Below are 72089 nucleotides of genomic sequence, written 5' to 3' on the forward strand. Positions count from 1 at the left end.
AATTACAGGCAAAATGGTCTGATGAAACAAAGTAAGCATCTGAACTAGACTCACAATGGGCAGAGATTTTGGAATTTATCAAACTTTGAGTTTGGTTAATATACTAATGGCTTTAATCAGTGAAGTTGAACATATGTCAATAGAAACTTCCAAAAGTTAAATGCAAAGATATAAATGAATAAAAACAATGGAATAGAATATACAAGAACTGTGGAATAATTACAAAAGGAATAACATACACATAATGGGGATATTAGAAGAAGGAAGAGAGAACAAATATTTGAAGAAATAATGACTCAGAATTCTCTAAATAACAGACACTTCAGATCTGAAAGCTCAGAAACATCAACTTTGAAACATGCCAGAGAATGTACACCAAGGTGTATTATATTCAAACTTCAGAAAATCAGAAGCAAAGAAAATATCTTCAAAGAAGTCAGTGGTAGTGATGTTGGATATGAAACCTTAGATATAGAGAAACAGGGCAATAATTACTTTGGACTTCTCTTCAGAAACCATTTAAGCAAGAATAAAGTAAAATGAAATATTTAATATTGAAAGAAAAACCTCACCAAAATAGATTTTGCATAAAATATACAACTTTATGCCTACAAATTTGATAACCTAGATTAAATGAACCAATTTCTTGAAAGATGCATTCATTAAACACACAGAAAGATAAATATATAATCTAAATAGCCCAATATCTATTAAATTAATTAATCAATGATTAATAATCTTTCCAAAAACTGCTCCAGGCCAATATGGTTTCACTGGTGAATTCTACCAAAAAAATTAAGGTGGAAATGACACCAATTCTATACAATCTCTTTCATAAAATACAGCAGAGAAAATAATTCCTATCTTGTTCTCTGAGTTCAGCATTAGCCAACTAAAATCAGGCAAAGACATTACAATTCAGAAAAGGTACAGAATATGTGAGTGAGAATATGTAAGTGCATTATCCCCTTAACAAAATACTAGCAAATTGAATCCAAATATGTATAAAAGAAATTATGTGTCATAACCAAGTGGGATTTATGCCTAGAATGCAAGGCGACTTCAATATTGAAAATCAACTGATGAAATCAATGACATTAACAGGCTAAAGAAGAAAACCATACAATCATATCAATAGATAGATAGGGTGCCTGGGTGGCTCAGTGAGTTAAAGCCTCTGCCTTCAGCTCAGGTCATGATCTCAGGCTCCTAGGATCGAGCCCCGCATCAGGCTCTCTGCTCAGCAGGAAGACTGCTTCCTCCTCTCTCTCTGCCTGCCTCTCTGCCTACTTGCGATCTCTATCAAATAAATACATAAAATCTTTTAAAAAATAGATAAAATGCATTTGACAAAATCTAACATGGATTCACACACAAAAAACTCTCAGGAAATAAGTTATAGAGTGGACTTCCTCAACTTAATAAAGAACACCTATAGACAACTGACAGCTAACTTCCCACTTAATGCTGAAACTAAATGATTTTTCTCAAGAACTGGAAGTCCTAGCTAAATGCATCAGAACAATCAGTCAATCAATCAATGGCACATAGATTTGGAAGGAAGAAATAAAGTATCTTTTTTCATAGATGATATTATTTTCTGCATCCAATAACTGACCAAAAAGAACCATCTGGAACTAAAAGTGAATATAGCAAGATGCAAGATACAATGTTATTATATAAACTTAATTACCCAGGGTGCTTGGGTGCTCAGTCATTAAGTGTCTGCCTTCAGCTCACGTCATGATCCCAGGGTTCTGGGATCAAGCCCCACATCAGGCTCCCTATTCAGCGGGAAGCCTGCTTCTCCTTCTCCCACTCTCCCTGCTTGTATTCCCTCTCTCGCTGTCTTTCTCTTCGTGTCAAATAGACACAAATGTGTCTATATTGTGTTGTGTTAAATAAATAAAATCTTAAACACACACACGCGCGCGCACACACACACACACACACACACACAACTTAATTATCCTCCTAAACCAGCAATGGACAACTGGAATTTGAAATGAAAAAACACAAGGGTGCCTGGGTGACTCAGTCAGTTAAGTGTCTGACTCTTGGTTTCAGCTTTGGGTTGTGAGATTGAGTCCCGTTTCAGGATCCACTTGAAACTCTCTCTCTCCTTCTCCCTCTGCCCCTCCACAACCCTCCCTTTAAAAACCAAACACCAAAAACCGAAAACACACAGTAGTACTTACAATGAAATACTTAGGAATGCATTTAACCAACTATGTACAACTATGTACAAAATCTATGTGAGGAAAACTACAATATTCAGATAAAATAAATCAAAGAACTAAACAGATGGAGATATTCCATGTTAATAAATATAATTCTCAATATTGTTAAGATGTCATTTCCAACTGATTTGATCAATAGATCCATTCAGTCTCAATCAAAATCACAGAGAGTTATTTTGTAGATACCACCAAATTGATTCTAAAATTTATATGGAAATGTAAAATGTCCAAAATAGTCAACCCAATATAGAAGAACTAATTCAGAAGACTAGCACTTATCTAATGCCAAAAATTGCTACAATGCTACAGCGATCAAGCCAGTGTGGTGCTGGAGAAAGTATCAACCAAAAAATTAATGGAATAGCATACAGAGCCCAGAAATAGACTCATACAAACATTGTCAACTGATTATTGGCCGTGGGGGCAAAGACATTCAATGAAAAAAAGACAGTCTTTTCAACATTGTCAATAGAATATTTAGACAACCACATGCAAAATACATTATATATGTGTATAAACACACACACACCTTACACATCTCACAAACAACTCAAAATGGATCATAATTCTAAAAACAAAATGTAAGCTTTATATAAAACATCTACATTATAACATGAAAGACAATCTAGGTGATTTTGAGTTTGGTGATGAATTTTTAGAAACATCAAAGCACAATCATGAATGAACAAATGGTCAGTTTGACATCATTAAAATAAAAACTTCTACTATGTGAAGAATGTCAAGAGAATGAAAAGACAAGTCGCAGGACTGAGAGAAAATATTTGCAAAGGTCATATCTAGTAAAGGAATTTTATCTAAAATAAACAAGAACTCTTAAAAGTCAACAATAAGAAAATAAACAATCCAGTAAAAAATGGATGAAAGAGTTGAACAGATACTTCACAAAATAAGATATACTTATGGCAAATAGGTATATGAAAAAAAGCCCAGCATTACATGTTATTACAGAATGCCAATTATGAGATGCCACCATATATCTATGTGGCCAAAATCCAATGCACTGACCACACCTAATGCTGGTGAGTATATGGAGCAAGGGAAACTCAGTCATTTTAGGTAAGAATGCAAAATGATACGTTCACTTTTAGAGGACAGTTTGACAGTTTCTTATCAGCTTAAACACAGTTTACACTATATAATCCAGCAATTGCTCTCCTTGCTACTTACTCAATTGATTTCAAATCTTATGTTCATACAAAAGCCTACACACACACACATATACACACACACATGAGTTTTATTTTGTGATTGTAAACACTTGAAAGCAACCAAGATGCTTTTCAATAGAAGAGTGTATAAACAATCCGTGTACATCCATATAAAGGAATTGTATTCAGCTATAAAAAAATAAATGAGGTATTAAGCCACAAAAAGTGAGAAAGCTTAAATGCATGTTCTAACGGAAAGAAGTCAGTCTAAAAATACTATTCACTATATGATTTTAACTCTATGATATTCTGGAAAAGGCAAAACTATTGAGACAATGGAAAGATAAATGGATGCCAGGAGTTCAGGAGGGGAAATTCAGAAGGGAGAGGCACACATTGTTAGGGCAGTATAACTGTTCTTTATGGTTTAGGGCTATGAGACTGCTATGATAATGTAATAGTGGATGACATTATTCATTTGCCAAAATCCATAGAACTGTACAACACAAAAAGTGACTGCTGATATCAATGTGGACTTTATGTAGTAATACTATATTATTCATTAATTGTAGAAAATGTACAACGCATATGTAAGATGTTAATAATAGGGGATACAGTGTGTGGAGTGATGAGAAGGGATATATGGGAACTCTGCTTTCTGCTCAAGTATTTTATAAACCTAAAACTACTCTAAAAAAGTCTACCGGAAATTTCTTTTCGTGTCCTGAGGTCTCAAATTTTTAAAAATGTGAGGTATGCATGCATTGGTTTTGAAAGGAAATTTACTGGTGGAACTCCAAAGTTGACAATAGTGATTTTCTTATTTTGGGTTGTATGTATTTTCATGTATTACTTGTGTAATTTTGAGCAGCTAGCTTACCCCACCTCTACTCCCCAGATAAACTCTGCCAAGATATGACTCCTGCCTTAATTCTTGCTCCATTTCTAGTATTTGTTATATTGCACAAGCAGTATTCACAAGAGATACTTGTGTGTACCCGGGAAACTTGATTTTAAGAGGTATACTTCTGGAGGGGCAGTTAACTCTCCCTAACCATCTTTCCACCACCACCACCACCACCTTGCTGCTCCAATTTTTATACTATGTATTAAAAATAAACTCAAACTTTCAGAATACTAGTAAAATGAGCATCATATACTATTACAACAGTTTAACAATTCTTAACTTAGCCATATTTTTCTAATCGTTTTGCTGAATTTTAGAAAGTAAATTATAAATATGATTTAATAATCAAATATTTCTTTCTTAAAATGTTTTAAGTTTTTATTTAAATCCAGTTAGTCAACATATAGTGCAATACTGGTTGGAGGAGAAGAATCCAGTGACTCATCACCCACCACACCCACCACCCCTTCCTCAACACACAACACCCAGTGTTCATCACAACAAGAGCCCTCCCCAACACCCATCACCTATCCAGGCCATCTCCCGCCCACCTCTCCCTCGCCCCCGCCCCCACCCCAGCAACTCCTAATCTGCTCTCCATACTCAAGAGTCTCTTATGGTCTGCCTTCTCTCCCTTCTTCTTCTTTTTTTTTTTTTCCCCTTCGCCAGTGCCCTTCAAACTCCACATATTTCAGTATGTATCTTCAAAAATAAGAACGATTTCCTCCGTCCTCCAAAAATGAAATACACTAACCAAAGTAATGGTAATTCTCTTCTGTATTTCTATTATCTAGTCTATATTCGCTTCTCCAATTGTAGTCTCTTGCAACTGTTGTTTTTTCCCCACTAGCATCCAATCGAGAATCATGCTTTGCAATATGTTGTCTGGTCATAAGGTTAAAGTCTAAAGCACAGTATCTGAGGATTCAGAAAGTTTCCAACGTTCAGATCTCATTGTTAAGTCCCAACTCACTAACTGAGGAGGAAACGCTTCTAAAATTACTTCCTTTGGTCTCAAAGTTTTATGGGAAATGTAGTCTTAAATGTTATGGGCCTACCGCACAGCACTCTGGGAACGGGACTTGGGGCTTTTTCTGCGCAAGCGCATAGCCAACCTTGTTTCTTTCCGCCCGTCTTCTCTGGTTGAAAAAGGACACGAACTCGGGTTCTTTGGCTGTTTACGGGAGTGGAGGCTTTGCACTGGGGGTGGGAGCACTGGAAACACGGCTCCGGGAGGCCTGGGGCCCTACCAAATCCGGTAAGTTTGTGTGCAGCTTGCGCGAGAGGGAAGTCCCGGGAATTTCCTAGCGGATCCTCCCCTCCCCCAGTCCCTGTGTGCTTGAGACGTCGGTTCCCGCCTGCTTCCGTGGCGCAGGTGGGGCTGCGGCCCTCGTCTGGGGAAGGTACTCCTCGCGGACGCCGAGTGCGCAGACTGCAGGCAGTGAGAAGGGAATCCACCTTCATAAAAATGTTTTCGACGAACATGAGGCTACTAACAGCTTTTGGAATTACTCTGAGAAGATGTCAGCTGCAAAGCTTTTCGTCAAGTGCTTGTAAAAATCGGTGTGTAACTGCTATCACAAGACACTTTGTTTCCTTTGGTATTTTACTTAAGCCTCACAATTTCCCTTATAATTATGCCGTTTTTAAGAAGTGCAAGTTTACTGGAGGCCGAATAATATACACCAGGGCACAAGCTAGTAGGTGGCGAGGTTGCATGTAATTACAAGGAGGTTGTACTCCCTACATAGTCTTGCTCTCAGCATCCTTTCTGCCCCAAACCCAGATTTGCAACCTTCGGATCTCTTAGAAGCATAGCCTGCCCCCAGATTTCCAGAGATGTGATTGTGAAGTGAATATGGACAGAATCTCACAAGGTGGTAAAATATATCCTGGGATTTGTGGATTCTTTTCAGAGCCCCTGGTCAAGAGATTCTTGAACTTTATTGCACCTTGTAAGCTGTCTCCATCCTCAAAGGCACAGTCTGATAATCTAATAATGCAGTGCTGGCCAATAGAAAGATAGTGGAAACTATAATTTTTTAAAAATTTTTCAGTAGCAATAATAAAAGAAAGATGAAATTAGTTCTATTGATGTGTTTAACTCTGTATATCCGATACATTATTATTAACACACTTCAGGTGTAGTAGTTGCATTCAGCTAATGGCTACGTTACTGGGTAGTACACTTATATGGGATTCCAAAGTCAGGTTTAGAGTGCTAAATGGAAGTTTCAGATATGGTGAATTTGTTTCTCAGGCCCAGATCCCAGCCCCTCTCTAGTAAAGTAATTTAAGAAAAAAAGGGCCTTAGAACAACCATCATTTAGAAGAATAGCTCTTCTGACAGATTGCCTCACTGGAGGTTCAGAGCAGAGGTAGAAATTTCAAGAAAGGCACAGGTCCTGACTTGCTCCACCACAAGCAGTTTTTTGATCCTTGTTAAGCATGAGATGAGTCAGACTTGATGATCCACACAGAAACCATCACAAACTGTGTGACAGTGGGCACTGGACAGCTTGCAGAAGGTGGTAAACCTGAGGTTGAAAGGGATGGGTGGCTCTCAGGTTGTGCAGGAAAAGGCACTTCACTGGATGGCAGGTAAGGACATGATGCCCAGGGAAGGTATAAGCAGCCAGAGCTGATGAAATCCGAAATAGCACCCTGTTTCCTTCACTCTCCCCTCATTCTTTCCAGATTCTGATCTGCCGTCATACCATGTCCATTACCACATGTGGCATCTAGAGTTACGCTAATGCTCCCTCTTTCCTAAGTTTAGGGAATGACAAAAGGATAGTAGAACAAAAGTTTTCTTTTCTTTGGAAGCTCAAAATGTTGGGCCTGAAATGAATGATTTTTGTAAAGAAACCCAGGGTAGAAGTAAGCACTTAAGCACAGTCCTGTTTATTTACACAGTTAAGTACTAGAGGCATCTTACTAAAAAGTCTGTTTTAGAATTTGCAACCAAGTTAGAACAAAAAGTTAGGAAAAATATTTCTTTCATAAGCATCCCATCTTTATTTTGAAGTTTTCTGGGGAAGCTCTAACTCAAGGTGTAAAGGCAACACAAATTTGATTAACAATCCCATCTTAAGTAGGTGTTTTTTTTTTTAAAACAAACAAACAAACATTAGTTTAAATGAAGGTAGAAGGTTTTACCTTTGTATACCTGAATTTGCTTAACCAATATCCTTTTGTTTTATTTGTGTTTTTTTGTTTTGTTCTTATTTAGTCAGAAGGGGACATAATTGTTAATTCATGAATATGAGTTTCCATGCAGTGAAATGCAAGGTCAAGCCTCTGTAATCATATCGCAGATGCAGTGTTCAGTATTACCTCTGTGTGGTCCTTCTTGTTCCCTCTCAAGAATGTCAAAAGGATATTCTTCTATAGGGAAACCTTTTTTCCAGCTGATGTTACGAGATTTTTAGGTAAATGAAAATAGTTGTAAGGCAGACCAGGTTTCTTATCACCCTATTTCTCCTTCCTCTTTCCCAGCTGAGCCTTTTCATTTCTTTACATTCTTCAAGGAGCAGCAGAAAATGAACATGGTGTGGGTAAGTTCTATTTTTAATAGTCTGTTTTATAGTAGATTTTATAAGGGTTTTAGAGTCTATTAACATGAAAAAGTAGAAATAGAAATGAATCAGATGCATTTAGATGCAAAGGTGGCATGTGGATATGAAATTGGAGTTCCAGATTTATTTCTGAATTTTGGTAGCCATGTCAAACAAACTGTACTGCTTTAAAGGTTGGCATGGATGAGAAGATTAAGCAAACCACATTACCCTCATAGAATGTTAAAACATTTCAAGTTAAAAATGATCTTTATTTTTTGAGTAGGTGATTTAGTTAACAACTTTTCAGTAATAATTCTAAAATAATCTAGAACATTGTCTCTACTTGTTCTTCAATAAAAGTAGAAGATGTAATGTTAAATGTGAACTTGGTCAGTTCTGTTTTCCAGAAACTCAAACATTTTTTTCTGTTAAATCAGCTGAATATCCCTTAAAATTACTCTCCATAAATATTTTGAGTACCCATGATATTCAGGTTGCTCAGGAGTTTAAAATCATAATGCTTTGGTTTCTCTCAGAGAAACCTGCCTGTTATATCTGGTGACCAGAGACTTGATTATAATCAACTCCATTGGGTCTTTTCTAATTATTTCTGTACCTGACATCTCTGTAGCATTTGCCTCTACATCTCACTCTGTCCTTCTGGCAAGTTTCTTTGTTAGTGACCATGACACACTCCAGTGGCCCCATCCTTACAGTGCTGATATCTTTTTCGAGTCATCTCTTTCCCTTGTCATTTTACGTGGTTCATTCCCAGTTTCTGACTTTGGCCCTTTAATTTGCTCTATTAGTCTTAGATTGGTTTCATTGTCTTTATTTTTTTTAAGCTTTATTGAGATTCAGTTCACATGCCATGCTGTTCACCATTTAAGTGTAGAATTCAAGTGTTTTAATATACTCACAGACTTGTGCAAATACCACCACAGTCAATTTTAGAACAGTTTCATCATCTTAAAAAGCAGCTCTGCATTTTATCCCCTCTCATCTGCTCATTTCCTCCAAACCCAAGCACCACTAATCTATTTTCTATCTGTATAGATTTGCTGAACCACTCCCTGTATTATTCTTATAGGGCAGTTCTGCTGTGACAAATTTTGTTTATCTGGGAAGGTTTAATTTTTCTGTTTTTGCTGGATATACAATTCTTGGTTGACAACTTTTTTTTCCCAGCACTTACTTTATCATATATCATTTCACTGTCTTCTGTCCACCATGGTTTCTGATTAGTAATCTGCTTTTAATACTATTGTACATGATGAGTCACTTCTTTCATGCTGCTTTCAGTATTGTTTCTTTGTCTTTACTGCTTGATACTATCCCATATTTTATTTTTGTGTCATTATTTTTCTTTCTGTTTTCTCACACTATGTAATTTCAATGGGCATATTGTCCAGTCTGTTCATTCTTTCTTTCACCTGTTCAAATCTGCTGTAGAATCCCTTTGGTGAAATTTTGATTTAGTTATTATTATCAACTCTTGAGTTTCTATATAATTTCTATTTGTTGTTAAAATTTCTATCTCTTTATTGATATCCTTCATTTAGTGAAACATATTTTATTTTCCTTTAGTCCTTGGACTTTTTTTCCTAGATATTTGACCATATTTAATATGGCTGATTTAAGGTTATTGTCTAGTAAATCCAATGTCTGCTTCCTTAAGAGCATTTTCTATTGATTATACCTTTTCTGCATATGGGCCTTTCCTGTTTCTTCCCTTGTTTACTAAACTTTTTTTGTTGAAAATAGGACATTTTAAATAGAAGAATGTGCCAGTTCTAGAAATCAGAATTTCTCCCCTCCACTGGGGTCATTGTTGAAATTTATTTGTTCAGTGACTTCTTAAAAAATTCTGTAGAGGGGCGCCTGGGTGGCTCAGTGGGTTAAGTCGCTGCCTTCGGCTCAGGTCATGGTCTCAGGGTCCTGGGATCGAGTCCCGCATCGGGCTCTCTGCTCAGCAGGGAGCCTGCTTCCCTCTCTCTCTCTCTCTCTGCCTGCCTCTCTGTCTACTTGTGATCTCTCTCTGTCAAATAAATAAAATCTTTAAAAAAAAAAAATTCTGTAGAGCCTGTGTTTCTTTCATCTGATAGTTGAAGTATCTACAGAAATTTCTCTAAATGCCTAGAACCAGTGAGTCTCCCAGTCATTGCTTAGGGGCTCTGTGCATGTCCAGGAATTCTTCAACAGACAGATGGTTTATAACTGCATTAGCTTAGACTTCCTTCTAATGACAAACCTCAAGGTCACCTAGGGGTGACAGCTCAGAGCCTTCTCATAGCTTTCTTGAGTATGCTCATAACCTTAGGCATATGCACAGCCCTTTGTAAGTTTGCAGCCTCCTTGATTCTCAGGAATATATCAGAGCTTTTCAGAAACATTTATGGACATCTCGTTGTCCAACTTTTCTTTTCAGTTTTCTTGGTTAAGTCATTATTTGCTTCAGCTGTTATCTACCACCTCAGGTAGCCATTAAGTTTTTGACAAATGATGAGTGAGGATAAGGCTTTTCACACTGAGCTCTGAGTTAGCTCAAATAAAGGTATCCTTATAAGTGGGATCTTTCAGGAAATCACCAAACTGGCCAAATAATGACAGTTTTCTGTGAATGAGGCTTTGATGGGTCTCCAGTCCAGTTCTGCTGTTGTGGTTGCCAGGCTGCTGGCTGCAGACCATTGGTTGTCAAACTATTGCAGAGTTGTAAAGAGAGGGATGGGAGCAGGGTATCACCATTCTTACTATGGTTCAGCTGTTTTGTTTTTGTTTGTTTTTTATAAACATTTTGAAGATAGCCTTTGTTAATTTTTGTAATTTTTGCTAGTTTTTTTTTTTTAAAGATTTTATTTATTTATTGAGAAAGCGAAAGAGTATGTGAGTGTTGGGGGGCAGGGAGGGGAAAGAGAGAGAGAATCTCATTGCCGACTCTGCTCTGAGCATGGAGCCTGACGTGGGGCTTGATCCGACAGCCCCGAGATTATGACCTGAGCCAAAATAAAGAGTTGGACACTTAACCAACTGAGCCACCCAGGCACCCGTTTTTGCCAGTTTCTTCATAGTTTTTTCTGAAGGAGAGAATTTTTTGGATCCTTACTTAGCCAGTTTGATTTATGTCACTTGTTAGCTTTTTTTAAATCTGATTGATCTTATTAAGTCATATATTAAAGAGATAAACAAAAATGAAAGCAGTGCAACTTTTCTAATTTTTTTAGTTTTGGAGGATATAATTACCTTTTCTTTTTATCTTTTTTAGGTTAAATTTTATGAGAGATGTTCCTGTTCTTTTATTTATTTGTTTTAGTTACCAGCTATTACTACTGAGTTTCACATGCAGGAGGTACTCACTTAGTAAAACTAAAGACATGAATGAACAAATAATTGGATACATAACACTGAGGGGGAAAAAGAAACTTGTTTCTGTCCTTTTATCTCTTAGTTTTCTTCCATTTCTTTTCTACTTTTAATTGTGATAAGAATACTTAACATCTACCCTCAGCACATTTTTATGTGTATAATACTATACTGTTAACTGTAGGGATGATGTTGCATAGCAGATCTCTGAAACTTAATGACTTTGCATAACTGAAACTTTATACCTGTTGAATAGCAACTCTCCAATTCCTCCTCTTCCTAGCCCCTTTGAATTGTTCTGTTGTGGAAGTTTTCCCTTTTTGCATTTTCCAAGATTCTACCCTTTCCTGACTCTTACTACTTTTCAGAAAGCTTTTTCTTTGGCTTTGTGGCCTATCTATACTTTTCCTGCCAGCCTCTTTAATATTCGTGCTTCCCTAAATGCTTTTTGGTATTTTCTTTCTTCAGTTCCATATAGGATGTATAGCATGTAGCTCGAGTTGCTGTCTGATTGCCTTTTAAAATTTTACCACCTAAATTGCTAGTAATTCCTAAATGCTTGTCTTCATCCTTAGACCTCCCTTCTGTACTTTAAAACTATATGTATATTAGTTTAAGGGATGGTTCCAGCTTTATGTTTACAGACCATTCAGGAGCAACATGAACAGATCTGTCTCACTAGAACTTCTAACACATTTTTTTTTCCTTTTGTTTCCTAAATGTCAGTGTTTGGCATCAACATTCCAGAAGCTGCTCATTTAGTTAGACTGGGTGGTTGTACAAGAAAGTAATTATAAAATTGTACAAATTGTACAAGTGTACAGTTGTACAAGTTGTACAAGGAAGTAGTTATCAAATTGGTTGCTGCTGCTACTCTGTAAATCCCTGTCCTTATATTCATTGCTGTTACTTCAGTGTAAATAATATCACTTATATTGGTCTCTGTAATTCCAAATCCTTGGTAAGTTGTTCTTTGCTCTTCATGAGCTCTAGATTTATATATCTTTATATACGTATTTATATACATATAATGTATATAATGTAAAATATCTCCAAAGCTTACGTGTATCTTCTTTGTCTCCCATTATTTACAATGATGATGTCTGAGGAGGGAGTGAACATCTTAGAATTCTCTAGAATACCCACAGTACCTTGGGATGAAGAGGAAGAGTTGTAGGAACTCTTTACATTGAATTTTTTGTCTTAAAAAATCTATAGTTCATAAATGTATAAAGGAATTATAGTACGTTAAAAACCTTTTTAACTGAGCACCTCCCCAGTTAAAGACAAAATTAGGTCAGAAATAGGTGTATTTGATAACCATATCTTTTAGAGCTTAAGAGTAAACAGTAGTTGTTCTCAAAGATATTTTCCTTGTCATATGATTCTGAATCTTTGAAGAAACTGTGTTGTTACAGGGATCCATGTCATTTGAAGATGTGATTGTCGAATTTACCCAGGATGAATGGCAGTACATGAGCCCTGCTCAAAGGATCCTGTACAGAGATGTGATGCTAGAGAACTATAGCCACCTCATCTCAGTGGGTAAGCAGACCTTATTATGGGACTTCATCTAATTAAATTTCCTTTTTTTAAGTTATTAAGGTACATGGACTCCTTGTAGAGATTAATGTTGTACTGGCTTTTGAGCAGGAGGTCTAAGGTACCTGAAGCCTTTAGGAAATAGACACAATGTTTATGTTATGACTTTCCCATGGAGTACTTCAAATATGCACATTTATTTTGCTGCTCTTGTTGCTATATCTTTTAACTCTTTTAGAAACCAAAAAGCCCATGGATCTGGCATATATATATATATATATATCCTCAATTGTCATGTTTACAGGGTGTTGCACCACCAAACCTGAGATGATCTTCAAGTTGGAGCAAGGAGAAGAGCCCTGGTCCTTAGAGGAAGAATTCCTAAACCAGAGGTACCCAGGTGAGTGAGCACTGACAGAAGGAAACACTTGGGGTAGTTAAACTTTTAGGGGAATACCTTTGAAAGTTTTGTTTGTTTGGTTGGTTGGTTGTTTTACCCTTTTAAACAGCTCTATTGAGATACTATTTACATATCGTACAATCCAGCCATTAAAAGGTGCATTTCAGTGGCTTTTCATATATTCACAGATATGTGTAAATATCACCACACTCCCATTTTCATCACCTCAAAAAGAGACCTCATACCTTTTAGTTATTACCTCCATATCCTCCCTTCCTCTGCAGCCCCATCAATCACTAATCTACTTTCTGTCTTTATAGATGAGCCTGTTGCAGACATTTCATGTAAATGCAGTTACACATTATATGGTCTTTTATGATAGGTTTCTTTCACATAGGATTACAAGGTTCTTATATATCAGTACTTGATTCATCCTTTGTATGGCAAAATAATGTCTCATCGCATGTATTTGCCACATTTGTTTGTCCATTCTTCATTCAGTTGACGTTTAGGATTCTACCTTTTGGCTGTTGAGTAATGCTGATAGAAACATTCACTTACAAGGTTTTGCACAGATTTTTTTTTTTTTTTTTTTTTACATAACGTTTTAATTTCTCTTATTGAGTTGAACTTGATTCAAATGGCTGGGTTGTGTGATAACTGTTTCAAGAATTTCAAGACTATTTTCCACAGTGTCTGCCTATTTATTTTCATTCCTAGTGACAGCATATGAGGGTTCTAATTTTTCCCACGTTAGGGGCATAGATATTTAAAATTGTTAGATCTTCTTGTTGGACAGTTCCTTTGAGTATGATATAGTATCCTTCCTCATCTCTTATTATAGTCTTTGGCTTAAAATCTAATTGATCTGATAAAAGGATTGCCACTCCTGCTTTCTTCTGATGTCCATTAGCATGATAAATTCTTTTCCACCCCCTCACTTTAAACCTGGAGGTGTCTTCGGATTTAAGATGAGTTTCTTGTAGGCAACATATAGATGGGTTTTGTTTTTTTATCCATTCCGATACCCTCTGTCTTTTGATTGGGGCATTTAGCCCATTAACATTCAGGGTAAGTATTGAGAGATAGGAATTTAATGCCATTGTATTGCCCGTAAGGTGACTGTTATTGTATATTGTCTCTGTTTCTTTCTGATCTACTACTTTTAGGGTCTCTCTTTGCTTAGAGGACCCCTTTCAATATTTCCTGTAGAGCTGGTTTGGTATTTGCAAATTCTTTCAGTTTTTGTTTGTCCTGGAAGCTTTTAATCTCTCCTTCTATTTTCAATGATAGCCTAGCTGGATATAGTATTCTTGGCTGCATGTTTTTCTCGTTTAGTGCTCTGAATATATCATGCCAGCTCTTTCTGGCCTGCCAGGTCTCTGTGGATAAGTCTGCTGCCAATCTAATATTTTTACCATTGTACGTTACAGACTTCTTTTCCCGGGCTGCTTTCAGGATCTTTTCTTTGTCACTAAGACTTGTCAATTTTACTATTAGGTGACGGGGTGTGGACCTATTCTTATTGATTTTGAGGGGGGTTCTCTGAACCTCCTGGATTTTGATGCTTGTTCCCTTTGCCATATTGGGGAAATTCTCTCCAATAATTCTCTCCAGTATACCTTCTGCTCCCCTCTCTGTTTCCTCTTCTTCTGGAATCCCAATTATTCTAATGTTGTTTCGTCTTATGGTGTCACTTATCTCTCGAATTCTCCCCTCGTGGTCCAGTATCTGTTTGTCCCTCTTTTGCTCAGCTTTATTCTCTGTCATTTGGTCTTCTATATCGCTAATTCTTCCTTCTGCCTCATTTATCCTAGCAGTGAGAGCCTCCATTTTGATTGCACCTCATTAATAGCTTTTTTGATTTCAACTTGGTTAGATTTTAGTTCTTTTATTTCTCCAGAAAGGGCTTTTATATCTCCCGAGAGGGTTGCTTTAATATCTTCCATGCCTTTTTCAAGCCCGGCTAGAACCTTGAGAATCGTCATTCTGAACTCTATATCTGACATATTACCAATGTCTGTATTGATTAGGTCCCTAGCCTTTGGTACTGCTTCTTGTTCTTTTTTTTGTTGTGAATTTTTCTGCCTTGTCATTTTGTCCAGATAAGAGTATATGAAGGAGCAAGTAAAATACTAAAAGGGTGGCAACAACCCCAGGAAAATATGCTTTAGCCAAATCAGAAGAGATCCCAAATCGTGAGGGGGGAGAAAGGGGATTAAAAAGGGGTTCAGAAACAAAAAAAAAAAAAAAAGAAACTATTAAAAAAAGAAAGCCGATTAAAAAATATAAAAAGGAAAAAAAATATATATATATTAGATAAACTATTTAAAAAACGTTAAAAAAGAAAACGGTAAAAGTTAAAAATAATTTAGCAGAAGAAGAGAAAGAAAAAAGAAAAAGAAAAAAAAATTAAATTAACTGCAAGGCTAAAGAATCATGGGGAGAAAGCCATGAGTTCTGTGCTTTGCTTTCTTCTCCTCTGGAATTCCGCCGCTCTCCTTGGTATTGAAACTGCACTCCTTGGTAGGTGAACTTGGTCCTGGCTGGGTTTCTCTTTGATCTTCTGGGGGAGGGGCCTGTTGTAGTGATTCTCAAGCGTCTTTGCCCCAGGCGGAGTTGCATCGCCCTTACCCGGGGCGGGCTGAGTAATCAGCTCGGGTTTGCTGGGTTTGCTTTTGGGAGCTTTTGTTCCCTGAGGCTTTCCGTAGAGTTCCGAAAGACGGGAATGAAGATGGCGGCCTCCCGGTCTCCGGCCTGGAGGAGCCGAGAGCCTGGGGCCCCACAGTGCGCCCCCAGAGAACAGCGCCCAATTATCCCGTCACCCTGGCCTCCAGCTGCGCTCTGAGCTGACCGAGCCTGCGACTGGTTCAAGGTAACCTCGAGTTTAGAGCTTACTCCTCGGCTCTGTCTCTGTAGCTGGCTTCCCTGTTCTAATACCGGTAAGCTCTGCGACACTCAGACACCCCTGATCCTTCTGTGACCCTGTGGGGCCTGAGGCCGCGCTGACCCCGCCTGGGCTTCACCCCAGTTAAGCCTCTGGAGCGATGTCCCTCAGCGGAACAGACTTTTAAAAGTCCTGATTTTGTGCTCCGTTGCTCCGCCGCTTGCTAGGAGCCGGCCCCTCCCCCCGTGGTCTTTCTTCCAGTCGCTTTGGATTCACTTCTCTGCCAGTCCTACCTTTCAGATAGTGGTTGATTTTCTGTTTCTAGAATTGCTGTTCTTCTTCTCTTCAATCTCCCGTTGGATTTGTAGGTGTTTGCAATCTTTAGATAAGCTATCTAGCTGATCTCCCGCTACCTGAAGTAGTCTCAGCCTGCTACTTCTCCACCATCTTGACTCCTCCCCGAGGGTTCTAATTTTTCTACACCTTCACTAACACTTAGTATTATCTGACTTCTTTATTCTAGCCATCTTAGTAGATGTGAAGTGGTATATCATTGAAGTTTTGATGTGCATTTTTGTACTAGTCATTTGGCCTGGCATAATAAATATCATAGTCTGGGTGGCCTAAATAGTAGAAATTTATTTCTCATAGTTCTGGAAGTTGAAAGTCCAACATCAGGCTGCCAATATGTTTAATTTCTGGTGATGCTTCTTCCTGTCTTCTACTGACTGTGACCCCTATGGCCTTTCCTCTGTGCTTACGTGGAGAGAGAGCTGTGGTGTCTCTTCCTATTCTTTCAAGGACACCAAGCCTATAAGTTCATCGAGCCCCACCCTGATGAACTCATTTAACCTTAATTTCCCCAAAGGCCTTACCATCAAATACAGTAACATTGAGGGCCAGGGCTTCAACATAGGAATTTGGGGGGGAGGTATAATTCATTCCATAACAACATGCCTGGTCCCTAGTGATGTCAAGCATTTTTTTCATATACTTATTGGTATTTGGTGTAACCTGATAAATCCAGGAACTTCAAAAATTAGAGTTTCAAAGAATTCTTAGAGCAAAAGAGTGAAATCATCCTATATGTGTTTACTGAAAGTTTTTGTTGTGAAGCTGTTGAGCCAGACAGCATAATTTTTAGATTAAGCATATTTCCTAGTCAGTGTATATAAGTGATTTGATCGTATTGGTTGCCTAAAAGAAATAAGTATGTTTGAAAGATTGCAGTAAAAGAATAGTAAAGTTATTCAGTCAAAAATGAAATAATTTAGAGTTTCATGTTATTCAGGCTTGAATGTAGACAGTACATGCAGTAACTTAGGGGCGCCTGGGTGGCTCACCAATTAAACATCTGCCTTCAGCTGAGGTCATCCTCTCAGGGTCCTGGGATTGAACCCCATGCCAGGCTCCCTGTTCAGTGGGGAGCCTGTTTCTCCCTCTCTCTCTGCCCCACACCTTCCTCATGCTTTCTGACTCTCTCAAATAAATAAATAAAATCTTCATAAATAATAAACAAGTAAATGCATTAACTTAAAAGACAGCCCTTTTTTCAATAGCACAGGTTAAAGTAAACCCTTAAGCATTTGAATGACTGCACCAAACAGTATCATGCCAGCTATCATAAAACACAAAATAATGAGGTCTAAGAATTTAAAATTCACCAGGGGTAGGAGATAATAATGTACCTCATCTGATTAAAGATACTATGAACACTAAGTAAGTATGCCTGTATGGGATGTAAATGATACTTATATTAGAGTGAACTCGGGGTGCCTGGGTGACTCAGTCAGTTAAGCATCTGCCTCCGGCTCAGGTCATGATCTCAGGGTCCTGGGATGGAGCTCTGTGTTGGGCTCCCTGCTCAGCAGGGAGTGTGCTTCTCCCTTTCTCTCTGCTCCTTCCCCATGCTCCTTCTCTCCCACTCTCTCAAATAAATAAAATCTTTAAAAAAAAAGTGAACCATGTATTTGTACGTGTATCCTGATCAAAGAACAAGTCTTTCACCTTCCATAGGTTAATCATAAGATAGTGAAAATATAGTGTTAATCTATAAAGAAAACCAGTTAAGTTTAGAATATAAGTTTAGTTTAGAATCCCATAAGTAATATTATCAACATATTTTGATAAAACTAGAAATTAATGAGTAAACCAAAAACTCTTAACATGGATATTTTAAAATTATCTCTTTTAAACAATGTATAAAAAAGGCCATCAAGTCCAAAATTGTGTGACAATTATAAAATAAATGTGTGCATTATAAACCTTAGGCTATAGCTAAGTTAGTGAACAGAGTTAAAATGGTAGTCTTGTAATTAAGCGAGAACAGTAAAAATATACCAACACAAGGGGAATTTAAAAGTGAAATTAAAAATTAATAAACTGGAAGACCGAGAAATTATAGAATGTTTCTTAGAATTAAAAAAACAGTGAAAGGGATGAAATTTTAGCTAACCCTAACAGACAAAAGAAGCACTTATATAATAAATTCAAAATTATAAATAGTTAATAGAATATCAAAGAAAATTTCATTCATAGGAATGTTGTGGTAGGATTTGCTCTATCTCATATGTAAAGCTCTGAGAGTTAAGTAGTGTGGAACTGGAAGTGGGATAGTTTAATAAATTAGCAAAACAGAAAAGGAAGTTCAATGAAAAAAAATATACTTCATAGATAATTGGTCTTAATGGATGGCACTATCCCCACAAAACAGTGGAGAAGGAATCGCAAAGTAACCTTATGGGTCTAAAGGAAAAATGGGATTCAGGTGACTTAAAGGCCTGATTTTTCTTCAAAGCAAAACTAGAAATATTCTATATGGTAATAAGGAGAATGTGTTTGTGACTCTGCCTAGGGAGGGAATTGATAAGATATAGGAGTATTAACCAGGGGAAGGATGGAGTGAATATATTCCATTTTACTCTCCACTAAGTACAGCTAAATGTATGTGTGTGTGTATCTATTTATTTGTGTATTTATATATATGTATTTATATATATGTGTATCATGTGACAATACATATGATGCATATATATAGAATAAATGTAATATTCTGAAAGATTACAAAACAAAGAAGGTGAGCTAGGGAATGTGGTACCTGATGAAATACAGGGTGGTTACTGTTAGGAGAAGGCTGGTAGGGACCCCTCCCCATTGTTAATTTGGTAGCCTATTCCTCCAACTCCCAAAGGTGTCATTGGAGGTTTAGTGGGGAATGTGGACTTTTGTCCACTTTGGCAGTAGTGAAACTGCATTGCACTTCTTTTATTGGCGTGATTTCAGAGGAAGTTGACTAAAATTGAATATTAATTATGTTAATTTTGATAAGTTCAATATATTAATTTTCTCATAAATATCATGCATTTGTTGTTTTGTCTAGAAATATCCAAACCCAAAGTAAGACAGATTTATTCATGTTTTCTTCTAGAAAATTTTACATTTCACATTTTACATTTTGTGATTCATTTGGTTTTAGTTCTCATAGACAGGATGGGATAGGTGTCAAGTTTAAATTTTTGAAAAGGAGAGTCCAGTTATTCTAGCACCATTTATTGAAAAGATTATCCTTTCTCTACTGAATAGCATTTCCATTGTTCTTAGAAAATGGGTAAATGTATATTTTGTATATGGTACATAAGTTTATGTGTGTGTTTGTATATTTGTACTTATATTCTATACATGTGAGACTGTATTTCTGTGGTATCTGTATTTTTTAATTCATCTACCTATCTGTCCTTATGCCGATACATTAACTTTATTATTGGAAGTTCTTTTTTTTTTTTTAAGATTTTATTTATTTATTTGACAGAGATCACAGGTAGGCAGAGAGGCAGGCAGAGAGAGAGGGGGAAGCAGGCTCCCTGCCAAGCAGAGAGCCAGATGCGGGGCCTGATCCCAGGACCCTGAGATCATGACCTGAGCCGAAGGCAGAGGCTTAACCCACTGAGCCACCCAGACACCCCCAGAGGTTTAACATCTTAAAATCCAATCCATAAAGAAATGCACATCTCCCTTTATTTGTAATTTATTTTATTCCTTTTATCAGTAGTTCTTGGAATATAGATACCAACTCTTTTGGGGTTTGTTTTTAGCACCATGGTAAATTATATTCTTTGTCTGATTTAAAATTCCAGTGATAATTGTTTGTACATGATTGGCTTTTGTGTATCAGCTTTGTATTTTGCCTTTGTATTTTGCCACTTATTAAGGAGCTTTTTTGAAGATCTTTCTATGGTTCTCTCTATAGATTTTGTATCTTTATTTCTGTTCTTGCCATACTGCATTGGTGGGAACTTCCAGTACAGTCTGGAATAGAGGTGCTGAGGCTAGACACCCATATTTTTCCAATCTTAGAATTTAAGTATTCAAGCTCTCTCTCTCTTTTTTTTTAAGATTTTTAAAATTTATTTGACAGAGAGATCACAAGTAGGCAGAGAGGCAGGCAGAAAGAGACAGGGAAGCAGGCTCCCTGCCCTGCAGAGAACCCAGTGTGGGGCTTGATCCCAGGACCCTGAGATCATGATCTGAGCTGAAGGCAGAAGCTGAGCCACCCAGTGCCCCAAGTATTCAGTCTCTTAACCATAAATTCCATTTACAGTAGGTTAATGGATTGATTTTGAAATTTGTGAAATATCTTTGCCTTAAATTATTTGATTATGTGATTTTAATTCTTTAGATGATTAATATGGTGGATTACATTGACTTTTAAATATTTCAACAGTTTGTATTCTTGGTATGAATCCCCCTTGATCCTGATATATCATTTCTTTTTTACATTTTCTACATTGCTCTGTTGTTTTTTTAAATGAACGTATAATGTATTAGTTGCCCTAGGGGTACAGGTCTGTGAATCATCATTCTTACATAATTCACAGCACTCACCATAGCACATACCCTCCCCAGTGTCCATCACCTGTCCACCCCATCCCTTCCAGCCCCCCTCTCCCCCAAGCAGCCCTCAGTTTGTTTCCTGAGATTAAGAGTCTCTTATGGTTTTTCTCCCTCCTTGGTCCCATCTTGTTTCATTTTTCCCTCCTGTCCCCGCATGAACCCCGACCCTGCCTCTCAAATTCCTCATATCAGAGAAATCATATGATAATTGTCTTTCTCTAACTGACTTGTTTCACTTAGCATAATAGTCCCTAGTTCCATCCACATCATTGTAAATGGCAAAGTTTTTTTTTAATGGCTGCATAGTATTTCAGTGTGTGTGTGTGTGTGTGTGTGTGTGTGTACACATTCATTTTCTTTCTTCTTTATCCATTCATCTGTTGATGGACATCTAGGTTCTTTCCATGGTTTGGCTATTGTGACACCTCTTGTTTCCTGACTGATTAATTTTAGCCATTCTGACTGGTGTGAGGTGGTATCTTACTGTGGTTTTGATTTGTATTTCCCTGATGTGGAGTGATGTTGAGCACTTTTTCATGTGTCTGTTGGCCATTTGGATATATTTGCAGAAATGTCTATTCATGTCTTCTTCCCATTTCTTGATTAGATTATTTGTTCTTTGGGTGTTGAGTTTGATAAGTTCTTACAGATTTTGGATTCTAGCCCTTTATCTGATAACGTTATTTTCCCATTCTGTTGGTTGTCTTTGGTTTTGTTAACGGTTTCCTTTGCTGTGCAAAAGCTTTTGATCTTGATGAACTCCCAGTAGTTCATTTTTGCCCGTGTTTCCCTTACCTTTGGTGATATTTCTAGGGAGAAGTTGCTGTGGCTGAGGTTTGGTTTGTTTGTTTTTTTTTTTTTTTTGGTTTGGTTTTTTTTTTTGAGAATTTTGACATTTATGCTATGAGGGATATTGGTCTGTAGGTTTCTTGTATTTTCCAGAAGAAATTATTTAACATTGGTTTTTGTTTTTTGTTGTTTTTTTTTTTTTTTAACATTTGGCAGAATTCATTAGTTACTGCCTTCTAATCCTGGAGCTGTTTCTTGGTGCAATGTGTTTGTTGACTATATAATTCAATTTCTTGAATAGATATTGATCTGTTATATCTTATATCAAGTTTTATCTTCCTTCTTGAATGAATTTGGTAGTTTTTGTTTTTTTAAAGAAATTTGTCTATTTCACTTTAATAGTCAATATATGGGCACAGAGTTTCCCCTAATATTCTTCTATTATCTTTTTAGTATCTGTTGTATCAGTATTTATATCCTGTCTTCTATCTTTTCTGATATAAATACTGTGTGTCTTCTCTTTTTTTCCTCTTTTCATTTAAATCATTAAAAAAAATCATCAGTGAACTAAGCTTTGGTTTGATTGAGTTTTCTCTGCTTCCCATTTTCAGTTTCATTTTCTTTAGTTTTTATTATTTTCTTCCTTCTGCTTTTTTTAGATTTAATTTGTTCTCTTTGTCAAGTTTCTTAAGGTGGAACTGGGTAACTGATTGGAGTTTTTTCTAATATAAAAAATTTTAAGCTGTAAATTTATCTCTAAGCACTACTTTAGCTCCATCCCACAAATTTCTGTATGTTCTAAATATTATTTGTTTTCATTCAATTCTACATTAATTTTCTGTGAAATTTTCTCTTTGACCAGTGGGTTAATTAGAAGTATATTAATTTACAAATATTTTGTGTTTCTCCAGGTGACTTTGTGTTACTGATTTCTAGCATAATTTCTTGATGGCCTGAGATTATACTTTGATTTCTGTTCTTTTATATTTGTGAAGATTTTTCTTGCAGTATAGAATGCAGTCTGCTGTGATGAATGTTTCATGTGAGAGAATCTGTAAAGAATATTGAGAGTAATGTAAATTAAATTGTTTTTTAAATGTATTGCATTCTTGGGTTTTGAGAGCATAGTTATTCCAAATGCTGTTTCATCCCTTGTAGCTGTAATATTGTAGTATTCCTGCCTCTTTTCCCTTCTTTCCTTCCCCTACCTGCTGTGTTGCCATAAGTGCCCTTAAACAACAGATTTATTGCTGTTGCTATCATGGATCCCATAGAATTGATAGGAATGTGGTTCCCGGAAGAATTTTGGGTGTGGTTGCTATTAACATCCCTGAATGTCCTGTGAATCGAATGTTCTAGGATTTTTCATGATCTTTCTAGTGAGCTCTTAGTTTTGGCTCATGGAAAGAAGTTTTCTAAGAGTATCCAGTCTTTAATACCTGTGGCAATGGAACTTTCATTCCCAGTTATACCTTTTTTGTTTGGCTTGAGCAGGGTGGGTATTGTCAAAAAGATTTTCTGTTAAACCACCTTTTTTTTTTTTTTTCCAGACCTTTGGCTAGAAGGAACAGGCTTTTCTTGTAGTTCTTTTTGTTATGTATATTGTTGACTTTGGATTGCAGCCTTTTCCAACACTCCAGTGCCCCATATAAGATATATGGGAAGCAGAGAGAACAGCCTTGGAATCCCCTGCTCTGTCATTTCTTGAGTTCCAAAATACACATTCCATTTTGTAGCATCTTACTGACTGACTTACTATTGATTTAGTTACTGATTTATTGCTTGTCCAGGGATTTGTTCATTGTAAAAGGGAGGACTTGGGAAGAAAGGAGCTAGCTACTCATTATTGGCCAGCACTGGAAATAATACCTGTTTTCCATGGATGTGGAAGAAGTATATCTGTCTTTTCTCTATGTGTGTGAATTATTGATCTTTGGAAATGTGACCTGTAATAGAATACGGTACATAACAAACATATGGCTATAAGTTACTCTCCATAAGAAATACAAGATATAAAGATGTTTCCAATTTTTCTCATTTTAGGATATTTCAGTGTTGATATTCACATTGAGGGGAACCAGGAAAAACAAGAGAAACCTCTGTGGCAAGTAATATTCACTGATAACAAAACATTGAGTAAAGATGGGCAGAAAGTTTTAGAAAAACCATTTATTCTGGATATACTTCCAAATTCTTCTGAAAAAATGCCCTGTAAATGTGACTCATGTAGAATGAATTTGCAAGTTGTTTCTGAGTTAATTATTTGTGATAGAAACTATTCAAGAAAGAAGGCTGATTACATGAATGTTTGCAAAAAGTTGCAGCTTGATATTAAAGATGAGAAAACTCATACTAGAGAGAAACGTTATGATTATAATAGAAACATGAAACCTCTCATTAATAGGAAAGATCATCAGAAACTTCAAAGCCTGGAGCAGTCTTTTGAATGTAATGAATTTGGGAAAGTTTTACATGGTAAGACTCTCATTATTATAGGAGAGGAATCATATAAGGGTGATGAACTTAGGAAAACCTGTGATAAAGCAGCTTTATTTAACTACACGAGAACTGGCACAAGAGAGAAATGCTTTGATCTTAATGAATGTGGGAAATCCTGTGACAAAACCACCTCTGTGAATTACAATAAGGTTCACATGGCTGTGACAAACTCTGAATATAATGAGAGTGGGAATAACTTCAGCAGGATCTTGTCTCTCACTCAATCTCAGAGAACTGTTAAAGAACAGCGTGCTTTTGTAAGCAGTAAATGTGATGAAAACATGATCCCGAGCTCAACCCATACAGTACAAAAAAAGACACAAATTAAAGATGAATCTTGTGCATTTAATGGATGTATAAATGCCTTCTACCAGAAATTAGACCTTATAGTATGTCAGAGAACTCACACAGAAGAGGAACCCTATCAATGTGATAAATATGGGAGGTCCTTCCATCAAAACTCAGCTGTCAGTGTACATCAGCAAAATGAAACTGGAGAGAAGTCATTTGAATGTAATGAATGCAGGAAATCCTTTTACCAGAAAGCACAACTCATTCATCATCAGAGGATCCAATCAGGAGAGAAACCTGAGGAATGTGGGGACTCTTTTTATTCAAGTTCACACCCTATTCATTATCCTGGAACTGATATGAGGGTCAGTCTCTATGATTGTAATAAATGTGGGAAAACTTTCTGCCAAAAGTCAAACATCCATGAAAATCTGACAGGTCGCACAAAGGATTATGATAACAGTGGATGTGGGAAACCTTACAAGAAGCCTGCTCTCATAGTACACCAAAGAACATATACAGGGATGAAACTCTGTCAAAGTAATACACATGGGAAAACATTCTCCAAGATAGTACATTTCAAAGAACATCAGAGAATTAACACAGGGGAGAAATCCTACAAATGTATTGAATGTGGGAAAACTTTTTTTAAGACATCACATCTCAGAGCACATCAGAGAATTCACACAGGCGAAAAACCATACAAATGTACTGAATGTGGGAAGACTTTCTCTCACAAGACACACCTTAGTGCACATCAGAGAATCCATACTGGGGAGAAACCCTATGAATGTAATGGATGTGGGAAAACTTTTGCTGATAATTCAACCCTCAGAGCACATCAGAGAATTCACACAGGGGAGAAACCCTATGAATGTAATGAATGTGGGAGGTCCTTTGCCCATATATCTGTTCTCAGAGCACATCAGAGAATTCATACAGGGGAGAAACCCTATGAATGTAATGACTGTGGGAGATCTTTTGCCCATAATTCAGCCCTTAGAGCACATCAGAGAATTCACACAGGGGAGAAACCCTATGAGTGTAGTGACTGTGAGAAGACTTTTGCCCATAATTCAGCTCTCAGAGTACATCAGAGAATTCATACAGGGGAGAAACCATATGAATGTAGTGAATGTATGAAAACGTTTGCCCATAATTCAGCTCTCAGAGCACATCAGAAAATTCATACAGGGGAAAAACTCTATGAATGTAATGAATGTAGGAAAACTTTTTCACAGAAAACGCATCTCAGTACACATCAGAGAATTCACACAGGGGAAAAACCTTACGAATGTAGCGAGTGTGGGAAAACCTTCTCTCAGAAATCATACCTCAGTGGACATGAGAGAATTCACAAAGGGGAAAAACCTTATAAATGTAATGAATGTGGGAAAACTTTTATCTATAAGGCAGCCCTCATAGTCCATCAAAGAATTCACACAGGAGAGAAACCCTATGAGTGTAATGAATGTGGGAAAACTTTCTCCCAAAGAACACACCTCTGTGCACATCAGAGAATCCATACAGGGGAGAAACCTTATGAATGCAAGGAATGTGGGAAAACTTTCGCTGATAATTCAGCCCTCAGGGCACATCAGAGAATTCACACAGGGGAGAAACCCTATGAATGTAATGAGTGTGGGAAAACGTTTTCCAAGACATCACACCTCCAGGCACATCTGAGGACTCAGACAGGGGAGAAACCCTATGAATGTAATGAATGTGGGAAAACTTTCTCCCAGAAGTCATATGTTATTGCACATCAGAGAATTCATACAGGGGAGAAACCCTATGAGTGTAATATATGTGGGAAACCTTTTGCCCATAATTCAACCCTCAGAGTCCATCAGAGAACTCACACAGGTGTAAAATCCTATGAATGTAATGAATGTGGGAAGACTTTCTCCCAGAAGTCACACCTTAGTGCACACCAGAGAATTCACACAGGGGAGAAACCCTATGAGTGTAATGAATGTGGGAAAGCTTTTGCACAAAATTCAACTCTCAAAGTACACCAGAGAATTCACACAGGAGAGAAACCCTATGAATGTAATGAATGCAGGAAAACTTTTATCCGTAAGGCAGCTCTTAGGGTACATCACACCAGAATGCACACCAGAGAGGAAACCCTTACATGTGGTGAATTTGGGAAGTCCTGAAGGGATTCATACCTTAATTGATAACACACAGTAAAAAAGCTCATGTCACAGACTGGCAGACTGTGTCCCTTAAACATTTCTTTTTCCACTAGTCACATAGTTTGTCTAATTTCCCAGTCTTTCATTTGAGTGATACTGGTCATGGAATATGACACTATTACTTTTAAGCTAAGTCCAGACTGCAAAAGTCACCTTATATTCTTTCTGTTCTGTTGTGTTGGGATAGAGGTATTTCCAGGGCAGACTTGGCATGTGTATTAAACATGATAGAGCACAAGGTGAAAGAAGCCAAAATCTGAATAACTGGGTGAAATAGTTCTCCGCTAACAGATCTTCACAAGTTGGCTTAAAACACACACACACACACACACACACACACACACACACACACACACACACACAACTGTACTCTGTTGAACTTTTTTTTTTCAAATATTTTATTTATTTATTTGACAGAGAGAGAGAGAGAGAGAATGAGAGAGGGAATACAAGCAGAGGAAGCCAGAGAGGGAGAAGCAGACTTCCTGAGGAGCAAGGAGCCCGATGTGGGGCTCTATCCCAGGATGCTGAGCTGAAGGCAGATGCTTAATGGCTGAGCCACTCAGGTGCCCCTGTACTCTGTTGAACTCTTAAGGATTTTGTTTTGTTGGTTAAATGCACATAGCTTAGTTAACTCTGTTACTGTGGGACAAAACCCTATGAATATCATGTCACTCAGCCTGTCATTGTACATTGGAGACTTCACATGAGGAAGAAAACTGTCAATATCCTGTTTGGAAGCTTTCATTAAAAATTAGAGAAATCTCAGGGAAAAATACAAAACCCTTTACTACACACTAAATATCAGATAGTTAAGATTTGACCAAAATCTTATATCTTAATAAATGATATTTTTAAACAAATATTGAAAGTTTGCTTCAGATAATTTTTTTTTCCTGAGGAAATGTATATTTTAGAATTGAAGATAAAATCTTCACTTAGAACTGATGTACCTAAATTTGTGGTTTATATGTAACACCAAGTTTTATAGAAAATATATAATAAAATATTCTATACATGAATTCACCTTGGAATGTGAAGTTTTAAAAATGGAGGAATAATTTGAATTCTGTGGACAATACCAGTAAATGTTTGTGGCTAGTCTCTGGGCTATGTGGTATATCTGTATCAGTTTATGTAACAGAATTCATTACTGCTGCTGAGTTCTAGTAAAAGGCAGCAGCCAAACTTGCTCTGGAACCTGTCCACTGTTTTGAGTTATGGTTTAGGTTCTCTTGGCTTCCCTCTGCTTGATGCTATTGATGCTATGAAATTTTGGCCTGCCTGCTGTGTCTGTCTGATAGCGTGGCCCTGTTTTTCTAGGATATTGGAGATCCCTAAGATTTCCGAAGTTACCTTGTGTGTTTGTATCTATGGGTAGGTGGGCTGGATGAATCTTACATGTTTTTTGGCCTTCATTATATCCCACTAATGGTTTATTTTGTATTGTGTAATTATAAGGGACAGCATATTTTTACTCTTCTTGTATTCATATAGCCTACATATCTTGTGTAGGATCTTTTTCTAACCTCATAATGTGTACTCACATTATGCACCTTATGCAGCATTGCAAACTATTGTTCTTTTTATACTGCTTGGACAGCAGGTTTTGGAATTGGAATGAAAAAGGCTACTTTCATGTTGTAAGTATCACATTAGTATTAAAAAGCAGACTTTTTTTTTTTTCAAAAGATTTTACTTATTCATTTGAGAGAGAGCGTAAGAGGGAGCATGAGAGCTGAGAAGGTCAGAGGGAGAAGTGGACTCTCCATGGAGCTGGGAGCCTGATGCGGGACTTGATCCTGGGACTCCAAGATCATGACGTGAGCCGAAGGCAGTCGCCCAACCAACTGAGCCACCCAGGCGCCCCAGACTAACTTTTGAAGGAATTGTGTAGTTTAAGCCAAGAAAATATTGGTCAGTCTGTCATCATTTGAGGCTACATGGTTTGGTCAGTAGAGAAGAAAGTAAATGTAGTTCTCATTTTTAAAAACCTAAACCACAAAATTTCTCAGCTCTGGGCATGTTGCTTTCTGCAAGTGTGATCTAGCAGATTGAGCATGAGGACAATAAATCAGTTGATTGCCTGAGTGATTTCTATTCCCAATCCCCTGCTGATACTGTGTGAGGGGAAATGGTGGCATACATTTAGCATTAATTGGAGAACAGGTATTTCTTTGAGACTGGGTTGTTACCACTTAGCAGCATCACTGCCAAGGAAAAGAGCCCCTACTAAGAGCTCACCATTGGATAAAGGCTGTAATATCACACCACCAGGGCTAGTACACCAGGCACTGAATCAGCACTCCTTGTGGCAAGGAGGTTCCAGCAGATGAGGAAGTGTTTGCATCCCCTCAGTCTCTGACACTTTGACGCAATTTGAGCTTAGTGCACAATGTTCAAAGGTAAATGATAGGGAAAAAAATCTCTTTCTCATGCCTGATTTTTATATATGAAAGAGATGATCAAATCTGGAGTACTGTTCAGAAATTAACTTAAGTTTAGAATAGTTTTATATTTAAATAAAAATTACCAATACTGGGGCGCCTGGGTGGCTCAGTGGGTTAAAGCCTCTGCCTTCAGCTCAGGTCATGATCTCAGGGTCCTGGGATCGAGCCCCACGTTGGGCTCTCTGCTCAGCAGGGAGCCTGCTTCCCTTCCTCTCTATCTGCCTGCCTCTCTGCCTACTTGTGGTCTCTGTCAAGTGAATAAATAAAATCTTTAAAAAAAACCTACCAATACTTTATACTCCTCATCCAGTTTCTCTTACTAACATTTTACTCTGGTATATTTGTCTTAACTAAGTAATGATACTGATCCATTATTAACTAAACATCATTTTTCAGATTGCACTGGTTTTTCCCTAATGTTTTTATTTATTTGAGAAACAGCAAGTGGTAGGGAGAGGGAGAGAGAATCTGAAACAGGCTCCACACTGACTGCAGATCCTGATACAGGGCTCAATCCCACAGCTGTGAGATTATGACCTGAGCCGAAACCAAGAGTTGGACGCTCAACTGACTGAGCCACCCAGTCACCCCTTTCCCTAATACTTTTATATTTCAAGATCCTATTTTTATATTTCAAGATCCCATCCAGGACACCACAGTATATTTAATAGTCATGTCTCCTTATCTTCCACTGGTCTGTGACAGTTTCATAGACCTTTGGTGTTTTAGTATCCTTGACTGTTTTCAGGAGTACTTGTCATGTATTTTATGGAATACCCCTCAATTTAGGTTTCTCATATTTTTTAAATGATTGCAATGGCATTATGGATTTGTTTTGTTTTGTGTTTTTGTGTTGTTTTGTAGGAAGAACACAGAAATAAAATGCTGTGCTCATCATATTAATAGTATATGCTGTCAATATGAGTAATCACTGGTAATGCTAAGCTTGATCACTTGGTTTAGGTCATATCCCACAAAAGCATGGGTAGGTGAGAACTGTGCTACTTGGTAAAAAATTTTAAGTTATTAGTGTATCACACTGCACATAATCTAAGAATCCTTTTTTATGTATTTCTGAATTTAATGTTGGAAACAATATAAATGTCGATAGGTTAAAAATTATAACACCCAGAATTTAAAAACTTCACACTGATCTAGCTCGTAGTCCAGTTTTTTTTTATTTTTAGTGTTTATTAGAATATTAATGAATCATTGCCTTTTGCCCCCAAAGATTTAGCTTCAGAATTTTATCTTCATATTCATTGGCATAGTGGTGCCCAATTATATTCCATTTAATTCCTAGAGTTTGGACTTTGATTAATAAAAGGACTGAAAGAAACTGTATTTCATGAGCTAATCAACCCAGATCATTACGTTAACCCATATAACAATAGAGGTATAACATGTCCAGTCATCATAACTAAAATCTATGATAGTAGAAGAAATAGGTAAAACTTAGAAGGGTGGAATATTAAAAAGCTAAATATTTGTATAGGGTTTTTAAAAAGCATTGATAAATTGTTATGGTACTAGTCTGAAGATTTAAAAGGAATGGGTGTTTTAACATTAGAAAGATAAGTTTAGTCATATGGGCTAAGTTGATAGGCAGATGACATGGATATATAAAGATGTAGGGGCAGATGGTCACTCTCAGGTAATAGCTTTCTAGCTAAACTATGAGAGGATTATAGGGAAGCAAGAGTTACTGGGGAAGCAAGAACACATGGGCATGTAAATGCACATATACAATCCATATTGTCAGACATAAATGTGAGTGAAAATCTAATAGGACCTCATAAAAGCAGCACTTCTGGGAGAGATTGGAGTACATGTGGAAACCAGTTTTGTTGATAAACTTGTTCTTAAAACATAGGCGTACACCTCTGATAGAGGATAATAATGCAACAACACAGGTAGCATATAATCATGTCCCTATTGAGATAACAGGAATAAGATATTTGTTAGACTACTCAGGAAACCAGAGAAGACTTTTGATGACCAGAGTGCAGTAAATCCAAGAGAAATAGATCAGAAACAAGCAAGCACAGTGAGAAATTATTAGCACAGAAAATAAGGAAACAAGGAATTAATGAATAAACTGAATATGGAAAAAGCTAGATTATACATGCCTTGTGGATAGATAACTCAAGAGAAAGAAAAAAAATACATAATGAGAAATGGACACAAGACCTAACACTACAGAACTGCCACATTGCCAGAAAACGTGGTATATTAACAGTGATAGTTGAACAGGATTAAATTGTTAAAGAAGACTGATAGGACCCAAAATGACAATGCTGACACATGTACAATTTATTAAGGGGAAAAGGTGGAATATCATTAAAATAAGGATTTGCATACAGCCAAAAGCTGCTTCATATCATGGGGTTTGGATAAGGGCCAGGCATGAGCTCCCAATTTCCTCTATTACATGAACATAATTTTATTGTCAGATAAGAACCACTGTGCACAGAATCACTCAGAAGCCCAAAATGGATTTACTGTTGGGGTTTCTTACACCCTGCCAGATACTTTAGCTCCAGCCTATTCCAGGTCTTAATCCTCACAGCAAAGTCCACCCACCCCGATTTTGTGTCAAAGCATTTTATAACAACAGCAGCAGCAGCACCACCACCACCAGCAGCAACAACAACAAAATTCACTCTTAGTTTGACAGCAGTTGTGTCAAACGTGTCTTTCAACAGCATGTATTCAAATAGATGATCAAAATGCATGCACATATTTCAGAGTTGTAATAACCAGTGAGGAATTGTATCATTTAAACTATCCTAGAATGCTACACAAATTTCCTGATATTTTTATATTTTTGCCTTTTGTTTTTGCCTACCTGTTCTGCACTTTACGGTATACATCTTTTGAATAATTAAGAACCCTAATTAATCTGTCATCATTTAAGTATGAATATTTAGGCCAGTTCTATTTCACAGACATAGTATTCTGTGAAATGAAAACCCTAGCCACATTAGTATTATTGCAGATAGTCATTGTCTGAGCTCTGATCTGTTCTTTCATTAGGAGGACAGAAAATAATCCTAGAAGTATGTTTATTAAGTTGGCCATTGTACAACTGCCTCATTTCTTTAAGCCTCATTTCTTTAAAAGTGGAGGAATTTTGGCAGTCTCCGGCCCCAAGGGACATCTGAGTCTAAGCTGAAGGAGCGTATTACTCTCTTGTTCTAAACCTCTCAAAAGGCATCAGTTACCTTTACCCCTTTGTAACATCCAAATGTTGGCTCTTCTCCACTCAGCAACAATCTCACATTGCCCTCATTTACCATTAATTTTAAAATAAACCTTTCTCCTCTAAGTCAGTGATAGTTGTGGTGATGAAATGACCAGGGTTTATTCTTTGGGCGATTCCCAGTCATATAGAGTTGTATTGGATAACTACAGAGAAATATAGCTATTCAGCTCCCATAGGCAACAAAACATTTGCGTAGTTAAGCCCAACTATTTGAAATATAAAGAAAAGGTTGTCCATCCCATCAATATCTTGGAATTCTTTCCATTACTCAAGTTAATAGATATAGTTTCTGTTTTGTTGTTGTTGTTGTTGTTTTTAAGATTTTATTTGTTTATTTGACAGAGATCACAAGTAGGCAGAGGCAGGCAGAAAGAGAGGAAGGGAAGCAGGCTCCCTGCTGAGCAGAGAATCCAATGCGGGGCTTGATCCCAGGACCCCAGGATCATGACCTGAGCTGAAGGCAGAGGCCTCGACCCACTGAGCCATCCAGGCTCCCCTAGTTTCTGTTTTTGAAATGTTTCTTGGACCTTAATTTAAAAAAAAAAAAGTTGTATGTAAATTTCTTTTTCATACGCTATGCTATGGACTGAATGTTTGTGTCCCCCCATCCTAAATCCCCCAGTGTGATGGCATTTGAGGTCTGGAACATTTAGGAGGTAATTAGGTTTAGATGAGGTCATGAAGATGGAGTTCTCATAATGAGTTAATGTCCTTATTAGGTAAGGAGACCAGAGCCCTTGTTCTCTACTTCATATGAAGATGTAGCATGCAAGGAAGCTATCTGTAAACCAGGATTAGGACCTTTACCAAGAACCCCCACCATGCTGCCAAAATGATCTCAGACTTCCAGGCTCCAGAATTGTGAGAAATAGATATTGTTATTTAAGCCACCACATCTGTGGTATTTTGTTATAGCAGTCTAAATTAAGAATCCATATCTTATCTTCCAATACCACCAATAAAACAGTGATTTATCTAATGAGGACTCACGCTTAGGTTCCTCATGTTAAATGGCAAAACAGCACTAAAGATTTGTAGATTAGCACTCCTGTCCTTTGTCACCCTCTATCTATTGAAGCAGGTATTTTAATTGCTAATTCCAATTGTTTATTAAATGGTAACTTCGAGGTTAATAGAGAATATAATGTTTCTTACCCCATTGCACTATATGAGCAGTCTAGTGAATACCTTCACCTGAAGAAATGAAACTAGGAAGATAAAGTGATAGACTATATTCTACACGAGCCATTGATAATTATTGGCTTCAGTCATTGGGCACTTGAAGACAAACCCCCCAAATTTAACAAGTTATATCAATATTCATTTGATTACATCCAGAGCCTGTAATAATTGATGACAATACTGGACCTTCTAATGAATATTCAACTGTTAATCTTAAGTGGGTTCTCCTATATGCAGTAAGTCATTTTCTTACACCACTTTCAAATTCTTCTTGTTGTTAGCTTTCAACATTTTTACTCTGATGTATCTTTGTGTGGATCTCTTTGTTCTTATCCTATTGGAATTTATTGAGCTTTGTAGATGTATAGATTAGTGTTTTGTTTTCCTCGTGTTTGGAATATTTTCAGCCATTATTTCTTCTTCTTTTTTTATTTAAATTATTATGTTAGTCACCATACAGTACATCATTAGTTTTTGTTATAGTGTTCCATGATTCATTGTTTGCATATAACACCAGTGCTCCATGCAATATGTGCCCTCCTTAATACCCCATCACCAGGTTCACCCACCCCCAACCCTCTCCCTCCTAAAATCTTCAGTTTGTTTCTTGGAGTCCATAGTCTCTCATGGTTTGTCTCCACTCCAATTTCCTGCCCTTCATTTTTTCCTTCCTTCTCCTAAGTCTTCTGTGTTATTCGTTATGTTCCACAAATAAGTGAAACCATATGATAATTTACTTTCTCTTCTTGACTTATTTCACTCAGTATGATCTCCTCTAGTCCCATCCCTGTCAATGCAGAAGTTATGTATTCATCCTTTCTGATGGCTGAGTAGTATTCCATTGTATTTATCCATTTGTCTGTTGAAAGCCATCTTGGCTCTTCCCACAGTTTGGCTATTGTGGACATTGCTGCTATGGACATTGGGGTACATATGACCCTTCTTTCACTACATCTGTATCTTTGGGGTAAATACACCAAAGTGCAATTTCTGGGTGATAGGGTTGCTCTATTTTTAGTTTTTGGAAGAACCTCCACACTGTTTTCCAAAGTAGCTGCAACAACTTGCATTCCCACCAACAGTGTAAGAGGGTTCCCCTTTCTCCACACCCTCTCCAACATTTGCTGTTTCTTGCTTTGTCAAAGCAATTTGTCAAATTTTGTCAAATTTTGTCAAATTTTACTATTCTAACTGATGTAAGGTGGTATGTCAATATGGTTTTGATTTAAATTTCCCTGATGGCTAGTGATGATGAACATTTTTTCATGTGTCTGCTAGTCATTTGTATGTCTTCTTTGGAGAAGTGTCTGTTCATGTCTTCTGCCCATTTTTTGACTTTTGACTTGACTGTTTTTGGGTGTTGAGTTTGAGAAGTTCTTTTTAAATCTTGGATATCAGCCCTTTGTATGTAGTATCATTTGCAAAAGGCTCTCGCATTCGGTGGGTTGCCTTTTGTTTTGTTGACTGTTTCCTTTGCTGTGCAAAAGCTTTTTATCTTGATGAAATTCCAAAATTTCATTTTCACTTTTGTTTCCCTTGTCTTTGGAGATGTGTCTAGCAAGAAGTTGCTGTGGCCAATGTCGAAGAGGTTACTGCATATGTTCTCCTCTAGGATTTTGATGGCTTCCTGTCCCACATTGAGGTCTTTCATGCATTTTTAGTTTATCTTTGTGTGTGGTGTAAAAGAATGGTTGAATTTCATTCTTCTGTACATAGCTGTCCAATTTTCCCAGCACCACTTATTGAAGAGATTGTCTTTTTTCCCACTGGATTATTTGACCATAGAGTTGAGGGTCCATATCTAGGCTTCCTACTCTTTTCCACTGGTCTGTGTGTCTGTTTTTGTGCCAGTACCATGCTGTCTTGGTGATCAGCTTTGTAATAAAGCTTGAAATCAGGTAATGTGGTACCCCCAGCTTTGTTTTCGTTTTTCAACATTTCCTTGGCAATTCACAGTCTTTTCTAGTTCCATACAAATTTTAGCATTGTTTGTTCCAGCACTTTGAAAAATTCCGATGGTATTTTGGATGGCATTGAATGTATAGATTGCTCTGGGCAGGATAGACATTTTAACGTGTTTATCCTTCTGATCCATGAGCATGGAATGTTTTTCCATCCTTTTGTGTCTTCTTTGATTTCTTTCATGAGTGTTCTATAGTTCCTAGAGTATAGATCCTTTACCAGTTTGGTTAGATTTATTCCAAGGTATCTTATGGTTTTTGGTGCATTGTAAATGGAATAGATTCTCTAATTTCTCTTTCTACAGTTTCATTGTTAGTGTATAAGAAAGCAACTGATTTCTGTCCATTGATTTTGTATCCTGACACATTACTGAATTTCTGTATGCTTTCTAGTATTTGGGGGTGGAGTCTTTTGAGTTTTCCACATAAGTTGTCATGTGATCTGTGAAGAGAGAGACTTTGACTTCTTTGCCATCTGAATACCTTTTATTTCTTTTTGTTGTCTGATTGCTGTTGCTAGGACTTCTAGTACTATGTTGAACAATTTAGTGGTGAGAGTGGGCATGATTGTTGTGTTTCTGATCTTAAGAGAAAGGCTCTCAGCTTTTTCCCTTTGAGAATGATACTCACTGTGGGTTTTTCATAGATGGAGTTTATGAAATTGGGGAATGTTCCCTCTGTCCCTATTCTCTGAAGAGTTTTAATCAGGAACGGTTGCTGTATTTTGTCAAATGCTTTTTTCTGCATTAATTGAGATGACCATGTGTTTCTTTTCTCTTTTCTTTTTTATGTGTTCTGTCACACTGATTGATTTGCAACTGTTGAACCACCCTTGCATCCCAGGGATAAATCCTACCTGGTCCTGGTAGATAATCCTTTTAATGTACTATTAGATCCTATTAGCTAGGATCTTGTTGAGAATTTGGTATCCATATTCATCAGGGATATTGGTCTGTACTTCTCCCTTTTATGGGGTCTTTGCCTGGTTTGGGGATCAAGGTAATGATGGCCTCATAGAAAGAGTTTGGAAGTTTTCTTTCCATTTCTATTTTTGAAACAGCTTCAGGAGAATAGGTATGATTCCTTCTTTGAATGTTTGGTAGAATTTCCCAGGGAATCTCTCAGGTCCCGGACTTGATTTTTGGGAAGTTTTGATCACTGCTTGAATCTCGTTGGTTATTTGTCTATTCAAGCTGTCAGTTTCTTCCTGATTCAGACTTGGAAGTTTATAGGATTTCCAGGAATGCATCAATTTCTTCTAGGTTGCTTAACTTATTGGCATAGAGCTGTTGATAATAATTTCTGATGATTGTTTCTATTTTTTTTTTAAGATTTTATTTATTTATTTGACAGACAGAGATCACAAGTAGGCAGAGAGGCAGGCAGAGAGAGAGGAAGGGAAGCAGGCTCCCCGCTGAGCAGAGACCCCAACGCAGGACTCGATCCCAGGACCCTGAGATCATGACCTGAGCCGAAGGCAGTGGCCTAACCCACTGAGCCACCCAGGCGCCCTGTTTCTATTTTCTTGATGTAGTTTCATTCATTCATAATTTTACTAATTTAGATAATTTCTCTTTTCCTTTGGATTAATCTGGCCAGTGGTTTTATCAATCTTATTAATTCTTTCAAGGAACCAGCTTCTAGTTTTGTTGATGTGTTCTACTATCTCTGGTTTCTAGCTCATTGGTCTCTGTCTACTCTAATCTTATTTCCCTTCTCATGTGTGGGGTAGGCTTAATTTGTTGTTGTTTCTCCAATTCTTTAAGGTGTAAAGAGAGCTGGTGTATTCTGGGTTTTCCTGTTTTTTGTTTTGTTTTGTTTTGTTTTTGTGGTTTGTTTTTTTGTTGTTGTTGTTGTTTTGTTTTGTTTTAATGAGGCTTAGATGGCTGTATATTTCCCCCTTAGTATCACCTTTGCCATATCCCATAGGTTTTGGACCAAGGTGTCTTCCATTTTTTATTGGTTTTCATGGTTTAAGTTCTTCTTTGATTTCCTGGTTGATCCAACATTCTTGAGCACGATGGTCTTTATTTTCCAAGTGTTTGAATTTTTTCCAAACTTTTTCTTCTGATTGAGTTCCAGTTTCAAAGCATTGTGGTCTGAGACTATGCAGAGAATAATCTCAATCTTTTGATATCAGCTGAGACCTGATTTGTGACCCTGTATGTGGTCTGTTCTGGAGGAAGTTCCATGTGCACTCGAGAAGAATGAGTATTTCTTTCTTTAGGATGGAATGTTCTGTACAAATTTAAGAGTTCCATCTGGCCCATTGTGTCATTCGAAGCTCTTGTTTCTTTGTTGATTTTCTTCTTAGATGATCTGTCTGCTGCTGAGACTGGCATGTTAAGATTCCCTACGATTAACATATACTTATCAATATGTCTATATTTTGAATAACAGTTGGCTTATGTAGTTGACTGTTCCCATGTTGGGGGCATAAATATTTACAACTGTTAGACCTCCTTGTTGGAAAGACCCTTTAAGAATGATGTAGTGTCCTTCTGTATCTCTGACTATAGTTTTTAGCTTAAAAACTAATTTGTCTGATATGAGAACCGCTACCCCAGCTTTCTTTTGAGGCCTACTAACGTGAAAGATGGTTCTCCATTCCTTCCTTTTCAGTCTGGATGTATCTTTAGGTTCACAATGCATCTCTTTTAGACACCATATGGATGGGTCCTGTATTTTTATCCAGTCTGCAACCCTATGGCATCTTATGGGAGCATTTAGGCCATTCACATTGAGAGTAATTATTATTTTTTTAAAGACTTTTTATTTCTTTATTTAACAGAGAGAGATCACAAGTAGGCAGAGAGGCAGGCAGAGGGGGCAGGGGGCAGCAGGCTTCCTGCTGAGCAGAGAGCCCGCTGTGGGGCTGGATCCAGGACCCTGAGTTCATGACCTGAGCCAAAGGCAGAGGCTTAACCCACTGAGCCACCCAGGCGCCCGAGAGTTATTATTGAAAGATACATTTTTATTGACATTATGTTGCCTATGAAGTCCTTGTTTCTATAGATTGTGTCTGTAAATTTCTGTTCTATGTCACTCTTGGGTTCTTTCTTCTTTTATAGAACATCCCCCCCTTAATATTTTTTGCAAGGCCACCTTTGTAGTCACATATTCTTTGCCAGTCTTGGAAGCTCTTTATCTCTCCATCCATTCTGAATGTCAGCCTTGCCAGATAAAGTATTCTTGGCTGCATGTTCTTCTCATTTAGTGCCCCGAATGTCTTGCCAGCCCTTTCTGGCTTTCCATGTTTCTGAGGAAAGGTCTGACATTATTCTGATGGTCTTCCCTCTGTACATAAGGGATCCCTTCCCCCAGCTACTCTTAAGACATTTTCTCTGATTTTATGATTCATGAATTTCACAATCACCTGCTGGTAGGTCTCTCTACCTTCATTAATCTTGGGGGGTGTCCTCTCTGCCTCTGGAACATAAACACTTGTTTCATTCCCCAGATTACAAAAATTCTCAGCTGGGATTTGCTCAACTATATCTTCTAGTCCTCCCTCTCCACCCCTCAGGGATCCCAATAATTCTGACATTGGAACATTTCATGGCATCATTTATTTCTCTAATTCTGTTTTCATGGCTTCTAAGCTGTTTGTTCTAGACCTCCTCCTGAACCTTCTTTTCTATCAGTTTGTCCTCTAGATCACTAATTTGATCTTCTGCCTCATTTACCCTAGCTGTTAGAGTATTTGGATTAGATTGGATCTCATTGATAGCATTTTTAAGTTCTGCCAGATCAGCTCTCACTTCTGCCTTTAGAGATTCTATGTTGCCACTAATGGTTTTCTCCAGCCTAGCCATTGTCTGCATAACTGTTACCCTGAATTCTATTTCCAACATCTTGCTTACGTCCATATCCAATAGTTCTGTGGTTGAGGTCACAGTCTCTGAATTTTTCCTCTATTGGGGGTTCCTCCTCCTACTCATTCTGGTGAGAAGTGGTTGAGGGGATGTATAGCTGAAAATACCAACCACAATCCAGGCAAGGTGCACCCTGGAAAGTCTCAGAAAATCGAAGTCACCACCAAAAGAAGAAAAAAAAAAAAAGCCAAAATGAGCCCCAAGAGTAAGGTTTATAAAGTACAAAACCAAAAATGGACAAACAAAAGACCGACAAAAAAAAAAAAAAAAGGAAAACCCATCCAAAATGAACCCGAAAAATAAGAATTATAAAGTACAAAAACAAAAACAAAAAGACTGACAAAAGAAAAAGAAAAAGAAACACACAAAATAAAAAGGGGGGGGTGATGGGAGGGTGTTTCTAATCTCTTGATGTGGACGAGGAAGGGTATTTTCAGTTTTTCCTGGGTGCATCTTGTTATCTTTGTTAGAGGACTTAACTTTCCAGAGATACAGGGAAATTAAAACTGGTTTATGTATAGAGGTAGTATTGAATAGGGAAAAGAGGACTACATTGAAGCTTATATCTATATACATTTTTAAAAAAGAAAAAGAAAAGAAAGTATATGTATGAAAAAAGTTCAAGTTAGAAAGTTACTATGGAAAATATGTTGTATTAAACATCTAGTTGAAATAATAAGTAGGTTAAAAAAAAAAAAAAACAAGAATCATTAGGACAAATAAAAGAGAGAGAGAAAAGTTGTATCTAAGAAAAATACAGGCTGTGAGGCAATACCAGGAGCTTAATATATTGTTTTCCTCTCATGTTGGGGTTTTACCATTTTAATAGGGACCCCGAGGTTGTTGTCCTCTTGTTCTTTCAGCTTGTCTTCTAGGGGAGGGGACTGCACTATTGTTTTTTAGTCAGTCCTGCTTGGGCAGAGTTGCCCTGCCCCCTCTCAAAGGGCTGGGATCCGTGGAAACTGGTTTTTCTGGCTTTTGTTCTCTGGAGGTTTTTGTTCTCTGGTGGCTTTTCACACCTTTTCAGAGGGTCAGAGCAAAGTAAACTGATAGTTCCCAGACGTCCACCTCAGAGAGAAGCCACAGACTGCTCCTCTCTGAATGTTCCAGAACACAGACTCCCCCTCTGCAAACTCTGTTGATCACTGCATCCTCCCACAGGTGGTGTGTACCCCCAGCCACCATCTCAGTGGTCACCCTAGGCCCCCCACTTGTCCCTGTACCCCAGTGCCACCAAAACCATGTGTGATACTGTTCCAGGCAAGCCCAGTCCTAGAGGCTTCCATTCCCAGGACCACAAACTCAAGCCCGCTGTAGTAGCAGTGATAGCCAGCCCCAGGAACCGCTGACTTGAGCCCATGCAGGCAAGCAATGGCTGCTGCCATCCTGGGACCATGGGCTTAGGTCCTCGCCCATGCTGCCCTGGTACCAGAAATTGTCCCTTAATTCCCTTTTTTCTGTTAGAGTGCTATTATCAGTTCCCTCCCATCTCACAGCCACCAGTCTCCAAGCTATTGCTGGTCCCCAAGCACAGGGCACTTTCGCATTGAAGTATTACTTTCCAATGACTCACTTCTCGTGGATCCCTCCCTCTTTTGTTTATCCTCCAATATCTGTCCACACACTCCCAACTCGTCTGTACCTCTCCACTGATGATTCTCTGCCCCCATAGAGATACAGAAGTGTATAGTCTTACATCTCAGAATGATTTCATGGGTGTTCAGAGTGCTGTGGTAGATATCTAGCTCAATTCAGGGGACCAATTAAAGTAGGTTTTCCTACTCTTCTGCCATCTTGCCCCTCATCCCCCCCCCCACCATTTTTTTTTCTGCTCCTTTCTCTGTCATCCTGTTACTCCACTATGCATTTCATAGTGTCCCAAGTATCTCCAAAGTTCTGTTCATTTTTGTTCTTTGGATTACATAATTTCTGTCAATTTGTTTCAAGTTTGAAGATTATTTCTTCTGCCAGTCCACATCAGTTAAGCCATTCTAGTAAATTTCTTATTCCATTAATGTGGTTTTTTTTTTAAGATTTTATTTATTTATTTGTCAGAGAGAGAGAGAGAGCGAGCATAGGCAGACAGAGTGGCAGGCAGAGGCAGAGGGAGAAGCAGGCTCCCCACAGAACAAGGGGCCTGATGTGGGACTCGATCCCAGGAAGCTGGGATCATGACCTGAGCTGAAGGCAGCGGCTTAACCAACTGAGCCACCCAGGCGTCCCCATTAATGTGTTTTTTTAACTACAGAATTTCCCCTCTTTCTTTTTTCAAATCTCTTTACTGATAGTCTCTATTTCATGAGATACTGCAATATCTTCCTCTACTTCCTTAAGCATCGTTTTCTTTAGTTCTCTGAATGTATTTATCATAGCTTCTTTGAAGTCTTTGTCTAGTAGATCCCACATGGACCCTTCTCACAGGCAGTTTCTATTACTTGCTTCTGTTTTTCCTCTATGTATGAGTAACACTTTTTTCTTTGCATATCTTACACGTTTTTGTTGAAATTGGGTATTTTAGATAATATAGCATAGTATCTCTGGCTACTGATTCCCTCACGCATGGGACTTATTTTTATTGTTTGCTTTTTTTGTTGAGTGACTTTACTGGACTATTTTAGTGAACTATATTTTCCTATGGTCTCTGCTGTCATGTCTGATGTTACTCCTCAGAAAGCATAGCTTTACGCATGTGCACAGTAACCCTGGGATACCTGTGATTTCAGCAGGATTCCCTTTGACTGTCTCTTACCTGGATTTCTCTGTGAAGCCGTCCTGTCTGCCTTCACTGATGCCATGTCCAATTGTTACCCACCAGTTGTTTGTTTCATTGCTTGTGACACTGTCCTAGGGCATAAATTGCTCTATGGCCTGATCCCCTTTTCAGGAGTAGTTCTTAAAGCCAACCCTTGATGTTTGTTCTGACCCCAGGAAGATTCTTCTTATATGTCTCTTTCCCTGGTGTTCCTTACTAAATAAGCTGGACTGTAGTTGAGCTGGTTATAGTCATGGAACTACAAGCTTCCTCTAAATTATTTACCACCAAAATCTTCACTATTTTCAAGAGTCGCTTTAGGCTTGAGCTTTCCAAAAGTCTATTACAAATAAAGTGAGGATGGGGAGGGCAAGATGGTGGCAGAGTAGGAGACCTCATTTCATCTGGTCCCTTGAATGTACCTGGATGTCTATCAAACTATTCTGAACACACATGAATTCAACCTGGAATGTAAGAAGATTTATCTGTATCTCTACAGGCAGAAAAATGACTACTTTTTGCAAGGTAGGAAGTGTTGAACCATGAATCTTGGGGGGAAATATTAGAAAATAAATGGGGGGGGGAGCCTCCATCAACTGGCGACTGGAAAGTGATAAACACTGCTTTAATATAACACAGCAAAAGATCAGGACCCTTGGAAATGTGCTTTAATGAGAGACACCCCTTTCTGTAAAGGGCACAGGGGATGAATAAGGCAGAATTCTAGGTGGATCACTATGGTCTCAGGATCCCAGGAGACTCAGAAAGAATGGGGGAGCCTAAACTGATAGATTGCCCAAGTAGTGCAATGGGAGACTGGTTATGGTCAGTGAGCCCAGAAGTGATTCTCAGTTCCAGTCACTGTAAACCATGAACCAAGCTGGTAGGGAGACTGCTCTCTGACTGACCACCCTGAAAAGGTGTGGGCTGATTAACATCTGAGGGGAGATATAAAATGGCTGGATCCCACGACAGGGCAACAGCTCTTATGGCAGTGTGGCCAATGGAAGTATACTGGGGCATTACCCAGCATGACCTGGGAGATGCAGAAGAGGGTGCATGCATGAGCCCATAGCCACTAGCAATTGCAGAGTTACAAAGTAGAGAGACACTCGCAGGTCCCCATAACTCCCCAGCGAGGTGCAACAGGCATTAATAGCACAATTTATTGAAAAAAGGGAACTGAAACTCTTTGGCTCTAGGCCAGAGTTCCTGCATGGCCATATTTGCTCTGGCCCTCTAAGGAAGAATGGAAAGACACCAGGGGAAAAAACCCACACAGCCAACCAGCTTACATTAAGTCCTATTCCCTGACAAAGGATGGGGGAACTCCACTCAGGCAAAACCTCTGAAGAAGCCAAGCAGCAGTGCCCTCCCACAAAAGATAGACTGGAAGAACAGGTTAATGATAAGTTTATTTTCCACAGGACTGCAAAACTCCACCAGAAAATAAAATAGGGAGCTCCAAGTGTTCCCTCATAACTCGTTTATACTTCAGGCTAGAATTTTAGATTTCTCTTTTCTTTTCTGATTCTTTTTTTTTTTTTAATCCCGTTCCCATTCCAAATAGATTCTTATTTCACAACTTATGTTTTTAAGTCAGTTTTTTTTTCTTTATTATTTCTTTTCAGCGTTACCAGTATTCATTGTTTTTGCACCACCCCCAGTGCTCAATGCAATACGTGCCCTCTCCAATACCCACCACCTGGCTCCCCCAACCTCCCACCCCCCCGCCCCTTCAAAACCCTCAGGTTGTTTTTCAGAGTCCATAGTCTCTCATGGTTCACATCCCCTTCCAATTTCCCTCAACTCCCTTCTCCTCTCAATCTCCTCTTGTCCTCCATGCTATTTGTTATGCTCCACAAATAAGTGAAACCATATGATAATTGACTCTCTCTGCTTGACTTATTTCACTCAGCATAATCACTTCCAGTCCCACCCATGTTGCTACAAAAGTTGGGTATTCATCCTTTCTGATAGAGGCATAATACTCCATAGTGTATATGGACCACATCTTCCTTATCCATTCGTCCGTTGAAGGGCATCTTGGTTCTTTCCACAGTTTGGTGACCGTGGCCATTGCTGCTATAAACATTGGGGTACAGATGGCCCTTCTTTTCACTACATCTGTATCTTTGGGGTAAATACCCAGTAGTGCAATTGCAGGGTCATAGGGAAGCTCTATTTTTAATTTCTTGAGGAATCTCCACACTGTTCTCCAAAGTGGCTGAACCAACTTGCATTCCCACCAACAGTGTAAGAGGGTTCTCCTTTCTCCACATCCTCTCCAACACATGTTGTTTCCTGTCTTGCTAATTTTGGCCATTCTAACTGATGTAAGGTGGTACTCAATGTGGTTTTAATTTGAATCTCCCTGATGGCTAGTGATGATGAACATTTTTTCATGTGTCTGATAGCCATTTGTATGTCTTCATTGGAGAAGTGTCTGTTCATATCTTCTGCTCATTTTTTTAATATGATTGTCTGTTTTGTGTGTGTTGAGTTTGAGGAGTTCTTTATAGATCCTGGATATCAACCTTTTCTCTGGTCTGTCATTTGCAAATATCTTCTCCCATTCCGTGGGTTGCCTCTTTGTTTTGTTGACTGTTTCCTTTGCTGTGCAAAAGCTTTTGATCTTGATGAAGTCCCAAAGTTCATTTTCGCTTTTGTTTCCTTTGCCTTTGGAGACATATCTTGAAAGAAGTTGCTGTGGCTGATATCAAAGAGGGTACTGCCTATGTTCTCCTCTAGGATTCTGATGGATTCCTGTCTCACGTTATCCATTTCGAGTTTATGTTTGTGTACGGTGTAAGAGAATGGTCAAGTTTCATTCTTCTACATATAGTTGTCCAGTTTTCCCAGCACCATTTATTGAAGAGACTGTCTTTTTTCCACTGTATATTTTTTCCTGCTTTGTCGAAGATTATTTGACCATAGAGTTGAGGGTCCATATCTGGGCTCTCTACTCTGTTCCATGTTTTTATGCCAGTACCATGCTGTCTTGGTGATCACAGCTTTGTAGTAAAGCTTGAAATCAGGTAACATGATGCCGCCAGTTTTGTTTTTGTTTTTCAACATTTCCTTAGCAATTCGGGGTCTCTTCTGATTCCATACAAATTTTAGGATTATTTGCTCCAGCACTTTGAACAATACCAGTGGAATTTTGATTGGAAAGGCATTAAAAGTATAGATGGCTCTAGGCAGTATAGACGTTTAAACAATGTTTATCCTTCTGATCCAATAGCATGGAATGGTCTTCCATCTTTTTGTGTCTTCTTCAATTTCTTTCATGAGTGTTCTGTAGTTCCTTGAGTACAGATCCTTTACCTAATGGTTAGGTTTATTCCCAGGTATCTTATGGTTCTTGGTGCTAGAGTAAATGGAATCGATTCTCTAATTTCCCTTTCTGTATTTTCATTGTTAGTGTATAAGAAAGCCACTGTTTTCTGTACATTGACTTTGTATCCTGCCACGTTACTGAATTGCTGTATGAGTTCTAGTAGTTTGGGGGTGGAGTCTTTTGGGTTTTCCATATAAAGAATCATGTCATCTGCGAAGAGAGAGAGTTTGACTTCTTCATTGCCAATTTGGATACCTTTTATTTCTCTTTGTTGTATGATTGTTGTTGCTAGGACTTCTAATACTACGTTGAACAAGAGTGGTGAGAGTGGGCATCCTTGTCACGTTCCTGATCTCAACGGGAAGGCTGCAAGCTTTTTCCCATTGAGGATGATATTTGCTGTGCGTCTTTCATAGATAGATTTTATGAAGTTCAGGAATGTTCCCTCTATCCCTATACTTTGAAGCATTTTAATCAGGAACGGATGCTGGATTTTGTCAAATGCTTTTTCTGCATCAATTGAGAGGACCATGTGGTTCTTCTCTCTTCTCTTACTAATTTGTTCTATCACATTGATTGATTTGTGAATGTTGAACCATCCTTGTAGCCCAGGAATGAATCCCACCTGGTCATGGTGGATAATCTTTTTAATGTGCTGTTGGATCCTCTTTGCTAGGATCTTGTTGAGAATCTTAGCATCCATATTCATCAGTGATATTGGTCTGAAATTCTCCTTTTTGGTAGGGTCTTTGCCTGGTTTGGGGATCAGGGTAATGCTGGCTTCATAGAAAGAGTCTGGAAATTTTCCTTCTGCTTCAATTTTTTGAAACAGCTTCAGGAGAATAGGTGTTATTTCTTCTTTGAAAGTTTGGTAGAATCCCCCAGGGAATCCGTCAGGTCCTGGGCTCTTGTTTTTTGGGAGGTTTTGCTTCACTGCTTCACTGCTTCAATCCCGTTACTAGATATCGGTCTATTCAGGTTGTGAATTTCTTCCTGGTTCAATTTTGGGAGTTTATAGTTTTCTGGGAATGCATCCATTTTATCTAGGTTGCTTAGCTTATTGGCATATAACTGTTGATAATAACTTCTGATGATTGTTTCTATTTCCTTGGTGTTAGTTGTGATCTCTCCCTTTTCATTCATAATTTGATTAATTTGAGCTTTCTCTCTTTTCTTTTGGATTAGTGTGGCCAGTGGTTTATCAATCTTATTGATTCTTTCAAAAAACCAGCTTCTAGTTTCTTTGATACGTTCTACTGTATCTCTAGTTTCTATCTCATTGATCTCTGCTCTAATCTTGACTATTTCCCTTCTTGTGTGTCGAGTTGGTTTAATTTGTTGTTGATTCTCCAGTTCTTTAAGGTGTAGAGATAGCTGATGTATTTTCAGTTTTTTTGAGGGAGACTTGGATGGCTATGTATTTCCCCCTTAGGACTGCCTTTGCTGTATCCCATAGGTTTTGGACCAAAGTGTCTTCATTCTCATTGGTTTCCATGAATTGTTTCAGTTCTTCTTTGATCTCCTGGTTGATCCAAGCATTCTTAAGCAAGGTGGTCTTTAGCTTCCAGGTGTTGGAGTTCCTTCCAAACTTTTCCTTGTGATTGAGCTCCAGTTTCAAAGCAATGTGATTTGAGAATATGCAGGGAATAATCTCAGTCTTTTGGTATCGGTTGAGTCCTGATTTGTGACCCAGTATGTGGTCTATTTTGGAGAAGGTTCCATGTGCACTTGAGAAGAATGAGTATTCTGTTGTTTCAGGATGGAATGTTCTGTATATATATATATATATATATATATATATATATATATGAGGTACATCTGGTCCAATGTGTCATTCAATTATCTTGTTTCTTTATTGATTTTCTGCTTCAATTATCTGTCTATTGCTGAGAGAGGCATGTTAAGATCTCCTACTATTAATGTATTCATATCAATATGACTTTGTCTTGATTAATAATTTTCTTACGTAATTGACTGCTCCCATATTGGGGGCGTAGATATTTACAATTGTTAGATCATCTTTGTGGATAGTCCCTTTAAGAATGATGTAGTGTCCTTCTGTATCTCTGACTACAGTCTTTAGTTTAAAATCTAATTTATCTGATATGAGAATCACTACCCCGGCCTTCTTTTGAGGCCCATTGGCATGAAAGATGCTTCTCCATCCCTTCACTTTCAGTCTGGGTGTATCCTTAGGTTCAGAATGGGTCTCTTATAGACAACATATGGATGGGTCCTGTCATTTTATCCAATCTGCAGCCCTGTGCTGTTTTATGAGTGCATTTAGGCCATTCACATTGAGAGTGATTATTGATAGATATGTTTTTATTGACATCGTGTTACCTTTGAAGTCTTTCTTTCTGTAGATTGTCTCCATATTTCTGTTCAATGATATCCTTAGGATTTTTCCTCCTTTATATAACCCCCCTTAATATTTCCTGCAGTGTCGGCTTGGTGGTCACATACTCTTTTAAGCCTTGCCAGTCTTGGAAACTCTATCTCTCCATCCATTTTGAATGTCAGTCTTGCTGGATAAAGTATTCTTGGCTACATGTTCTTCTCATTCAGTGCCCTGAATATATGTTGCCAGCCCTTTCTGGCTTGCCAGGTTTCTGTGGACAGGTATGACGTTATTCTGATAGGCTTTCATCTGTACGTAAGGAGCTTCTTTGTCCTAGCTTCCTTCAAGAGGGCCTGACTACAATTATAATTCTTCATTCTTACTATTAAATGTCTCGAGGACTTTCGAGAATCTATAATCTTGGGGGAAAACGGTTCTGCTTCTATTACATGAATGCTGGTTCCATTCACGAGATTGGGAAAATTTTCATGGAGAACTTTTTCCACTATATCTTCTAGACTTCTTTCTTTCTCTTCCCCTTCAGGGATTCCAATAATTCTGACGTTGGAACGTTTCATGGCATTATTTATTTCCCTGATTCTGTTTTTGTGGCTTCTAAGCTGTTTGTTCCAGGCTTCCTCCTGATCCTTTCTCTCTATCTGTTTGTCCTCCAGATCACTAATTCTATCTTCTGTCTCAGTTATCCTTGCTTTTAGGGAATTTAGATTAGATTGGAACTCATTGAGAGCATTGTGAACATCATCCCTGGTGGCTTTCAGTTCTGCCCTAATCAGTTCCGTTTGGTCATCCATGGCTTTCTCCAACCTAGCTATTGCCTGCATAATTGTTAGCCTGTATTCCCTTTCCGGCATATTGTCTATGTCGGTAGCCATTAGCTCTGTTGCAGAAGGCCCATCCTCTGTATTTTTCTTCTGTTGGGCATTCCTCCTCCTAGCCATTTTGGTGAGAGATGGCTGAATGGATGTAGATGGATGTATCAACCGTGGTACAGTCAAGGTGCACCCTGGAACGCTTCTGAGCAATCAGGAATCCCCACCCAAATGAAAGAAAAAAGAAAAGAAAAAGAAAAGAGAGAGAGAGAGACAGGGAAAAAAGGGAATATAAAGGAGAAGGCTCAGCCCAAATGGGCCCCAAGGTAAGATTTATGAATTATACAAACAAAAACAGACAAATAAAAGACTGATAAAAGTATATGACAAGAGAAAAAAAATATGTATATATATAAGAAAAAGCAAAAAAAAAAAAAAAAAAAAAAAAAAGAAAGAAAGAACCTCGTCAAAAAGAACCCCGATTATAAGATTTATATACTACCAGGACAAACACAAATACACAGAAACACTGGCGGAAGAAAAAGATGGGAGAGTGGTTATAAATTCTCAGTGTGGGCAAGGAAGGTTATTTTGATTCTTCCTGGATGTATCTTGACATCTTTGTTAAAGGACTCAATTTTCCTAAGATAAAGGGGGATTAAAAATTGGTTTACCTATAGGGGTAGCATCGATTGGGGAATTTAACTCTATATGAATATTAAAAAATAAAAATTAAAAAAAAATAAACTAAACCAAACTAAACTAAAATTAAAAAAAAAATAGAAAAGCAAAAGAAAAACACGGGTACATGTATTAAAAGTTCAGGTTAACAGGTTATTATGGAATTTGATGTACTGGACACCTCACTGTGATGGCAAATATGTTAAAAAATTATCTATATAAAAAAAATGAACCAGAGTAGTGGGAATGAATTAAAAATAAAAGTTGTATCTATGAAGTAGTGGTGTTTGTTCTCTTGTCGTCTTTTTCTTTTTCCTTTTTTTTTTTCCTGGTTGGTTTTCTGGGGGAGGGGCCTGCTCCATGGGTTTTCGGGCAATGTTCCCTGAGTTAAGTCCTCCCGCCCCCCTCAAGGGGTGGGCTCTGAGGAAACCGGTTTTTCAGGCTTTTGTTCTCTGGAGGTTTTTATGTTTGTTCCTTAACAGCTTTTGATGGTTTTGATGGTTTTCGGAGGTTTAGAGGAAAGCAAACTGCACCCTGACCTCCCTCACAGAGAGAAGCCTCAGTCTGTTCCCCTCTGGGTATTCCAGAGCACATAAATTCCCCCTTGGCTGCTGGCAGAGCAGGTTCCGAGTCGCAGTCCCTGGGGACACAGGAGCTCCTGCTTGTACCAAAACCACGATAGCGGCGGCTGTCTGGGCAGCTCTGAACCGCCAGAGAGGTTCCAAGCTGCGATCGCACACTGAGATTTTCCCGCTGGCCCAGGCTGGGAGTGCCTGGGTTTCTCAGTCTGAGAGCGCTGGGCTGGCACCTTTGCGCACCTCTCTCAGGGGAGGGTGTGGGGCGTGCGCGTCTCAGGCTCTGAGAGCATGGCATGGCATTCACATGGAGAGTGCAAAATAGCTATGCTTCTGCTGGCTCGCGAGGCTCCCAGCCCCTCACGGGAGCCGGACCCCACGCATTCTCAGGCACGCTGGCGGCTCAGGGACCAAGATCTGGTTTCTCCACCACACTCTCTCTGGCTCAGTGCCAGGGGTGGCTGTCCTGGGTCCTCAGACTTAAGCCCCTGTCCCTAACCACCCCAATTCCCACAATTTCTCCCCATGATCCTTTGCTCTTTTTGACTGCTTTCAACCAGACTCCAAGTTAATGATGGTCCCAGATGCAGGGCACTCTTGTATTGGTGCATTACTTTCCAATGGGTCCCCTCTGGTGGCTCCCTCCCCCTTTTGTTTATCTTCTGATATCAGTCCAACATTCCCACATCGCTTTACCTGCCCACTGGCATCTTGTGCCCCCATAGAGATCCAGACGTGTATAATTCTGATCTCAGGCTGATTTCATGGGTGATCAGAGCTCTTTGGTGGGTAATCAGCTCAATTTAGGGTACAGGTTGAAACGGCGCCTCCTCCTACTTCCCCGCCATCTTGTCTCCTTTAAGTCAATTTTTAACTTTTTTTCACATCTATGTTTCACATTTAAGTTTATGCCCCATACAGTCCATTTTTCACATTCCATTTTTCATATATATATATATATATTTCTGACTTTGCAATTTGGGGATATAGTGTCTTTAAACACACAGTGCAAAAATCCACCAGTAACAGGCAGATCTCCCTGCTTTGTCCACCATGAGAGATTATAATCTCTCTCCCCCTTTTTTCCTTTTTCATTGTTTTGGATCATCTTGGCTTTGGTTGCATATCTGTGGTAGCTTTCAACCAAATTGGTTTTTTCTAGCGTGCGTTTGGCCTGGGTCATGGTTGATATTTTGGACTCCTTTCATTTGCAACCATCCCTTGAAAAAATGACTAGGAGGAGGAATTCACAATAAGAAAACAACCAGAGACAAGGTCCTCTGCCATAGAACTAATGGATATGGATATAAACAATTTGTCAGAGATAGAATTCAGGATAGCAATCATAAAGACAATAGCTAGGCTTGAAAAAAGCATTAGTGACAATATAGAATCTCTGAGGGCAGAAATGAGAACTAATCAGGCTAAACTTCAAAATTCTATGAATGAGATGCAGTATAAACGTGATACTCTAACAGCCAGGATAAATGATGCAAAAGACTAAATCAGTGATCTAGAAGCTAAGCTCATAGAAAGGAAGGAAGCTGAGGAAAATAGGGATAAGCAGATAGTAGCCCATGAATATAGACTTAGAGAGATCAATGATGCCATGAAACTTTCCAGTGTTAGAGTTATTGGGATCCCCAAGTGGCTGGAGAGAGAGAGAAGGCTAGATGGAATATTTTAGCAAATAATAGCGAAAAGTTCCCTAATCTGGGGAAGGAAACAAACATTTGTGTCCAAGAGACAGAGAAGGAATCTCTCAAAATCAATAAAAATAGATCAACACCCTGACATATAATAGTAAAGCTTGCAAATCTTAGAGCCAAGGAAGGTATCCTGAAAGCAGCTAGGGGGACAAGATTCCTTATGTATGGAGGGGGGAACATCAGAATAACATCAGACCTATCCGCAGTGACCTGGCAAGCCAGAAAGGGCTGGCAAGATATATTCAGAGTACTAAATGAGAAGAACATGGAGACAAGAATACTTAATACAGCAAGGCTGTCATTCAGAGTGGATGGAGAGGTAAAGAGCTTCAAAGACCAGCAGAAACTGAAAGAATATATGACCACCAAGTCAGGACTGCAAGAAATATTAAGGGGGATTTTATAAAAGAAGAAAGACCCCCAAAGTAATATAGACTGCAAATTAACAGAGACAATCTATAGAAACAGGGACTTTACAGGCAATATGATGGCACTAAATTCATATCTTTCAATGGTTACTTTCAACATGAACAGGCTGAATGCTCCCATCAAGAGAAACAGGGTTTCAGATTGGATAAAAAAAGCAGGACCCATTCATGTGCTGTCTACAAGAGAGTCATTTTGAACCTAAAGGTGCATCCAGATTGAAAGTGAGAGGATGGAGAACAATTTACCATGCCAACAGACCTCAAAAGCAAGCTGGGGTAGCAATTCTCATATCAGATAAATTAGATTTTAAACAAAAGTCTGTAGTAAGAGAAGTAGAAGAACAGTCCATCATACTTAAAGGGTTATCTAACAAGGTCTAACAATTGTAAATATCTATGCCCCCAACATGGGAGCAGCCAACTACATAAACCAACTAATAATCAAAATAACCATATTGATAATAATACATTAATAGTAGGAGACAAACACTCCACTCACAGCAATGGACAGATCATCTAAGCAGAAGATCAACAAAGAAATAATTGCTTTGAAGGACACATTGGACCAAATGGACCAATGGAACATTGGTGGAACATTCCTTCCTGAAACAACAGAATATTCATTCTTCTTGAATTCACATGGAACTTTCTCTAGAATAGACCACATACTGGGTCACAAATCAGGTCTCAACTGATACCAAAAATTGGGATTATTCCTTGAATACTTTCAGACCACAATGCTTTGAAACTGGAGCCCAACCATAAGGAAAAACTTGGAAGGAACTCAAACATTTGGGGGTTAAAAAAAGCATCCTGCTGGGGCGCCTGGGTGGCTCAGTGGGTTAAGCCACTGCCTTCGGCTCAGGTCATGATCTCAGGGTCCTGGGATCGAGCCCCGCATCGGGCTCTCTGCTCAGCAGGGAGCCTGCTTCCTCCTCTCTCTCTACCTGCCTCTCTGCTTGCTTGTGATCTCTCTCTGTCAAATAAATAAATAAAATCTTTAAAAAAAAAAAAAGCATCCTGCTGAAGAATGAATGGGTCAACCAGGAAATTAAACAAGAACTTTAAAAATTCATGCAAATCAATGAAAATGAAAACGCATTGCTTAAGAATCTATGGGATACTGCAAAGGCGGTTCTTAGAGGGAAGTGCATAGCTATTGAAGCCTCTCTCAAAAAATTAGAAAAATCCCAAATGCACTGGGTAACCTTATACCTAAATGATCTGGAGAAAGTACAGCAAATAAAGCCTAACCGAGCAGGACAAGAGAAATGGTAAAGATTAGAGCAGAAATAAATGAAATAGAAACTAGAACAACAAAACAGATCAGTGAAACTAGAAGCTGGTTCTTTGAAAGAATTAATAAGATTGATAAAGCTCTGGCCAGACTTAGCCAAAAGAAAAGAGAAAGAACCCAAATTAATAAAATCATGAATGAAAGGGGAGAAATCATGACCAATACCCAGGAAATAGAGATAATTATTGTAAGTACTTATTACCCGTAGGTATATGCCAACAAACGAGGCAGTATGGAAGAAATTGATGCATTCTTGGACGCTTTCAAACTACCAAAACTGAAACAGGAAGAAATAGAAAATCTGAATAGACCAATAACCAGCAAGGAAATTGAAGCAGCAATCAAAAGCCTCCCCAAAACAGAGAGTCCAGGGTCAGATGGCTTCCCAGGGGAACTCAACTTCTTTAAGAAGAAATCATACCTATTCTGCTGAAGCTGTCCCAAAAAATAGAAATGGATGGAAAACTTCCAAATTCGTTCTTTGAGGCCAGCATTACCTTGATCCCAAAACCAGACAAAGACCCCATCAAAAAGGAGAATTAGAGACCAATATCCCTTATGAACATGGATGCCAAAAACTCAACATAATCTTAGCCAGTAGGATCTAATACTACATTAAAAGGGTTATTCACCACCACCAGGTGGGATTTATTCCTGGTTCAACATTCTCAATCGACATGATAGATCACATTAATAAAAGAAAAGACAAGAACATACCTCAATATCATAAAAGTCATCTATGAAAAGCCCACAACAAATATCATTCTCAATGGGGAAAACTGAGAGCTTTTCCCTTAAGGTCAAGAACATGACAGGGTTGACCACCGTCTCCACTCCTGTTCAACATAGTACTAGAAGTTGTAGCCTCATGAATCAGACAACAAAAAGAAACAAAAGGCATTCAAATTGGCAGAGAAGAAGTCAAACTTTCTCTCTTCGCAGATGACATGATACTTTATGTGGAAAACCCAAAAGACTCCACCCCTAAGTAGTTAGGCTCTGGACTCTGGCAAACAAACTGAGGCTTGTGGAAAGGGAGGGGTGTAGGAAGATGAGGTAACTGGGTGATGGGCATTATGGAGGGTATGTGTGGTGATGAGCTCTGGGTGTTATATGTAACTAAAAAATCACTGAACGTATATCAAAAATTAATGATGTAATATATGTTGGCTAATTGAACATAATAAAAAAAAAGAAAATAGAAATCAAAACCACAGTGATGTATCACCTCACACCAGTCATAATGGCTAAAATTAGCAAGTCAGGAAACAACAAATGTTGGCAAGGATGTGGAAAAAGTGAAACACTCTTATACTCTTGATGCAAGCTCATACAGTCACTCTGGTAAACAGTATGAAGGTTCCTCATGAAGTTAAAAATAGAGCTACCCTACATCCCAGCAAGCAATTTCATTATTACATTTTATCTTAACAATGCAAATGTAGTGATTCAAAAGGCACATGCACCCCAATTCTCATAGCAGCAGTGTCCACAATGTCCACAATGGCCAAATTGTGAAAAGAGCTTAGCTCTCCATCAACAGATGACTGTATAAAAAAGACATGGTGTATATATATCTACATATATAGATATAGATATATATATCTATATATGTGTGGATAGAACTGGAGTGTATTATTCTGAGTGAAATATGTCAAACAGAAAAAGAAAATTATCATATGGCTTCAGTCATATGGAATATAAGAAACAGAGCAGAGGATCATAAGGGAAGAGAGGGAAAACAGAATGAAGAGTAATTGAGGAGACAAACCATGAGAGATTCTTAATTATAGGAAACAATCTGGAGGTTGCTGGCTGGGGGTGGATGGAGTAATTTTGTGATGGGCATGAAGGAGGAGTGCAGGAAGAGGAAACAGTCATAGAGCTAGTGCATCTGAATGCACTGAAAGTCTCCCTGGGTGCTTTCCAAGGCTTTTAGCAGTTCATGACAGTCTGTTTGAGACTTACCTCCTTCAGAAACAAGGATCCTCTTCAACTTTTCCAGATCTCTCCTGATCTTGGGGAAATACTTATGTGCTCTGAATCCAAATCATGTGAGATATGGGGCTCAGCCAGAAAGATCTAGGGCCAAACCTCATGAGATATCTAGACAAAATACCCAGGCCTTAGTAGGACCTGGCACACCCCAGAAGAGACTGCTTTGTGTTATGTAAGTAGGTAGGGATGGCATATCCCAGGATTGGGCATAACTGACAATATTTGCAGTTCAAAGAATAACCTCAGATGTGACCTGAATAATGACCAAGGTGTCTCACTCCTATATCCCTGGTGGGAAAAGTGGGGGTAACAAGGTAGCACTGAGTTCAGGATTAATGGGCCCTGTGTGCTATTATTCACACTAAAATTGGTGTAATAGAAACCAGAAGGCAGTGGGAGAAAAGATTAGCATTTAGCCCATGAGCTGGACATCTGAGCACACAGGCAGCCTTCTGGGGTTTTCCCAGTCCTTTTTTTTTTTTTTTTAAGATTTTATTTATTTATTTGACAGACAGAGATTACAGGTAGGCAGAGAGAGAGGGAGAAGCAGGCTCCCTGCTGAGCAGAGCCCGATGCAGGACTCGATCCCAGGACCCTGAGATCATGACCTGAGCCAAAGGCAGAGGCTTAACCCACTGAGCCACCCAAACACACCTTCCCAGTCCTTTTTTAAAATTTACATTCAATTAGCCAACATATAGTATATCACTAGTTTCAGGTGTAGAGTTCAGTAATTCATCAGTTGTGTATAACACCTGGTGCTCATTACATAATGTGCCCTCCTTAATTGTTATTGCCCACCACCAAATTATCCCATCCCCCCAACCAGTTCCCATCCAGCAATCCTCAGTTTGTTTCCTATACTTATAAGTGGAATATAAGAAACAGATTTCCCAGTCTTTCAACAGGTTAATGTTGTCTGTGTGTGTCTCACCCCTCCCCCCCACACGAAAAGATAAGCCTCCTCCTGCCTTAGCCATATCTCACATAATCTTGGGTAAAATTTCTGGAATTCTCAGATTACCTCTCAGGAATCTTTAGACCAAATCTCACAGTATCTCTGGACATATCTCAGGAGATCAAAAGTCACTGCTTGGAACTCCACAAAAATCTCCTAAAAGGTTGAGACTAATCTTACAAAATCTATGGCCAACCCTTGAAAGAACAGGGGAGAAATCTCCCAGAAATTTTGAAGGGCTGGGAACTCCTTAGCCTTGATTCCTGTGCTGCAATAGTGAGCACTGGGACATTCCTTTTCAGGGGACCCTAGGAACACCTGGCATTCCACAAATGCCTACAGATGCCATTCTGATGTTGGGGTCAAAATGGAACACTGATATAAGGATGAATGGCCTCCAAGTCCCTTATTGACATTACCTTAGAGGTGACAGACACAAGAGGGTATTGGGTCCAGGAAGAGGCAACAAGCCTGGATCCTGGCTATCTGAACATACAGAAAGGCTCCCTGGGTACTTTCCCAGGCTTCAGTAACTCAAAGCAGTCTGTCTAAGACTTGCCACCCACAGAAACAAGCCACCTCTTTCCTGTGTCTGATCTGATGTCAACTTGGAGCAAATCTCATGTGATCTGAGCCCAACTCCTGTGAGAACTCATCCAAATCTGATGGGATCTCACACCCAGCCAATGAAATCTAGGGCCAAAACTCATGAGATCTCTGGCCAAAGCTCCTGCACATTCAGAAGGACATAGCACTACCTAGCAGAGCCTGCTTCATGAAACTTAAGTAGGGATGACACATTCCAGAGTTAGGCACAGCAACGAATATTTGCAGTTTGAGAAGTGTTCCCAGATATAGAAAGCATGAAGACTCAAAGTGTCTCCCTCCTATGTCCCTCATGTTTTGGCATCCTGGATAAAGTGGGGGAAACAAGACTGTGCTGAATTCGAAATGAATGAACCCTGTTTCCTCTTCATCACACTTAAATGGAGGTAATAGAAACTGGAGGGCAGGGGAGAAGACAGAAGCAATATGCAGGCAGGTTTCTGACTGCATTCTCAGTCTTTCAAAACCTCAAGGCTGTCTGTTTGCATCTCTCCATCCCCAAAATAAAGATAAACCTCCTTTTGCCTTAGCCAGATCTCATGTAATCTTGGGGCACATCTCGCTAATTATCAAGCTACCTCTCAGGAATCCTCAGAACTAATCACATGAAATCTCTGGACAAATCTCAGGTGATCAAAGGTCTCTGCTTGGAACTAAGCCCAAATCTCCTGACATGTCAGGCCTAAGCTCCCAGGATCTATGGCCAAATCATGCAACACCTGGGGGGGAAATCTCCAGCATTATTGGCAGGGCTGGGAACTTCCTAAGCATGACTCCAGTGCAGCATAATAGCTAGCATTGGGGCATACCTGGTTTGGGGAACCCTGGGAACACCTGAGATTCCACAAACTTCCATTGATGCCATTTTGATGTTGGGGGTCAAAACAGAGCACTGAAATAGCAAGGGATGGCCTCCAGGTCCTTTACTGACATTACCTTAGAGGTAATACACACAGGAGGCAATTAGGTGCAGAAAAAGGCAACAAACCTGGGAGCTGGCTCATCTAAAAACACAGGACCATTCCTTGGATGATTTCCCAGGATTTTGACAATTTAGGACAGACTGTTTGAGACTTGGCACCCACAAAAATGAGCCACCTCTTCCCTTTGTCAGATCTCACATGATCTTTGACCAAATCTCATGTGATCTCAGTCCAACTCTCATGGTATCTTATTCAAATTTCATGAGATTTTGACTCCAGCCATCAAGATTTAGGGCCAAAACTCATAAGATGCCTGCCTAAATCTCTGGCACCCTCGGGACCTAGCACTACCTAGCTGAGACTTCTTTATGCTACTTAAGTGGGCAGGGATGGCACATACCAGGATTGGCCACAACTTCCAATATTTGCAGTTTCACAAATGCTCCCAGACATGACCTGCACAAAGACACAAGGAGTCCTTCTATATCCCTAGTGTTTCAGCATCCTGGGGAAAGTGGGAGTAACAAGGTAGCATTGAATTCAGGATGAATGGGCTCTGTGTCCTCTTCACACTTAAATGGAGGTAATAGAAAGAGGAGGGCAAGGAAGAAGGCAGAAGCAATATGCATCCAAGCTGGACATCTGAGCACACATGCAGGCTTCTGGGGGGCTTTCCCAGTCTTTTAACACATTAAGGCTGTCTATTTGTGTCTCACTGACACCAAGCCCCCAAGCAAAATAAAGATAAACCTACCTTTGCCTTAGCCAGCTTTCATGTAATCTTGGGGGAAATACCATATATTTTCAGGTTACCTTTCAGGAATCATCAGATCAAATCTCAGATTTCTGGACAAATCTACAGAGATCAAAGACCAAATCTGGAACTTGGCCAAAATTTCCTTAAAAAAAAAAATCTGAGAGGTCAGGCCTTATCTTGTGAGGTCTATGAACAAATCTCCCCACGTGGTGGCTAACTGAATATTAAAAAATATTTAAAAATAATAACAATAAAATAGAAACAGGAGGACATTAGGTGCATGTACAGGCAACAAGCCTGGGAGCTGGCTCATCTGTGTGTACAGGAAAACTCCCTGGGCATATTTCCAGTCTTTCCACTTTTCAGGACAGTGTGTTTGATACTCCACATCTTCAGAAACAAGTCACCTCCTTGTGTCGCCAGAACTTATGTGATCTTGAAGAATTTCTCACTCTGGTGTTTCAGTGTCCTGGATAAAATGGGGTGGGGGGGACAAGTTTGCCCTGAATTCTGGAAGCATGTCCTGCTACCTCTTATTCACACTTAAATGGAGGTGATAGAAACAGAAGGTCCTGGGAGAACACAAAAGCAGTATGCCCCTGCATCACGTTACCTGATTTCAAGCTTTACTACAAAGCTGTGATCACCAAGACAGCATGGTACTGTCATAAAAACAGACACATAGACCAGTGGAACAGAGTAGAGAGCCCAGATATGGACCCTCAACTCTATGGTCAAATAATCTTCGACAAAACAGGAAAAAATATACCGTGGAAAAAAAAGACAGTCTCTTCAATAAATGGTGCTGGGAAAACTGGACAACTATATGTAGAAGAATGAAACTCGACCATTCTCTTACACTGTACACAAACATAAACTCGAAATGGATAAAAGACCTGAACGTGAGACAGGAATCCGTCAGAATCCTAGAGGAGAACATAAGCAGTGACCTCTTCGATATCAGCCACAGCAACTTCTTTCAAGATATGTCTCCAAAGGCAAAGGAAACAAAAGTGAAGATAAACTTTTGGGACTTCATCAAGATCAAAAGCTTCTGCACAGCAAAGAAAACAGTCAACGAAACAAAGAGGCAACACACAGAATGGGAGAAGATATTTGCAAATGACAGTACAGACAAAAGGTTGATATCCAGGATTTATAAAGAACTTCTCAAACTCAACACACACAAAACAGACAATCATATTTAAAAAATGGGCAGAAGATATGAACAGACACTTCTCCAATGAAGACATACAAATGGCTATCAGACTCATGAAAAAATGTTCATCATCACTAGCCATCAGGGAGATTCAAATTAAAACCACATTGAGATACAACCTTACACCAGTTAGAATGGCCAAAATTAGCAAGACAGGAAACAACATGTGTTGGAGAGGATGTGGAGAAAGGGGATCCCTCTTACACTCTTGGTGGGAATGCAAGTTGGTTCAGCCACTTTGGAGAACAGTGTGGAGATTCCTCAAGAAATTAAAAATAGAGCTTCCCTATGACCCTGCAATTGCACTACTGGGTATTTACCCCAAAGATACAGATGTAGTGAAAAGAAGGGCCATCTGTACCCCAATGTTTATAGCAGCAATGGCCACGGTCACCAAACTGTGGAAAGAACCAAGATGCCCTTCAACGGACGAATGGATAAGGAAGATGTGGTCCATATACACTATGGAGTATTATGCCTCTATCAGAAAGGATGAATACCCAACTTTTGTAGCAACATGGATGGGACTGGAAGAGATTATGCTGAGTGAAATAAGTCAAACAGAGAGAGTCAATGATCATATGGTTTCACTAATTGTGGAGCATAACAAAGAGCATGGAGGACAAGGGGAGATGGAGAGGAGAAGGGAGTTGGGGGAACCAGGTGGTGGGTATTAGAGAGGGCATGGATTGCATGGAGCACTGGGTGTGGTGCAAAAATAATAAATACTGTTATGCTGAAAAAATAAAAAAAAATTAAAAAAAATTTAAAAAAAAAGATTATTCACCACAACCAAGTGGGATTTATTCCAGGCTGCAAGGTTAGTTCAACATCTGCAAATAAATCAATGTGATACAATACATTAATAAAAGAAAGAACAAGAACCATATGATGCTCTCAATACATGCTGAAAAAGCATTTGACAAAGCACATCATCCTTTCCTGATCCAAACTCTTCAAAGTGTAGGGACAGAGGGTCCCTACCTCAATATCATCAAAACCATCTATGAAAAACCCACAGCAAATATCATTCTCAGTGGGGTAAAACTGAGAGTTTTTCCGCTAAGGTCAAGAACATGGCAGCGATGTCCACCATCACCACTGCTATTCAACAAAGTACTAGAAGTCCTAGCCTCAGCAATCAGACAACAGAAAGAAATAAAAAGCAACTGAATAGGCAAAGAAGAGGTCAAACTCTCACTCTTTGCAGATGGGTATGATACTTTATGTGGAAAACCTGAAAGACTCCACTCCAAAACTTCTAGAACTCAGACATGAATTCAGTAAAGTGTCAGGATATAAAATCAATGCAAAGAAGTCAGTTGCATTTCTATACACCAACTGCAAGACAGAAGAAAGAGAAATTAAGGAGTCGATCCCATTTACAATTGCACCCCAAACCATAAGATACCTAGGAATAAACCTAACCAAAGAGGCAAAGAATCTGTACTCAGAAAACTATAAAGTACTCATGAAAGAAATTGAGGAAGACACAAAGAAATGGGAAAATGTTCCATGCTCATGGATTGGAAGAACAAATATTGTGAAAATATTGATGCTACCTGAAGCAATCTACACATTTCATGCAAGCCCTATCAATTTTTTTTTCAAAGAAATGGAACAAATAATCTTCAAATTTATATAGAACCAGAAGCTACCCTGAATAGCTAGAGGAATGTTGAAAAAGAAAGCCAAAGTTGGTGGTATCACATTTCCAGACTTCAAGCTCTATTACAAAGCTGTAATCTCAAGACAGTACAGTACTGACACAAAACCAGACCCATACATCAATGGAACAGAATAAAGAGTCCAGAAATAGACCCTCAACTCTATGGTCAACTAACCTTTAACAAAGCAGGAAAGAATTTCCATGAAAAAACAACAGTCTATTCAACAAATGGTGTTGGGAAAATTGGACAGCCACATGCAGAAGAATGAAACTGGACCATTTCCTTACACCACACAAGAAAATAGACTCAAAATGGATGGAAGACCTCAATAGGAGACAGGAATCCATCAAAATCCTTGAGGCGAACACAGGTAGCACCCTCTTCGACCTCATCCACAGCAGCCTCTTCCTAGAAACATCGCCAAAGGCAAGGGAAGCAAGGGCAATAATGAAATATTGGGACTTCATCAAGATCAAAAGCTTTTGCATAGCAAAGCAAACAGTTAACAAAACCAAAAGACAACTGACAGAATGGGAGAAGATATTCACAAATAACATATCAGGTAAAGGGCTAGTATCCAAAATCTATAAAGAACTTATCAAACTCAACACCCAAAGAACAGGTAATCCAATAAAGAAATGGGAAGAGGACATGAACAGATATTTCTGTAAGGAAGACAGCCAGGTTGCCAACATGAAAAAGTGCTCCACATCACTCGGCATTAGGGAAATACAAATCAAAACCACAATGAGATACCACCTCACACCAGTCAGAATGGCTAAAATTAACAAGTCAGGAAAAGACAGATGTTGGCAAGGATGCAGAGAAAGGGAAACCCTCCTACACTATTGGTAGGAATGCAAGCTGGTGCAGCCACTCTGGAAAACAGCATGGAGGTTCCTCAAAAAGTTAAAAATAGAGCTACCCTATGACCCAGCAATCGCACTACTGGGTATATACCCTAAAGGTAAAAATGTAGTGATCAGAAGGGGCACGTGCAGCTGTATGTTTATAGCAGCCATCAAAAGAAATGAAATCTTGCCATTTGCAACGACATGGATGGAACAAGAGGGTATTATGCTGAGTGAAATAAGTCAATCAGAGAAAGGAAATTTTCGTATGATTCCCTGATATGAGGAAGTTGAGAGGAATTATGGGGGGTTGGGGGGTTAGGAAAGGAATAAATGAATCAAAATGCGATCTGGAGGGAGACAAACCATAAGAGATTCTTATTCTCACAAACTGAGGGTTGCCAGGGGGAGGAAGGGAGGGGAGAAGGTGGTGGGGTTAAGGACATTAGGTAAGGTATGTGTAAATCTGACAAATCACAGATATGTACCCCTGCGGCTAATAATACATTTTATGTTAATAAAAAAATTAAAAATTAAAAAAAAAAGTGCTGTAGCCTGACCTATAAGAATCATTCCTGAAGCTAAACAACTTTTCATAACTACACCTAATTTCAGAGGACAGAAGAATTCAAACCAGTGTGGAATGGAGGGAATAAAACTGAGGCACGAGATGGGCATTTAGATCAGAGAATTTTATAAAGTGCCCTTTACCACTTCATTCAGAATGGGTACCCACGCTGCCATGGGATCAGATCACACCGGCTCCATGGCCGCTTGCCTAATCGTGGGCACCAAATGAATGCCTGACCGCAGAACACAAACTCTACTACTCATTGCAGAAACACCAGCACTGACTTATCTACTCTCTCAGCCTAAAACTCGCAGTCGCCCTGCCCTGGGCCTGCGTGTTAAGGCAGGACAAGAGTGCATGGCTAGACACTTCTGGGGAGAGAAGTGTCTGTGGTCACTAAAGCCTCCTTCAGGCTACCGACGTCCAGTACCCTGAGCAGAGAGGCCTTTCCCACAAGGTGTTTGGAAACACAAGCAAACGGCCGATGTGTCCCTCAGTGAATCGAGCCTGCGGGAACTCCATGCGTGGTCCTGCGCAAACAAACAAAGGCCTTTTGGAGTTCTGTCATAAGGGTGGAAAGTGAGGAGCCCTTAGCTCTGAGAAAGAGCAATGGAGAAGACAGACCACCGCGAACATGTTGGCGGGGAGCTGGACGCAGTCTCCCAGATGCAGGCGAATGCCCTTCTCTCCCAGGGGACCTAGAACTCCCCAAGAGAGAGTTTGAGATGCCTGCGCCCCTGCCCTGGCTTGGGTTTTCAGGGATACAGGAGTGTTCCCCCTGGGACGCCTGGAAGCCGAACCAGCATGCCAGGCTCTGTACCCTAAGCATAAACCTCCTCAGGGGAAACTGTCCAACAACACACATCTTCCCCAAGGAGAGAAGCCTACAAGGACAAGGGAAAGACCAATTGTCCTTTGGCCAGAGGGATAAGGCCTTTAGGCTGGCATCTCCCAGGCACCGTCCTGTGTCACAAAGATGGACACCTTCTGCCACAGCGTGTGTGTGTGTGTGTATGTGACTGTGTGCGTGCATATGTGCATGAAGACTTGAGGAAAAAGCCCTCTGCCTCCACGTGAGAAGTGAGCCGGTGGGGAATGCGACGAGTGTCCCCTGACATGGTGTTGAATGAACGATGCCCCTCCAACACCGATTTGGAGGTCTAAGGAAGGTGCAGAGAGAATAAGAGAGCGAGGCCCTCCTTCAGGCAAACATCTTGGAGGAGCCCTGAGCAGAGCAGCCTGCCCAAATGGGTGGCAAGAGCACGAGACACTGGCCACAGGTTTACCTCAGGACGATGACTAGGCACCGAATGCCACACTCGGTCCCGTGAAGACAGAGACAGTTCTGACACCTAGAAGCACAGAGCAAGCCTTGGATGCCTCAGCTCCATGAACAGGCTTGGCGGAGGGTACCCAGGCCGCTTGGTTTCCCCAAGAGCCAAAAGTCTTCTCCCAGATGATGGCGCACAAACACACATCCTGAAGGCTTTGGTCCCCACCCCAGGACCCTGTCGGTGCTGTCAGCACCTCTGGTCCAACGGCAAGATTCAGGGAGCCTGAGGCATGTCACCCAGGGGCCTGGAAGCCGGACCAGCCAGCTGGCCCTGCATTCCAAGAAAGCCGCGTTCTCAGGGACACATGTCCTCCCCCAAATGTCCACCAAGAGAGAAGCGCGGATGAGCGAGGGAGCGGCACGCTTCCTGACAGGGGAGCGCCCATGCTGAGGGGCCAGCCCCTCCTATGTCAACTCCTTGTGTCATCAACGGGGAAGCCATTTTCTAAGAGGGTGTGTGTGAATGCCTGAGGTAAAGTCCCTCTGCCTCCCTGTGAAGAGAGAAGTGAATGCCTGAGGTAAAGTCCCTCTGCCTCCCTGTGAAGAGAGAAGTCAGGGCAGAAGGCGAACACCATCCCTGCACAGCGTCGCCCCATGGAGAAGGATGCCTTCTCAAACCAGAGCCTGGAAAGCTTGAGAGAGTCCCATAGCCTTACCTCCAAGAAACAAGCCTGAAGCGGAGCTGCCTTTTGTGAGCAGAGCACTTACGCAAAGGAAGAGCAGCTGGACCACATGTGTTGGTGCGGAAGCCGAAGGAAGGCTTCCGGGCATTGGGTTGGAGGACAGCCAAGAAGGCGCCCCTTCACCTGGCCACATGGAAGCCCCGCACAAGGGCGTCAGCCCCTGCCCCTGCTGCTCCCATGCCCGCGGGTCCCACAGCAGAAGCAGAGCACACCCTGCCGCTCTGGGTGTACAGGCGTCCTTCTGACAGCAGCCCCACTTCCCTCAGATTGACCCTCGCCATCTGCCAGCCCCCCTTGAGCAAGCGGTTGGGAAAGCACCATGAGGCCCTCCTGTCTCACGCAGAGGACAGTAGGGTGAGGCCCTCCTTCAGGCAAACATGTTGGAGGTGCGCTGAGCAGAGCGGCCTGCTTGAAACGGGTGGCGAGAGTGCAAGGCACGGGCCACGGGTTTACCTCAGGATGATGCCTGGGCACCCCACGCCACACTCGGTCCCCTGAAGAGAGAGGCAGTTTTGACAGGACACCTAGAAGCACAGAGCAAGCCATGGATGCCTCAGCTCCGCAATCGGGCTTAGCGGAGGGGACGCCGGCCACTCTGGTTTGCCCGAGAGCCAAATGCCTTCTCCTAGACGCTGGCTCATGGACACACATCCTGAGGGCTTTGGACAGGACAATGTCGGTGCGGCCAGCAAATTTGGTGTGACGGTGTGTTTCAGGGAACCTGAGGAGTGTCACTCAGCGGCCTGGAAGCCGGACAGAAAAGTCACAGTTCTCGGGAACACACGTTCTCCCCAAACACGTCCCTCAAGAAAGAATGCCCATAAGCAAGGGATCTGCCCGCATTCTGACAGGGGAGGGACCACGCTGAGGGGCTGGCCCCTCCCATGTCAGCGCCTTGCATCCTCTACAGGGAAGCCATTATCTAAGAGGGTGTGTGGATGCCTGAGGGAAAGTTCCTCTGCCTCCTGGCGAGAAAGAAGTCAATGGGGAGAAAGAAGTCAGTGGGGAATGCGAACACCATCCCCACACCATGTCGCTCCACGGAGGAGCCCTTCTCAAACCTCAGCCTGGAAAACTCAGGAGAGAACCGCGGCCTTCCCTCCCAGAAACAAGCATGAAACCGAGCTGCCTTTCGTGAGCAGGTCTCCTTCGCAGAAAGAGAAAAGTTTGCCCCCCTGTGTTGGTGTGGAAGCCTAAGGAAGGCCGCTGATGCTCAGGTAGTGGATGGCATCCGAGGAGGCGCCCCTTCACGCGGCCTCACCGAAGCCCCTCACAAGTGCATCGAGACCAGCTTCTGCTGCTACCCTGACCACAGAACCCAGCGCAGAACACAGGCTCCCATTCTGAGTGCCCAGGACTACTTTTGACAGAAGCAAGGATTCCCTTAGCCCGACCTGCGCCATCGGGCGGCCCCACTGTAGCAAGCCTCAGGAGAAAACTGTGCTGCCTACCTGTCAGGCAGAGAAGACCGAATGGCGAGATCCTCCTTCAGGCTGAAATCTTGGAGGCACCCTGAGCAGAGAGGCCTGCCCAAAAAGAGTGCGGCGTGCACAGGGCACGTGCAACAGCTTGATATCAGGACGACGCCTTGGCACTGCACGCCCTCACTCAGGGCCCTGAGGAGAGAAGCAGTTCTGACATGGAGAAGCATAGAGTAAGCCGTGAATGCAACAAACCCAAGAACGAGCTTCATGGAGGGGACACAGTCAGCTCCGCTTTCACGGAAAGCCAAAAAACTTCTGACAGACGCTGGAGAAAAGACACACATCTTGAGGGCCTTGGCACCACTCCGGGACCACGCCGTTGCCGCCAGCACTCAGGTCGCACAGCAGGCTTCAGGGAGACAGAGGCGTCTCCCACAGGGGCCTGGAAGCCGCACCTGTCAACGGGGCTCTGATCCAAAAAAGCAGCCGATCTCGGGGACCAACGTCCTTGCCTGAGCAACGTCCGCAAAGAGAGATGTGAATGACAGAAAAATCGACCCACTTGCTGACAGGGGAGCACCTGTCCTGAGGGGCCAGCCGATCCCCCATCAGCACCTTGCATCCTCAACGGCGAAGCAGTGTGCCAAGAGAGTGTGTGTGAATGGCTGAGGTAACCTCCCTCTGCCTCCCAGGGAGAAAGAAGTCAGTGGGGAATACGAACACCATCCCCACAACACGTTGCTCCACGGAGAAGGAGCCCTTCTCAACCTCAGCCCGGAAAGCTCAGGAGACAACCACAGCCTTCCTTTCCAGAAATAAGTAGGAAGCTGAGATGCCTTACATGAGCAGGACTCCTTCACAGAGAGAGAAAAGTTCACCCCCGTGTGTTGGTGCGGAAGCCTAAGTCAGGCCGCCCCCGCTTGGATCTCGGACAGCATCCGAGGAGGTACCTCATCACACGGCCTCACAGAAGTCTGTCACCAGTGCGACGAGATCGGCTGCTGCTGCTACACTGAGCACGGGACCCAGGGCAGAACACAGGCTCCAGTTCTAAGTCGCCGGCCTACTTCTGAGAGAAGCACGGCTTCCCTCAGACCGACCCACGCCATCCGGCTGCCCCACTGGAGCAAGCCTCAGGAAAAAACTGTGTTGCCTACCTGTCAGGCAGAGAAGACTGGACGGCGAGGCCCTCCTTCAGGCTGACATCTTGGTGGCGCCCTGAGCAGAGAGGCCTGCCGGAAACGGGTACAGCGTGGGCAGGCCCATGCCACCGGTTGACCTCTGGAAGACGCCTTGGCACCGCACACCCTCACTCAGGGCCCTGAGGAGAGAAGCATTTCTGACACTGAGAAGCATAGAGCAAGCTGTGAATGCCTCAGCCCCAGAATTGAGCTTCACGGAGGGGACGCAGTCAGTTTCGCTTTCCCGGAAAGCCAAAAGGCTTCTGTCAAACGCTGGAGAATGGACACACATCCTGGGGGCTTTAGCCCCCACTGCGGAACATTGTCGCTGTCGCCAGCACTTCTGGTCACACAGCAATTTTTAGGAAACTGAGCCGTCTCCCACAGGGGCCTGGAAACCACACCAGCCAGCGGGGCCCTGATCCAAAAAAGCAACCTATCTCGGGGAACAATTTCCTTGCCTGAGCAAGGTCTGCGAAGAGAGAAGTGACTAGAGAGGAATCGGCCAGCTTGCTGATGGGGGAGTGCCCGTCCTGAGGGACTGGCAGAGCCCCCGTCAGTGCCTTGCGCCCTCCACGGTGCAGCTGTGTGCCGTGTGTGTGTGTGTGTGTGTGTGTGTGTGTGTGTGTGAACGGCTGAGGTAGCATCCCTCTGCCTCCGGGGGAGAAAGAAGTCACTGGGGAATGGGAACACCGTCCCAGCACCACGTTGCTCCATGGAGAAGGAGCCCTTCTCAAACCTCAGCCTGGAAAACTCAGGAGAGAACCACAGCCTTCCCTCCCTGAAACAAGCACGAAGCTGAGCTGCCTTTCTAGAGCAGGGCTCCTTCGCAGAAAGAGCAAAGTTCACCTCCGTGTGTTGGTTCGGAAGCCTAAGGCAGGCCGCCCTCGCTTGGATCACGGACGGCATCCGAGGAGGCACCCCTTCACGCAGCTTCCCAGAAGCCCGTCACAAGTGCGCGGAGATCGGCTGCTGCTGCTACCGTGGGAACGGGACCCAGGGCAGAACACACGCTCCCGTTCTGAGTGTGCCGGCCTACTTCTGAGAGAAGCACGGCTTCCCTCAGCCCGACCCGTGCCGTCCGACTACCCCACTGGAGGAAGCCTCAGGAAAAAACCGTGTTGCCTACCTGTCAGGCAGAGAAGACTGGACGGTGAGGCCCTCCTTCAGGCTGACATCTTGGTGGCGCCCTGAGCAGAGAGGCCTGCCGGAAACGGGTGCGGCGTGGGCAGGCCCATGCCACCAGTTGACCTCTGGAAGATGCCTTGGCACCGCACGCCCTCACTCAGGGCCCTGAGGAGAGAAGCAGTTCTGACACCAAGAAGCATAGAACAAGCCGTGAACGCTTCAGTCCCAGGAATGAGCTTCACGGAAGGGACGCAGTCAGCTTCTGATTCCCAGAAAGCCAAAAGTCTTCTGTCAGACGCTCAAGAACGGACACACATCCTGAGGGCCATGGCCCGACTCTGGGACCCTGTCAGTGCGGCCAACACCTCTGGTCCCACAGCACTTTTCAGGGAGACAGAGGTGTCTCCAACAGGGACCTGGAAACCGCATCAGCCAGCGGGGCCCTGATCCAACACTGCCCCCTTTTGCCTCACACACGCTTCCGAAGCCACCTGTGTTCTCTGGCAGGAGCGTGTTTGCAGAGGCACCTTTTCTCGACAGCATTGTTGGAGGGGAAGTCTGCTCTCTCAGCAGACCTGTTTCTCGCTCTCAGGGAAGGGCCCTGTATGTTCCTCGAGCCTTCACACACCCTGTGGAGAGCGGGGCTGTCTTCTGCCTGGGTGGATGCGGTTTCAGGGTGACTGGCTCTCACAACGGTATGGGCCCCTGGGCCTCTTTGGCACCGGGCATGGGCTCTGTCTGCCAGAACGATGCTAGACTAAAGGCGGCTTTCCCGGCCCTGCTGTTCCTTAGAGTGGCGTGCATGGTAGAGTGCTGCCCCTCTTGGGGCAACCAGGCGTTCATTGAACGGAACCTTCTGCATGCACATCAGCGTCCTAGGTGAGGTGACTTCCGATTTCCTCTTGCCCCATACGCACTATGCCGTACACTTGTGTTCCTGTGCCAGCCCACGTGTGTGGCTGCACCTTCTCTCTCCGGTGCTGTCGTAGCCGATAGACGCCATCGCCACAGACGTGTTTCTTGTTATGTGAGCCGTCCCACTCACTTTGGCAATGCCTGCGTCTTGCGGATGGAGGCCGATTTAAGGTCCCCGATCATCACTGCAGTGTCGCCCCTGGACCTTAAGCCCAAGGCCCCCTCCCTGGCTTCCGAGCTTAGGATGGGAGAGAGGTCTGCCCTTGTGACGGAAGTCATGCCTGGAGAGGAGTCCTCTACGGAAATGCTTCCTCAGAGCCCAGGGTGTGTTCCTTACCATGTCCTGCACCACGCATGTTGGCTAGACCTCCCGCCGGCCTGGGAGGCAGTAGCTCGTGAAAGGATGCCTCCTTGACTGGATTCCTCCTCATGGGTTGGCACAGCGCACCTCGCCGATGCTATCACGCAGGCATCGCAACGGCGGTTCCTCCTCAGGAGCTACATGCGCGGAAACGGCTTTGAGGACAGGAAGGCGTCTTAGCGCTTCTTGCAAAGGGCCCTTGGCTTCGGCTTCTTTCAGTACGTTTGGCATCACTGCTGCGGCCCTGGAACAAGCTTCTGGCACAAGGCTGAAGGCCGCAACCACCTGGATCAACCAGGTCAGTGCGCGGCACCTTGCCAATGCTGTCCCACCGCCCTTGCGAGGGGGTTCCCTCTTGAGTCATAGGCGCGCCAACGGCTTTCCTGACAGGAAGGCGACTGAGTGCTGGTCCGTAGGGCCCTTTGCCTGAGGCTTCTTCAAGTACGTTTGGAAATAACGTCTTTCTCACTGGAACAGGGTACTCGCGGTGGGCATAGGCCGCACGCACCGACCTCCTAAGTGAGATGGCTGGAGTGCCACCTTTTGCCTCACACATGCTTCTGAAGGCACCTGTGTTCTCTGGCAAGAACGTGTTTGCGGAGGCACCTTTCCTCGACAGCGTTGTTGGGGGGTAAGCCTGCTCTCTCAGCAGACCTGTTTCTCCCTCCCAGGGAAGGGCCCAGCACGTTCGCTGAGCCTCCACACACCCTGTGGATAGTGCTACTGTCTTCTGCCTGGGTGGATGCGGTTTCAGGGTGACCAGCTCTCATGGCGGTTTGGGCCCTGGGCCTCTTCAGCATGGGGCATGGGCTCTTGATTCCAGAACGATGCTAGATGAAGGGCAGCTTTCCCCGCCCTGCTGTTCCTTAGAGTGGCAAGCATGGCAGCGTGCTGCCCTTCCTAAGGCAACCAGGTGTTCGTTGAATGGAACCTTCTGCACACACCTCGGCGTCCTAGGTGAGGTGATTTCCGATTTCCTCTTGCCCCATAGGCATTGTGCGGTACACTTGTGTTCCCGCACAAGCCCATGTGTTCGGCTGCACCATCTCTCTCTGCTGCTGTCGGAGCCGAAAGGCGCCTTCGCCACAGACGTGTTTCTCTCTCACTGGGTAGCACCAAACACGTTCCCCGAGCTATCCCACCCACTTTGGCAATGCCTGCGTCTTCTGGAAGGAGGCAGCTTCAAGGTCCCCGATCCTCACTTCAGTGTCACCCCTGGACCTTAAGCCCAAAGCCCCCTCCTTGGTTTCTGAGCTTAGGTTGTGAGAGAGGTCTGCCCTCGTGACGAAAGTCATGCCTGGAGAGGGGTGCTCTATGGAACTGCTTCCTCAGAGCCCAGGGTGTGTTCCTTACCGCATCCTGTACCATGCACGTTGGCTAGACCTCCCGCTGGCCTGGGAGGCGTTAGCTCATGGAAGGATGCCTCGTTGACTGGATTCCTCCTCATGGGTTTGCACAGCGCACCTCACCGATGCTATCACGCAGGCATCGCACCGGCAGTCCCTCTTCACGAGCCACATGTGTGGAAACGGCTTTGTTGAAAGGAAGGCATCTTAGCGCTTCTTGCATAGGGTCCTTAGCTTCGGCTTCTTCCAGTACGTTTGGCATCACTGCTGCGCCCCTGGAACAAGCTTCTGGCGCAAGGAATCAGGTCACGACCACCTGGATCGCCCAGATCAGTGCGTGACACCTTGCCAATGCTGTCCCACCGCCCTTGCGAGGGGGTTCCCTCTTCATGAGCCATAGGCATACCAACGGCTCTCCTGACAGGAGGCGTCTGAGCACTCGTCTGTAGGGCTCTTTGGCTGAGGCTTCTTCAAGTACGTTTGGAAATCACGTCTGTCTCCCTGGAACAGGGTTCTCGCTGTGGGTGCAGGCCGCATGCTCCAGCCTCCTAGGTGAGATGGCTGCACTGCCCCCAGTTGCCTCACACATGCTTCCGAAGGCACCTGTGTTCTCTGGCAGGAGCGAGTTTGCAGAGGCACCTTTCCTCGACAGCGTTGTTGGAGGGGAAGGCTGCTCTCTCAGCAGACCTGTTTCTCACTCCCAGCACGTTCCTCCGGCCTCCACACACCCTGTGGAGAGCGCTG

General features: G+C 41.2%; 1 protein-coding gene across 5 annotated transcripts; it reads left to right on the top strand.

The window, feature by feature from the left end:
• The first annotated feature begins 5409 nt into the window (after positions 1–5409).
• On the top strand, positions 5410–27166 carry ZNF658 (zinc finger protein 658). Of its 5 annotated transcripts, none has more exons than XM_047700332.1 (5): positions 5410–5574; positions 7815–7873; positions 12655–12781; positions 13083–13178; positions 23788–27166. In XM_047700332.1, the coding sequence occupies exons 2-5, from the start codon at positions 7859–7861 to the stop codon at positions 26694–26696; spliced, it is 3147 nt and encodes a 1048-aa protein (XP_047556288.1). In that variant the 5' UTR covers positions 5410–5574; positions 7815–7858; the 3' UTR covers positions 26697–27166. The 5 variants fall into 5 exon arrangements, with proteins under 5 accessions (XP_047556288.1, XP_047556292.1, XP_047556290.1 ...); XM_047700336.1 differs by having other exon boundaries at positions 12697–12781; XM_047700334.1 differs by having other exon boundaries at positions 7815–7870; positions 12652–12781.
• The last annotated feature ends 44923 nt before the right edge of the window (positions 27167–72089 follow it).

Source organism: Lutra lutra, chromosome 13 (genome assembly GCF_902655055.1).
Source record: "Lutra lutra chromosome 13, mLutLut1.2, whole genome shotgun sequence".
Lineage (NCBI taxonomy): Eukaryota > Metazoa > Chordata > Mammalia > Carnivora > Mustelidae > Lutra > Lutra lutra.

Bases quoted from the DNA above. Each gene is read 5' to 3' on its own strand.
- ZNF658 (XM_047700332.1), top strand. The intron at 12,782-13,082 runs GTAAGCAGACCT...TCATGTTTACAG, and splicing joins TAGCCACCTCATCTCAGTGG to GGTGTTGCACCACCAAACCT. The intron at 13,179-23,787 runs GTGAGTGAGCAC...TTCTCATTTTAG, and splicing joins CCTAAACCAGAGGTACCCAG to GATATTTCAGTGTTGATATT.